The sequence below is a fragment of the Oryx dammah genome, unplaced genomic scaffold (genome assembly GCF_014754425.2).
Source record: "Oryx dammah isolate SB20612 unplaced genomic scaffold, SCBI_Odam_1.1 HiC_scaffold_14, whole genome shotgun sequence".
Taxonomy (NCBI): domain Eukaryota; kingdom Metazoa; phylum Chordata; class Mammalia; order Artiodactyla; family Bovidae; genus Oryx; species Oryx dammah.
The window spans coordinates 29,289,941-29,360,955 of record NW_024070198.1 but is presented as its reverse complement, the minus strand read 5'-3'; the positions used below and the strand labels follow the sequence as shown (position 1 = coordinate 29,360,955).

General features: G+C 46.0%; 1 protein-coding gene across 4 annotated transcripts; it reads left to right on the top strand.

The window, feature by feature from the left end:
• The first annotated feature begins 16,156 nt into the window (after nt 1–16,156).
• XPNPEP1 (X-prolyl aminopeptidase 1) lies at nt 16,157–66,407 on the top strand. Of its 4 annotated transcripts, XM_040254396.1 has the most exons (22): nt 16,238–16,272; nt 19,000–19,189; nt 22,418–22,506; nt 28,065–28,189; nt 38,859–38,922; nt 40,328–40,432; nt 43,997–44,089; nt 44,341–44,484; nt 46,186–46,281; nt 48,385–48,466; nt 50,266–50,476; nt 52,433–52,522; nt 52,805–52,855; nt 54,113–54,171; nt 54,308–54,385; nt 56,246–56,317; nt 58,086–58,146; nt 59,232–59,301; nt 60,169–60,342; nt 61,254–61,330; nt 62,543–62,641; nt 65,831–66,407. In XM_040254396.1, exons 2-22 carry the CDS (start codon nt 19,170–19,172, stop codon nt 65,957–65,959), a joined length of 1,989 nt encoding a protein of 662 aa, XP_040110330.1. In that variant the 5' UTR covers nt 16,238–16,272; nt 19,000–19,169; the 3' UTR covers nt 65,960–66,407. The 4 variants fall into 4 exon arrangements, with proteins under 4 accessions (XP_040110329.1, XP_040110331.1, XP_040110330.1 ...); XM_040254395.1 differs by lacking the exon at nt 19,000–19,189 and having other exon boundaries at nt 16,157–16,272; XM_040254398.1 differs by lacking the exons at nt 16,238–16,272; nt 19,000–19,189 and adding an exon at nt 17,856–17,934.
• Nucleotides 66,408–71,015: the final 4,608 nt, after the last annotated feature.

Below are 71,015 nucleotides of genomic sequence, written 5' to 3'. Positions count from 1 at the left end.
CACCTCCTCTCACCTCTCAGCCCCAGATGCCACCCTTCACACTCACTCTAGCCCCTCAGGGGGAGAGAGTTCTGACTGGGCCCTAGCTCCTGATCTCAGGGGAGGGGCATCTTGGCATCATAACTCTAGTCATCTGCTCTTTTCAAAAAGACTGCTGAGAATGGGCTAGGATGGGGATCTGGACCTGTGACCTCCCTCTCTCTACAACCTGGGTGTCCGGTGAGCTGACCTCTACACCTCATTGGCAGAGTAGGGAGTAGGGTAAGCCTAGAAGTCAGGCCCACCTGAGTTCAAGTACTGGCTCTGTAGCCACATGATTTAGTTCCAAGCCTCAGTTTGAAGTGAAAGTGAAAGTCGCTCAGTCGTGTCCAACTCTTTGCGAGTCCATGTCCATGGAATTCTCCAGGCCAGAATACTGGAGTGAGTAGCCGTTCTCATCTCCAGGGCATCTTCCCAACCCAGGAATTGAGCCCAGGTCTCCAGCATTGCAGGCGGATTCTTTACCAGCTGAGCCACCAGGGAAGCCCAAGAATACTGGAGTGGATAGCCTATCCCTTCTCTAGGAGATCTTCCCCACCCAGGAATGAAACCCAAGTCTCCTGCATTGCAGGTAGATTCTTTACCAGCTATCAGGGAAGCCCCAAGCCTCAGTTTAGGCATCTGCAAAATAGGGGTGATAATAGCAGTGACCTCATAGGGTAATTATATGTATAATGGATATTCAAAAGATAATGTTTGCAAAAGGTGTGGCATAGTTTACGACAAAATAAATGCTCCCCATTCATGATGTTATTCCTTAGATTGAAGCTGTTTGCATGTTCATTGCTGTTGTTTCTGTTTCCCTCTTTAGATAATTTTTGTGTAATTGATTAATCATTTTTCCTTAAAGATTTGTGTTCTTTGTGTTTTATGTTAGAAACTGTCCTTACCCTAAGATCTTAAAGAGAGTCTTTTGGATTTTATTCTGAAAGTGCCTTTAAGTAAAATTTTCACTAATTTGCTTATAGGCAATTGTGTGAGCTGTAACAGTGCATCTCTGTAAATTTTCACAAAGTCAACACATCCGTGAACAAAAATCTAGATTAAGAAATAACATCATCCATTCCCTGGAAGCCACATTTCACCCCCATTGCTCTCTTGCTAGGGTAACTACTAGCCTGACTTCTAATGTTACAAATAAGTTTTTCCTGTTATTGAACTTTATAAAGGCAGATTCATACAATACCTCTTAGATGTTTGGGTCCTGTTTGTGAGAATCATCCATGTTGTGCATGAGCAGTAGTTTGCTATTTCTCATGGCTTTATTCTATCGATTGTATGGATACACCACAATTTATCCACTTTACTGTCTATGGAGAGGCGGGCAGTTCCTGATTTGGGGCTACAGTAAATAGTTCTGCATTTGTATGTGCTTCTTGGTAAACATATGTCTGTCTGTCTGTAGGCTGTGCAGACTTAGGAGAGGAATATCTTGGTCCTTCTTCACTTGATATTAGAGTCACCAAATGCCAGAGTAGGGGCAGGGCTTGAAAGACATCCAATCTTCCATATTACAGAGCGGGGAATTTGACCTGAGGTCACACAGTTCAGCAATTGGCAGAAGCAGGTCTCTAAAGACACTTTGTCCTTCCAATTCTTCCTCTGCTTCTCTGAGAAATCAGTTGGATCTCCTTTTCCTTAAGTGCCATGCTAGTCCCCCACCCTCTGCTGCCCTCAAACACACACACACACACACACACACACACACACACAGACCTGGAAGCACAACAGCTGCTCCAGGGAATTTACAGCCTTTTAGAGCATTCACCATGTGCAAATGTCCTGAGGCATAACGGAAGGTCCCCCTGAGGAACCTGATGGGGAGGCTGGAGCCCAAAATGAGGTGGAGGGTTAGACAGAGCTTTGCCCAGCACAGCAGCAGCTTAAGGTTGTTAGACTTTCAAATCCTGTTTGCAGTAGACAGGTGATCATGTCACACTGTTGCAGGGAGGAAGCCAATTTTGACTTCAAATTGGAAATTGTTTGACTTGCTTTTATTATTATAATCATACTCAGTGGCTTGCCAGGAGGACCCAGCCCCTCTGCTTACCTGTAAACTAAAGTGCTTTTGTTCAGCTCATGGAGATATCGTTTGTCCTTGCCACCTGTGAATAGAAGAGATTAAAGAGATTGCACACCCCTTCTGAAGGCTTTCCTTTCCCTTGGAGATGTTTTGCAAGACTCAAGACTCTTTCGCTTTACTTCCCCATTGCATCTCCCTCTTTATTCTGCCTTTTGACTTTAGTTCCTCATTGCTTCTTTCTCTCTGATCTATAAAAGAACCTGGCATCCAGACCCCAAGAAGATGGTTATTTTGAGGCACTAGCCTGCCACCTTCTCAGTCTGCCGGCTCCCCAATTAAAGTCTCTTCCTAGCCTCAACACCTCCTTTCTTGATTCATTGGCCTGTTGTGCAGTGAGCAGAGTGAGCTTGGACTCGGTAACAGCACAACAAAATCTTCTTTAGACAGTTTCAATCTATTACATTTATTTTTTATTACTTAACACCCACATGATTCCAATTCCACCTAACTTCAAAGAAAGACCTGGTTGGTGATGAGGTCATATGACTGAATACTTTGTTTTCCTCTCTTCGTTGAAGAGCAGTTCCTCCTATGCTCCTACTTCCTGAAGCCACTCCATGGCTTCTTTGTGCCAGAGAGCTGGGGGCCGCCAAGGGGACGGGCTGTTTTCACAGCTGTGCTGAACTCCCACCCGAGCTGTCCATCCCACTGCTCACACACTTGGGCTACCCCAGTGAAGAGGGGAAGGATGTAAATCACGCTCTCCCCACATGTGTTCCTGGCTCATTTGTCTCTGAGCCTCACCCAGGGGCCTCTTAAGTTCTGACTATTAAGTGGTGAGCCAAAACTGCCAGGAAAGGTGACTCTTTAGCATAACATTGGGGCCCACCCCGCGGGCAAGTCGACCCCGGAGTCTACAGGTGCGCCTCGCTTTACACAATAGGGGCATTGACAGAACCCTAGACTGAGGGGACCACACACGGATCCGGGCCACTGCCTCAACTGGGGGAGGAGGAAACTGCTTTCCTTGTAAGTTTAGGGAACTGGATGGTCTTCACCGGCTCCTCAGGTTTTGACAGTTGTGATTTTATGAAGATGTATCGATATCAGTTTTTTAAAATGCACTGTGGGAGTTCACCAGTAATAACAGAACCAACACTGCTTGTGTTCTTTCTGGGCTCCAGACACAGTGCAAAGTGCTTGTCTGGAGTTCTTTTGTTTAGTCTTCGGAATCGCCTTTAGGGTCCTGCGTATTGTTTTTCCTGGGTCACCAGTTAGCAGTTGATTAGAAGAGCTGATAGTGCTGCACTGGAGAAGGCAATGGCAGCCCACTCCAGTGTTCTTGCCTGGAGAATCCCAGAGACAGAGGAGCCTAGTGGGCTGCCGTCTATGGGGTCGCACAGAGTCGGACACGACTGAAGCGACTTAGCAGCAGCAGCAGCAGAGCAAACTAGATGGCACTTTCTGGAAATGAGCAAAGCCCAGTGTCTCAAACCTAGTGGGTGGGGGGTGGTGAAGGGCCCCAGCTCATGAGATGGCCTGCTGTTCCTAAGAATTTCTCTTGCTCTGAGGCTACATACCGTCTCCATTTCTCTTTGAAATCTGTGGCGGCCTTGCAGCATCTACTGCTTATTTTATGAACCGAGGCAAAAAGGAGGCCCCGCAGCCCCGCACCCCAACTCTGCTTCTCCCGGCACTCTGGTGTTCCCGTTTTGATTGTCTGCTCCCCTGAAAAGTCCTGCAAAGATCTCAGCTGCCTGCCGGTATTTGGCTAGCTGTCTGGTGCGCATCTTTTCTCTTTAACCAGGGTCCCATGCAGAGTGGGAGTACTCCTGCAGACAGCAAAAACACTGAGGCCTCACATAGATCTAGTTACTTGGACTAAGAGCCCTCAATTCAAGTACTTTCAGGAACAAGGCAGGCTGCATGATGAATGGGGCCCACTGGGATGGGCATTGGGTGGTATTGCTCTACTCCAGCCTGTTTGTTGCAGGAACCACAGACCCAATATTAATAAATTTGAGGGGCGAGGAGGTGAAATCTCATTTTTATGAGTTGGCAACTATTTTTAAAAAACCTTAAAATACCATGTGTGTGCATGCTAAGTTACTTCAGTTGTGTCTGACTGTGTGCAATCCCATGAACTGTAGCTCACTAGGTTTCTCTGTCCATGGGATTCTCCAGGCAAGAATACTGGAGTGGGTTGCCATACCCTCTTCCAGGAGGAGATCTTCCTGGCCCAGGAATCAAACCGATGTCTCTTATGTCTCCTGCATTGACAAGCGGGTTCTTTACCACCAGTGCCACCTGGGAAGCCCCAAATACCATGTAGCCTAAGCTAAACATACCTATGTGTTAGGCTCAGTTCTCAGGAAGCCAATTCACAATCTTTGATCTAGGTTTTGACTTGAGTTGGTTTTGTGGTAGGAATTATCCAGAGAATCATCTCATTCTTCTCTTTGCTTGGTGTGTGTATGGATGCAGTCCTTGCTCTTGAAATTATAACTGTCCTGGTGTTTGCTGAGCTGGGTTTGCTCAGATCAGTGAGTGATAGTAAAGAACCAGCAGTGCTGGGATCCAGGCTTATTCTGCAAGAAACCAGCTGTGTGGCCTTGCTCACATGAATCTCCTGGGCTGAGCACTCTCATTGATAAAAATGAAATCACTGGTTGAGGGACTGCTAGGGTTCCTTCCAGTTCCTAAATTTAGTAAATCTATAGCTTTAATTTACATAATTGAATTACTTTCCTTTGTTTGTATCTAAAATATCTAGACTAGGTACTTACAGACTCTGGTACTTACACATCTGATTTACTAGAGTAATGGGGACATTTGAAGTATAATTTTTCCAATGACTTCCCTGAAAAGAGAGGCTAAAGTGAGTGGGTTCTCTAAAATGAAGTTCCTCTTCACTTCCACAGTGGCAAAAACCATTTGGAATTTCAGTGAAATCTGGGGAGAGTTAATGGAGAAGGAGGACAAACATTTCAATCAAGAATAGTAAGAACAGGGACTTCCCTGGTGACCCAGTGGTTAAAAATCTGCCTTGCAATGGACAGGATGTGGATTCTAGCCCTAGTTGGGGAACTAAGATCCTGTATGTTGTGGGGCAACCAAGCCCATGTGCCACAACTAGAGAGCCTGCGTGTCACAGCTACTGAAACTGCATGCTGCAGCGAAGACCCCATGTGCCGCAACTAGGATCCAATGCAGCCAAATAAACATTAATGTATATTTATATATACATATATGAAAGAATAGTAAGAACAGACAAGGATGCGAGGGAATTGCAACCCATATTCATCACTTGTGGGCATATAAAATGGTACAGCCACTTTAAGAAACAGTTCCTCAAAATATTAACCATAGAGTTACCATATGACCCAGTTGACCCAGAAGTCTAGTCCTAAGCATGTATCCAAGATAAAGGAAAACTTATATCTACTCAAAACAACTTATACGTGAATGTTCACAGCAGCATTATTCATGATAGTCCCAAAGTGAAAACGACTCAAATATTGATTAAAATCAAATTAATTAATTTTTGACTAGTAAAAATTATATATATTTAGATGTACGATGTGATGTTTTGATATATGTATACATTGTGAAATGATTACAATAATCAAACTAATGTGTCTATCACCTCCCATGGTTATATTTTTTGATGGTAAAAACACTTGCGATCTACCTTTTCAGCAAATTTCAACTATATAATACATTATTATTAGCTCTATTCACCATGCTGTACCTTAGGCCTCTAGAACTCATTTATCTTATACCTAAGATAACCCTTTGATCAATATATCCTCTTTTTCCTATCCACCAGCCCCTGGTAATAACTGTTCTACTCTGTTACTAAGAAATTGACTTTAATATTTCATACATTAGTGAGATTATATGATATTTGTTTTTCCTGTGTCTGGTTTATTTCACATCATATAATGTCCTTTAGACTCATCCATATCTCAAATGAGAGTCTTTCCTTTTTGTGAAGACTGGATGATATTCCATTTTGTATATATACCACATTTTCTTGATCCATTCATTCGTTGATGGACACTTAGATTTTTTCCATATCTTGGCAATCGTTCACAATGCTATAATAAACATGGGAGTGCAGATTTCTTTGAGATTGTGATTTTATTTATTTTTGGCAATATACCCAGAAGTGAGATCCCTGGATCACATGGTAGTTCAGTTTTAATTTTTAGAGGAACCTCCACACTATTTTCCAAATGGTTGTACCAATTTACATTACTACCAACTGGGTAGAAGTGCTTCCTTTTCTCTACATCCTTGCCAACATTTGTTATATTTTTAATTTTTTGAAATCATAGCCATCATAAGAGGTGTGAGATGATATTTCATTGTGGTTTAGTTTTGTATTTTCCTGATGATTAGTCATATTGAATATTTTTTCATATACCTATTGGCTATTTATAAATCTTCTTTGGGAAAATCTCTATTCAGGTACTTTGCCCATTTTTAAACTGGATTATTATTATTATTGCTACTGGTTTGTATGAGTTCTTTATATCTCCCAAATGTCTATTTGGACAGATAAATAAAATGTGGTATACCCATAAAGAAAGAAAGAAAGTGTTGTTCAGTCATGTCCAACTCTTTGCAACCCCATGGACTGTAGCCCACCAGGCTCCTCTGTCCATGGAATTTCCCAGGCAAGAGTACTGCAGTGGGTTACCATTTCCTCCTCCAGGGGATCTTCCAGACCCAGGGATCGAACCCGGGTCTCCCACATTGCAGGCAGACGCTTTACTGTCTGAGCCACCAGGGAATACAATGAAATATTATTCTGCAATAAAAGGGAATGAGGCACTAATACATGCTACAACATGGACGAAGCTTGAAAGCATTATGCTAAATGAAAGAAGCCAGACACAAAAGATGCCATACTCTGTGATTTCATTTATATGACATGCTCAGAAGAGACAACTCTACTGAGACAGAAAACAGATCAGTGGTTGCCCAAGGCTGAGGGAAAAATGGGAGAAATGAGGAGTGAGGATGAAAGGTAAGAATTTTCCTTTTGGGGTGATGAAAATGTTCTGAAATTAGACAGTGTTGGTGGTTGCACAGCTCTGTGAATATACTGAAAACTACTTACTTGTCCACTTTAAAGGGTGATTTGTTTGGTATGTGAATTATATCTCAATAAAGCTGTTTTTAAAAAAGAAGAGTACAAGGACTTCTCTGGTGGTCCAGTGGTTAAGAATCCACCTGCCAATGCAGGGGACATGGGTTCAGTCCCTGGTCTAGGAAGATCCTTCCTGCTGTGGAGCAATTAAGCCTGTGTGCCACAATGACTGATTCTGTGCTCTAGAGCCTGTTCTCTGCAACCAGCCCCAGTGAGAAGCCCATGTACCACAACTGGAGAATAGCCCCTGGTTGCTGCAAGACCATGTGCAGCAGTGTCCAGCACACCCAAAAATAAATTAAAAAAAAAAGAAGAGTAAGAATAAAAATATTTAAATGAAGGAATGGATGAGTGAAGAGTTAAACAAAAATTAATGAGACACAGGGGAAAAGAATGTTCTATGACCAGGTTAAATTACTAATATATCTTTTTAGAGATTTTCATTTTATTCTGAGAGAAGACTGTTTTTTTTTTTTTTTTTGACAGGCAAATTATGATCAGGGAAAAGGATCGTTAGCAATCAGAAATTGTGATTTTCCACCCTTGGCAGTGGTTTTAAGCACAAAATTGTTTTTCTGATATTTTTATGCAGTGTTTTGAAGCTCAGGCAGCCTGTTACTTTATTTTTTAACTACATTTGTTTGAGTTTGGCTGGTTTGAGTTAGTGATGAGGATGCATTATGGCAAGGGACACTCATGACATCAGTACCAATAGGGCTGCCAAAACTCTGGAGCCCTTGCCAAGCCCCATGCCTTACAAAATCCAAATCACAAAACAGGAAGAGTGGGGGAATTTGCTGAATTGTGCTATGTTTGGGGGAGTTGGTGTTTAATTGCCAAAGGTGAGAAACATTCTAGCAAGAAGTATGTGTGTTAGTCACTCAGTTGTGTCTGATTCTCTGCGACCTTATGGACTGCAGCCTGCCAGGCTCCTCTGTCCATGGAATTCTCCAGGCAAAAATACTGGCTTGGGTAGCCATTCACTTCTCCAGGGGATCTTCCCAACCCAGGGATCAAATCTGGGTCTCCTGCATTGCAGACGAACTCTTTACCATATGAGCCACCAGGGAAGCCTAGTAGGAAGTGCTTGATTAATTGCAAGGGTTATTTCAGTGGAGTGTAAATTCAGCTCATGTTTTGTCAAATTTTCTAAGAGAAGGAATTACAAACTAAGATGTATACAGGGGCCTAGCAGGTTAAATAGAAAAGATCACGTCATCCTATCCCAAGGGAGTAGCCCCTTCTCTGGCTGGTTGCTGCTACATAGGAGGAAGGACTAGTGTTGCCAAACCAAACTTCTGATCTTCAAAAAGAAGATGAAAATGTAACTTCAAAATTTTTATTTATTTATTTAATGAACTTACATCCTTTTTCCCACCCTCTTTTTTCTCTTTTGGCTATGCCATGTGACCTGTGGGATCTTAGATCCCTGGTCCCAGGCCCCTGGCAGTGAAAGCTTGGAGTCCTAACCACTGAATTGCCAGGGAATTTCCAAGATGTGTGTGTGTGTGTGTGTGTGTGTGTGTATGTGTGTGTGTTTAAATAGAGAATGACTCCTTTTGAAGTGTTGCAATCTAACTAGAATAAAAGATGCAATGACCCACAGAATGGGAGAAAAAATTGATATTTCTAAGTCATATATCTGATGAGGGAATTACATCTAGAATATATAAAAAATGCTTACAACTCAATAATAAAAGAAAGAAATAATCCAATTTAAAAATGGGCAAAACATCTGAACATATGTTTCTCCAATGAAAAAATACAAATGACCAAAAAGCACATGAAAATAAGCTCAACATCATTAGCTACCGGGGAAATGCAAATCAAAACAGTGAGATGTGATTTTGCATCCAGTTAGATGGCCAGAATCAATAAGAAAAATAATAATGCATATTGGTGGGGATATGGAGAAACTGAATTCCTCATACACTGATGTTGGGAATGCAAAATGTATAGCCACTTTGGAAAATATTTCTGCAGTTCCCCAAATGGTTAAACACAGAGCAATAATATGACTCAATGTTTCCACACATAGGTATATAATCATGAGAAATGAAAACATATGTCCACAAAAAAATTTAAACATGACTTCATAGAAGTCATATTTATCATAGAAGTTCATAGAAGTATTATTTACCATATCCCCAAAGTGGAAACAGCCCACATGTTCATCAACTAAAATATAGGTAGACATTATAGGGAATATTATTTGGCAATAAAAAGGAATCAAGTACCGATACACACGATACCATAGATAAACCTTGAAAACATTATGCTAAGCTAAAGAGGCCACAAAAAAACCCCACATATATTATGATCCCATTTATACATGTCCAAAAGAGGCAAAACTATAGAGACAGAAAGTGGCTTAGTGGTTGCCTGGAGTGGGGAGGATGAAGGGAATTGGAGAGTGATGCTAAAGGGTGTAGATTTCTTGTCGGTGTGATGAAAATGTTCTAAAATTGATAGTGGTGATGGCTGCACAGCTTTGTGAATATACTAAAATACCTCTGGATCGCATACTTTAATAGGTGAATTGTATGGTAGGTGGATTATACACCCATAAAGCTGTTACTAAAAAAGAATACAGTGAGGGCCACATAAAACGTCTGCTAGGCTGCCAACTTCAGGTTCTCTTACTAGGACTTGATCAAATGAACAACAGGTCTGGAAGGGGCTGGTCCCATCTAATTTTTAGGAAACCAAGGAAGAAGTTGCTCTACCAGTTCTAAAGTCACGTGCCTTTTTAGAGGCAGAGCCAGGACCAGAGTTTGTCTTTTGATTTTGACCTTTAGGCCATGCTGAAAGTGAAAGTGAAAGTGCAATTTGCTCAGTCCTGTCCCACTCTTTGCGACCCCATGGACCATAGAGTCCATGGAATTCTCCAGTCCAGAATACTGGAGTGGGTAGCCTTTCCCTTCTCCAGGGGATCTTCCCAACCCAGGGATCAAACCCAGGTCTCCCTCATTGCAGGAGGATTCTTTACCAACTGAGCCACCAGGGAAGTCCAAGAATACTGGAGTGGGTAGCCTATCCCTTCTCCAGGGGATCTTCCTGACTCAGGAATCGAACTGGGGTCTATTGCAGGGCAGGTGGATTCTTTACCAGCTGAGCTACCAGGGAAGCCCTTCTATCCAAAGCCCCTCTTGCAGGGCACAGCCAGGAAGGGAATGTGAGAAGTCAATGTTGGGAGCAGCGAAATATACTCTTCCTTTTGTTGCATCTTACGAAGGTCCCCCCAAGACTTCTTGAGAAAGGGGTAAAATACGGTTAAAAGGAATCCTCCTTAAGGGAAGAGACAAACATTGCACTTCTCCGAGCCTCTTTTTTTTGTATAGCATGGGAGGGTGTGTGTATTTTAGAGTCACTTACTCAGTATGTTTCTGATTCATTTACACTTAGCTCATCAATATGTTGTTTGTGCAAGAAACTTTTGATGTCCAAGAAATCTTCTGGGCCTCTTGAGGTTTTTTTTTTTTAAACCAGAAAACAGAGCTTTGCCAAGAGTAAATGGAACTCAGATATCAAAAGTCTGAGTTCAGTTTTCATTGAATACAAAGGGTGAGTGGATTCTGATCTGAGCCAAATGCATTCTCCCACCCTTAATTTACAGTACATTGTTTTGGCAGACTCTACGATCCTGAAAGTTGGCTTTTCTTCTCTGATTCCTTTCTAGGGTGTAACCACAGGCCTATCTTTTAGTTAACTTTACAGAAAATAAGACCATATTAAAACAATTTATGAGAGCCTCACTCATCACTGTTCCTATAACTATCAATTTTATTAGAACAAATTGAAATGTTTGAAAAGGTTAAAATCATCCACTGAAGTTGTAATTTTGTTTAATAGCTTACAGGAATCTCTATCTTTTCAGTCCTCTCATTTGGGGGTTTACCTACAGGGATGTCCCACCTCCCCAATTAACGGTCAGGCCATCAACCAGTTATCAAGTTGAACATTGAAGGACTACTATAACTTGTGATGCTCATATTTGAGGGATGGAATAACTTTCCTTCTTTCACCTTCTCTCTTCAAAGGTGAAAGGATCAGAGAATTGATCAGTATTGATACTTCAAATTTCTTTTAGATTAAAAAAATCTCAAAAGAACCAAAGAAGCAAAGAAAAATTAAGATCATCCCAAATTCTGCCACTTTGAGGTAAGCATTATTAATATTCTGTGGATTGCTTTCTTTTTATTCATGATTATTTATTTATTAAAAAAAATTTTGGCTACACTGTGCAGCATGCGGGATGCTAGGTCCCTGACCAGGGATCGAACCCCTAACCCCTGGCAGTGGAAGCATGAGTACCAACCATTGAACCATCAGGGAAGTCCCCGATTACTTTTTATTGTAAAAAATAAATCTATATCAGTATTAAATAGGCGTGCATGCTAAGTCACTTGAGCCGTGTCTGACTCTTTGTGTGACCCTATGGACTGTAGCCCGGCAGGCTCCTCTGTCCATGGGATTCTCCAGGCAAGAATACTGGAGTGGGTTGCCATGCCCTCCTCTAGGGGATCTTTCCGACCCAGGGATTGAAACTGCATCTCTTATGTCTCCTGCACTGGTGGGCTTTTTTTTTTTTAACTATTAGTGCCACCTGGGAAGAATTCACAATTGTCAATATTAACACAATTATACCCATTTCATAGATAAAATCCAGTTGTATAGATGGAACATAACTTACTTAAATGATTCAGTGAGGGCTCTTTGATTGCAAGTGACAGAAAATTCATGTCAAACTGACCTAAACACAAAAGGAAACTTTTTGGCTGACATCTAAAAAGTCCAGAGGGAGATCTGGTTTCAGGCTTGCAGGATACAGGGCACAGATGATATTACGAGGTTTCTGTTTCTCTTTCTCTCTCCCTGCTCTGCTTTCTGCTGCTTTAGTGCCATTCATATGTTGCCTGGACAGCCAGCAGCTCCAGAGTAGGTGCTTCTGGGTTCTTGCGTGGCTAAGGAGAACAAGGCTCTCCTCCAGCAATTGCCACAGAAATTTCATTGCATTGGTCCTCTTTGTGAGCCTATCCCTGTGGCTTGTGCTGGAATCCAAGTGTTTCACCAGATAACTTGGACTGAGAGTAAGAGAGGGAAGGATGGAAGCAAAGATGGATCCTCAGAGGGAAATACAAGACCGGTTACCAGAAAGATAACGGATGAGTGCTGTGTGGCCAGAATAACAGTTCACAGTTCATATACTTGGAACGTTTAGAACTCACTTTGTATTGTTTCCTAGGGCTTTCGTAACAAAATACCACAGACTGGGTGGCTCAAACAGAAATTTATTAACTCATAGCTCTGGAGGCTGGAAGTCCAAGATCAAGGTGCCGTCAGTGTTGGTTCCTTCTGAGAACCATGATGGAAAATCCGTTCCAAGCCTGTCTCCTAGCTTCTGGTGGCTTGCTGGCAGTCTTTGGAGTTCTTTGACTTATAGAGGCATTGCTCTGATTTCTGTTCTCATGTTCACATGGCATTTTCTCTGTGTTCAAATTCTCTCTTATAAGGACATTAGTAATTTTGACTAGGGGTCCACTCTACCTGAGTACAATCTCATTCTAACTAACTATATCTACACTGCTCTACTTCCAAATAATGTCACCTTTTGAGGTTTGGGGGTTGAGGCTTCAACATCTGAATTTTGGTAGGACACAATTCAAGCCACAACATATATCCATACAATTTTTTTTGTTGTTATTGTTCGGTCACTAAGTCGTGTCAGACTCTTTGCAACCCCAAGGACTGCAGAATGTTAGGCTTCCCTGTCCTTCACTATCTCCCAGAGTTTGCTCAGATTCACATCCATTGATGCGGTGATGCTATCTAACCAACTCATACTCTACTGCCCTCTTCTCCTTTTGCCTTAGATCTTTCCCAGCATCAGGGTCTTTCTTTGGTGGCTTAGATAGTAAAGAGTCTGCCTGCAATGCAGGAGACTCAGGCTCAGTCCCTGGGTCAGAAAGATCCCCTGGAGAAGGGAATGGCAACCCACTGCAGTGTTCTTGCCTGAAGAATTTCATGGACAGAGGAGCCTGGTGTACTACAGTTCATAAGGTCGCAAAGGATTGGACACAACTGACCGACTAACAATGTTTCTGGTTACATTTAAAACCCATCCAGTCTGAGTTGGAATGATGAATCCAGTTGCTTCCTGCTTTCCACTGTATGGACTAAGAGATTGTATGAGGTGAACCCTAGTCAGTTAGTTCAGTCATTCACTTGTGTCTGACTCTTTGTGACCCCATGGATGGCAGCACGCCAGGCTTCCCTGTCCGTCGCCAACTCTTGGAGCTTGCTTAAACTTGTGTCCATCGAGTTGGTGATGCCACTCAACCATCTCATCCTGTGTCGTCCCCTTCTCCTGCCTTCAATCATTTTCCTTCTCCTCCTGCATCCAGATCTTTTCAAATGAGTCAGTTCTTCACAACATGTAGCCAAAGTATTGGAGCTTCAGCTTCAGCATCAGTCCTTCCAATGAATATTCAGGACTTATTTCCTTTAGGATTGACTGGTTTGATCTCCTTGCAGTCCAAGGGACTTTCAGAAGTCTTCTCCAACACCACAGTTCAAAAGCATCAATTCTTTGGTGTTCAGCTTTCTTTATGGTCCAACTCTCACATCCACACATGATGTGAAACTAAGAGATTGTATGAGGACTACGAGATTGTATGAGGTGACCTCTAGTGTTCCTTTCATATAACCTAGTGATGATTCAGTGTCTCAGGGCGAGGAATCCAACCTGTCGCCTAAATGTACACCTCAGTCCAACCACTTACCAGCTTGCGGACTTTGGGCAAGTGACTTAACCTCTGCAAATCTGTCTCCTCAACAGTAAAATGAGGATGACAGTCTTTTACTCCTTGGATTGTTGTGGTCGAGGCACAAAGTAAGTATGAGTCAATGTGACTGTTCTGTCTCTGCAGACACATGCGGACTTCAGAGATGGGAGGAGAGCCTGACATAACCCCAGTGTTCTCACCCTCTGCTGATGATTCGGCTCAACAATTTCTCCCTGAGGTTCTCCTGAAAGAAATTCAAGATGGGGAGGGATGCTTTGTTATCCTGCAAACAGAAATTCAAATCCGGTTCAGAGAACACAAAGTATTTCTCTTTCTCCCCTGAAGCCAGATGCGATAAATCTTGAGCAGACTCTAGGCGATGTGATTATGAAATACCTGCTCCCTTTAGGTTCCACTTAATCTGTCTCTCTGACATCTATTTTTTTTTCCTTACAACTTGATCTTTCCCACCATCTTTCAGATGTGGGCTGGAACCAGTCATTTTATTTACAATCTTTTTTTTGGCTTCATAAATTTGGGGAAATGAAACAGACATCTGCTACTTTCCAAGGCGCCACATCTTTTAGTTCTTTTATACTTTTTCTACAGGCCCTAATTTAGCTTGTCTAGATGCTGACTGAATAACAACTAGGACTCCAAGCTCTTGCATGCAGCATAACTGCTTGCTACAGATGTATCAGGGCTTCACCAAGGTCAAAGGAAAAGGTGTAGATTGCTTTCATTTAGCAAATGTTTCTGAAGTGCTGACTTTGTTCCGAGTGTTGGTTTAATCACCAGGTTCATAACAATGAGCAGGAGAGCCACTGTCCCTACCCTTGAGTACTGCACATTCTGGGGACATTCATTCAAGCAGAAAATATGTAATGAGAACTTAGTACACTTCCCATATTGTTCATCATTAAACAACACAGACACCACTTCTGCACTAATGGCTATGATGTGTGTGTGTATAAGGTGGGGGCAGAATACAATATACACATACATATATATTTTTTATCATGTTAAAAGGTAGTAAGTGCTGTGGGAAGAAAAAACAGCAGGGTAAGGGGTTTAGGAATTTGGGATGTTTTTACAATTTTAAATAGGGTGAGCATGGTAGGTCTGTTGAGAAGGTGATGCTTGAGCAAAGACTTGAAGGCAAGAGGAGGGAAAGGTGAGAAGGGAGCCTGGATATTTGGGGGAAGAGCAAGTCCACGGGCTCTGAGTGTACCTAACTTTTTCAAAGAAAGCAAGGAGGTCAGTTTTGCTGGAGCTGAGTGAGCAATGTGAGAACAGAGGAAATGGTTAGGGACAAATTAAGCAGAGTTTTTACCCTGAATGAAAGGACGAACCAACAGAGAGTGCTAAGCAGAGCAGGGACAAGATCTCAGACGTGAAAAGGGCTGACCTGGCTGCTAAGTTTAGGCTAGGCTGTGCAGGTGCCGGTGGTATTAGGGAAGCCAGAATAATCAATCACAAGGGTGAGAAGGTAGTGACACAGACCTGGAGGGGGGACAGGTCGGGGTAATGAGAAGAAGAGGTAATGAGAAGAAGAGGCTGGATTACGGATTTGTATTGAAGACAGGACCAACACGATTTTCTGACAGACTGGATGTAGGGTGTGAAAGAGGAGGCAAGGATGCCTCCAAGATCTGTCTACTGACTGGGGGAGCACGGTTCTGTTTTGGTGCGTTGAACCAGGAGTGCCGTTCGGACATAAGTTTGAGATGCCTATTAGCTATCCAAGTGGAGTGAGCAGCTGGCTTTTGCCTGTATAATTGATTTTGGGAATATGCTTACGCTTCAGGAAGTGAGAGCATGTTGAGGCACTTTCAGAACTGGGTACGTCCTCCTAAAAGCTAGAACATCCCTGAAGGGCAGCTCATCGCGCCTCTGCAGCCCCTTCGGCCGACAAAGCCCTTCTTTTTCCTCTTTGGGGGATGGCGAGAACAATGAACCGAAACCACAAGCCACGGCACAGCCTCCATTCCCTCACTAGACGCGAGGAAAGAAGCTTGGGGATTGGGATGGGAATGCAGACGGGTTCAGCGCAGTGGGGCGGTCCCGGGGTGAGTGGGCGGGGCCTGGGGTAGGCGGGGCCGCGGCGCGGGCGCACGCCTCAGAGGGGGGCGTGGCCAGCCCGGCGCGCGCGCCGGCCTCCTGTGCTCCTGCAGGTCCGCCGGCGATCAGCTGGTCTGCGCTCCACTGACGTGGGCCCCGGCACGTCACCGCCGAATGGCAGCCTCCAGAAAGGCACCGCGAGTAAGGTGAGGGCGCTCTGCCGGGGATCCGGCGTCCGGGCAGCGCGCGGCCCCCCGGGCCTGGGCACGCATGTTGCACCCCGGAAGGCAGGGACAAGCGGGTGAGGAGCTGCGGGCGGCCCACCGCAGTCGGGCGCCGGCTGGGGCTGGCTGGAGCCCCCCGAGCGAGGCCACAGGGGAGGGAACCATGCAGCCGGGCAAGTTCCGGTTGGTTTCCAGCGGTCGCGGGCACCCCCAGGCAGCCCGAGCCAGGTCCCCGGACGTGTGTGTGTGCGGAGCTGCGACCATCGGCCCGAGGGGGCGGTGGCCATCGCCTCCCCTTCCCCGGCCTAGTGAGAAGGCCCGCTCTGGCAGGAAGTTGACCCCTGCTGGCTCTTCTCGGGGTTCGGGGAGGCGGGCGAGCCCCTGCCTTCGCTCCTCTACCCTGGGAATCTAATCCTCAAATTACAACCCTGACAGTATGACACCTGCAATTAGCCTTACTGATCTGTCACCGCCACAAGCATAGGCAACCGCGGGCCCTTCCCCACCCAAGTGTTTTCAGAGGCTAGGGAATACTTGGGCATAATCTCCAGGAAAGTCCCATTGCTAACCTGCCCTGGGTTCTCCCTGGATTCAGGGAGGTGAGACGGATAATCCCCTGGTCTCACATTAACAGGTTGCAGCCTGTGCTTCCCCCATACCCAGGGAATACTTATCAGAGTAGCTAACAAAATGGGAGGAGGCTGAGAGATAAGTTGAGGGTCACAAAGGTCAGAAGCCAAGCACCCTGGCAATCCACACGAGGTCAGCCATCCTCTAACCAGCTGAAACTTGAATGAATAGGCTTCGCAGCCTGGACAGACTCACTTGCTGAACACAGACCAAGGCTTGTGCTGGTGTTTGTGAGTGGAGGGATCCCAAGCCGACCTTGAGTTGAACTTGGCCTCGCCACAGCATGTTAGGGATGAGTAGAGAACCTGCCCACCCTATGAAAGGATGTCTGATGTGTGGCTAACCTGCACGGGGAAGGAGCTGCCTATGTGTTAGTGCTGGAGGTGGGTTCAGACAAGTGGATCCTGAGTTAGGGCCCTAGGCTGAGAAGTAGCCTTTGAGGACCAAGTTAGTCTTTGCTGGTTTCATAGACTCACAACATTTTAGGGGTAGAAGGGTCTTTAGGCATCAACTGAGAGAGCCTCTTTACCTCACACAGGAGGCCACTGAGAGCTGAGAGAAGGGGGGCCATTTGCCCCAGGTACTTCCCCCAATGGCAGAATTTGAGTGCTATCACTGTAAACATGACTTGGTTTAGATGATGGAAACTGGACTCAAATTGACTTAGTTAAGGGGTTGAGCCAGCTTCTAGTGCAGCTGAGTCCAGGTGACCACACCAGCTTCAGACTTGGTTTCTCTCTTGCACTTCTTGGCTCTGATTTCTTCAGTGTTGGCTTCATTGTCAGGCAGACTTTCTCCTTTGGCAGATGATGACAATTGTAGTCTCACAGCCCCAGCAGAAATAGGGTCCTTTTACCTAATGGTTGGAGCAGAAATTCCAAATCTGATCCTCACTGGACTGATTTGATCCTATGTTCATCGCTGGTTTGAAAGGATGGATTGATCCTTTGTCCTTCGCTGGTTTGGAAGGATGGATTGAACAGGCCTGGATCCCAGAACTTGGTGGGTGAACAGGTGAGACTCATTCCAACTCTGTGGGCTGCAAGTGGAGAAGAGACATTTTCAGAAGGAAAACCAAGGTGCTCTGACCAAAAGAGGGAGGGTTGGTAGGCAAAAATAACATTGCCCACTTCTTCACCCTAGAACCTGTTCCATTCTACCCTTGTCTCACCTTACAGGGCATGACTGAGCATCTTGGTCCTCGTTTTGCCCCATCCTGAATGATATACATGTGTGATTCTCATCCTGGACTGGGGGCATGGGTAGGGTAATAACACTGCTGGGATTTCTTTAAAAAGAGAGAGGGAGAAAAATGTGCCATAACCATCTTATAAATAGATTGAATATAGATTGAATAGGAAGTTCTCTGCATGCTTCTTTCCTCTTACTCATCTCATGGCGCATCATGATACTGAGAAGGTGTTGGCTGGAGAAGGGGCTTCCCAGGTGGCTCAGTGGTAAAGAATCTCCTGCCCAGCAGGAGACACGGGTTCAATCCCTGGGTGGGTAAGATCCCTGGAGAAGGAAATGGCCACCCGCTCCAGTATTCTTGCCTGGGAAATCCCATGAACAGAGGAGCCTGGCAGGCTGCAGTCCATGGGCTTGCAAGAGTCAGACACGATAGTGACTAAACAACAACCACAGGCTGAAGAAGTCCGGGGCAGGAGAAGAGCACTCAAGTGAAACTTGGGAGGCCTAGACTCTAGTTCTAGACGAGCTGTCCCATCAAATAGCTCTGAGGCCTTGAGCAATTTGTTGATCTCTGTTTCTCAGCTTCTTTCTAGAGGTGGGAGCTGAGTTGGATCATCCCTCAGGTATATCCTAGCTCTAACGTTTAATGATAACCTTGCTCTGAGAGCTGGAGAATGTGTCTGTCCAAGTAAGTGAAGGGTAGATGGATTTCGGACTCTGCAGAGACCAGGATATGACAGAAGCATGATTGTTTTAATGTTTAGCTGCTTTGTGGCTCCTTTGATCCTTACAGTAAGATGGAGTTGGTGATGCTGACAGAGAGTGCTTGAACTCAAGTTCTCTGGGAACGTCACCTGTCAAGACTGATTTCTCGCCTTGTCTTTGCAGCTCCTAATTTTATGGCCTGTGGCGAGTTGTTTCTTCTCATGTAAAATGAATGAATAGAGCTGCTTTTGAATAGTTTCCCTCCAGCTCTCTTGTCCTGTGTGTCAACCAGTCACTTGAGTATGTAGAGAAATTGACTTCCTTGGCTCATCGTCTGTCTTTTAAATGTGTATATGAAGTCAAGGGAAACCAGGTGAGAATGTGATTTGTTTTCTGTCCAAGGAAAAGAGGTTTTTTACTTTGTAAAATATTATAACAACTTTATTGAGATATAATTCATGTACCACACAATTTACCTATTAAAAAATACAATTCAGTGGTTTTGAGAATATTCTCAGAGTTGTGCAACCATGACCATGATCAGTTTTTAGGACATTTTAATCCTCCCTGGAAGAAGCCCTGTACACAGTGCAGTCACTCCTTATTTCCAGCTCCATCCTACGTCTAAGCAACCACTGCCTATTCTCTCTCTATGGATTTGTTTCTTTTGGACACTGCATATGAAATCATACAATGTATGATCGTCTTTGGCTTTTTTCACTTAGCATAAAATGTTTTCCAGCTTTACTACGTTGTAGCATATATCAGTAATTATACCTTTTTATTGCCAAATAATATTGCATTGTATGTTTAGACCACTTTTATTTATCCATCAATTGATGGATGTTTGGGTTGTTTCTACTTTTTGAATATCATGAATAACGCTTCTATGAATGTTGTGTGTAAGTTTTCAGGTGGACTTGTGTTTTCAGTTTCCTTTGCTATGTACCTAGGAGTGAAATTGCCGGGTCATAGGCTAAGACTGTATTTAATCTTTTGAGGAATGCTGGACTGTTTTCCAAAGCTACTGTACTGTTTTACATTCCCACCAGTGATTTTCTGGTTGTTCCAATTTTTCCACGTCCTTGCCCCTTGTCCTTTTTTTTTTTTTTTTAAATTATAATCTTCCTAGTGGGTGTGAAGCGGTATCTCATTGTGGCTTTCATTTGCATTTCCCTTATGAATAATGATGCTGAAAATCTTTTCATGCTGATTATTGGCCGCTTGTATATCTTCTTAGGAGAAATGTCTATTTGGAATCTGTGACCGTTTAAACATTGTAATATTTTTCTTTGTATTGTTGAGGTGTAATAGTCCTTTTTAAAAAAAGTTTTATTTATTTTTGGCTGTGCTGGGTCTTTGTTGCTGGTGCAGGCCTTCTCTAGCTGTGGTGAGCAGAGGCTACTTTCTAGTTCAGTGTATGCGCTTCTCATTTTAGTGGCTTCTCATTTCAGGCTCTAGGGCATGTGGGGTTCAGCAGTTGTGCCTCATGGGGTTAGTTGCCCCGTGGCTCGTGGGATCTTCCCAGAGCAGGGACTGAACCCAGGTACCCTGTATTGGCAGGTGGTTGCTTAACCACTGGACTACCAAGGAAGTCCTTATGGTAGTTCTTTATATACTCTGGATACCAGAATCTTATCATATATTTGAGTTGCAAATGTTTTATTTTATGGGTTGCCTTTTCACTTTCTTCATCGTATCCTTTGAAGCATTACAGTCTTTAATGAAGTCCTGTCTGTTTTTCTTTTGCTGCATATGCTTTTGATGTCATATCTAAGAAATCATTGCCTAATTCAAAGTCAGGCAGATTTATGTCTATGTTTTCTTCTAAGAAAACATTTATGTCTGTGATCCATTTTAAGTTAATTTTTGTATATGGTGTGAAGGTGGAAGTTCAGCTTCCTTCTTTTACATGTGGATATCCATTTGTCCCATCATCATTTGTTGAAGAGACTATGTTTTTCTCCATTAGATGTTGTTGTTGTTGTCCAGTCCCTAAGTTGTGTCCTACTCTTTGCGATTCCATGGGGTGCCAGGCTTCCCTGTCCTTCACCATCTCCCAGAGTTTGCTCAAACTCATGTCCATTGAGTTTGTGATACCTCCAATCATCTCATTCTCTGTTGCCCCCTTCTCCTCTTCCCTCAATCTTTCCCAGCATCAGGGTCTTTTCCAATGAGTCAGCTGTTTGCATCAGGTGGCCAAAGTATTGTATCTTCAGCTTCAGCATCGGTCCTTTCAATGAATATTCAGGTTTGATTTCCTTTATGATTGACTGGTTTGATCTCCTTGAAGTCCAAGGGACTCTGACTCTCAAGAGTCTTCTTCAGCACAACAGTTCAGAAACATCAATTCTTTGGCACTCACCTTCTTTATGGTCCAGCTCTCACATCTGTACATGACCATGGGAGAAACCATAGCTTTGACTATATGAACCTTTGTCGGCAAAGTGATGCCTCTGCTTTTTAATACGCTGTCTAGGTTTGTCATAGCTTTTCTTCCAAAGAGCAAGCATCTTTTAATTTTGTGGCTACAGTCACCATCAGCAGTGATTTTGGAGCCCAAGAAAACAGTCTGCCACTGTTTCCATTCTTCACAGCCCCCCTGCCCCCCACCCCCCTGCCTCCACCCGATCTATTTGCTATGAAACAGTGGGACCAGATGCCATGATCTTTGTTTCTGGAATGTTGAGTTTTAAGCCAGTTTTTTCACTCTCCTCTTTCACCCTCATCAAGAGGCTCTTTAGTTCTTCTTTGCTTTCTGCCGTTAGAGTGGTATCATCTACATATCTGAGGTTGTTGATATTTCTCCCGGCACTATTGATTCCAGCCTGATTCATCTAGCCCAGCATTTCCTATGATGTACTCTGCATGTAAGTTAAATAATACAGTATACAGCCTTGACATACTCCTTTCCCAATTTTGAACCAGTCCATTGTTCCATGTCTCGTTTGAATTGTTTCTTCTTGACATGCATACAGATTCTTAGGAGGTAGATCTGGTTGTTGTTGTTGTTAAGTCGCCAAGTTGTGTCCAACTTGTTTGCGACCCCACGGACTGTAACCACTTGCCAGGTTCCTCTGTCCATCGGATTTCCCAGGCAAGAATACTGTGGTGGGTTGCTATTTCCTTCTCCAGGGGATCTTCCTGACCCAGTGATTGAACCCATGTCTGCTGTATTGGCAGGCAGATTCTTTACCATGGAGCCACCAGGGAAGCCTTCATTGATATATATCTATCTTTATGCCAGTACCACAGTGTCTTGATTACTGTAGTTTTATTAATTTTGAAATCAGGAAGGGTTGAATCCTTCAACTTTGTTCTTTTTCATGATTGTTTTGGTTATTTCAGATTCTTTGCTTTTCTGAGTTTAGGATCTGCTTATAGTGGAAGACAATTCATGAATTAGAGACTGAGATTGAGATTTACCTGCCATGGTGATGTTTTATCTGAAACTTACTTATTTCATCACTGATATTGGGGTGAGAGTTTTTCCGTCTCATAAAGGAAAATTGCTAAGTCAAGTTGATATTCCTCTCTGACTAAACCTTGCCACGTTTACTGAGGTCAAAGTCTGCAATAGCCTATTCTTTCTCTTCCTTAGGGCAAATTACCAGGATTTTCAGCTGAAAAATTTAAGAATAATTGAACCTAACGAGTTGACATACTCAGGAGACCCAGGTGTGGAAACAGGTAATAATTTTGCCTCTTACTTTAGATGGAACATCTCGGAAGGATTTTAGATTCCTCTACTTCAGCACCAAGTTGACAGAGAAGGGAGGGTAAGGGATTAATAATTGATCATGTCTAGGGATGAAGGGATGTATGTCTGGAAATTAAAAACCATTTTGTCTTTTGGCTTCCTGGGTTATTGGTTATCGGAGAAGGCAATGGCACCCCACTCCAGTACTCTTGCCTGGAAAATCCCATGGACAGAGGAGCCTGGTAGGCTGCAGTCCATGGGGTCGCGAAAGTCAGACACGACTGAGCAACTTCACTTTCACTTTTCACTTTCATGCATTAGAGAAGGAAATGGCAACCCACTCCAGTGTGCTTGCCTGGAGAATCCCAGGGACAGGGGAGCCTGGTGGGCTGCCATATACAGGGTCGCACAGAGTCGGACATGACTGAAGCAACTTAGCAGCAGCAGCAGCAGGGATGAGGGGATGTATGTCTGGAAATTAAAAACCATTTTGTCTTTTGGCTTCCTGGGTTGTTGGTTATTGTGTGTATGTGTATATTTTATATATATATATGTGTGTGTGTATATACACATATATATGTTACTTTTTTTCAGTAGAAAGTGGAGAGATATGGTTTTTGAATTCATTGTTCTTGGCATGGTGGTGATGGTGGTGGTAGTGGTAGAGATAGGTTGTTATTGAAAAAGTTCTAGTCTGATTTTTCTAATTTCTAATATAATTTATTGACATCCTTAGAGATTGGCTTTTAGTTTTCATCTTAAGACTATGAAATAAGTTTATAATGTATTATTGTGCTTTATAAATTGAACAGGCATTCAGGAAAATCCTTTGGGGAAAAATTTCTGGAACCATATCCTCTTCCTAGAACTGATTAGTTATATTGTTGGGTTGCCAGAAACCCAAATTCCGAGAAAAAAAGAAAAAAAGTGGTATATTTCTATATTTCCAGTCCCTTTTCTGCGGACTACTCAGGAGAACTACAGCGTTTCCTTCTTTTTCAACCGACTGAAAAAGATCAGTCCCACGTTAGATCAGAAGCACGTTAGTAACCATAACTGATCTCTCTTTGGAAGATCAGTGCTGTAACTATATGCAGTTTTAGGTCCTTTTTCTTGAAAAATGTAGCTGTGTCCAACACATTTTGGACCATGTTGGAGGAAGGAGAGGAAGGAATGAGAAGAAGAGGAGGTAGGAAAGGGAGAAGTGATAGAAACATTGGATTTAGAGTTTGGTGAGAATTTCTCTTTCTTTTTATTGCATATGAAGGAATAGAGCTTCAGGGAGTTTCCGTTGTCCGAGGTTGCAAATTCCAGCTGGAAACTGGAGCCCACGTGTTTTGACTCCTTGGGTCTTAGAATTGCTTTAAGAGAGCCGCCTCTGTTATGTTCTCTAGATAAGATGGTGTGTCAGTGCGTGGGCTTGGTAACTGGATAGGCCTTGGGTCCTCATCCTGATGATCCACTTGACTTGGGTCATCAAGTATTTGACTTCTCTTTATTTATCTGTGAAATGGGAAGAGTTGAACCTCCCTGGGTGGGGATTATTATGAGGATTAATCACTAATGTATGTAAAGCTCTTGGCCCTTGCTCAGCAGTGGGACAGAGCAACACACTCTAAAGCTCTGGGTGCTGGAGGAGCAGCTTGGCATCTGTGAAAATGCTAAGATGCTGAAATTGGAGTAAACCAGCCCCTTCTATTCTCGTAACAAGACATGTAGGAATCCCAGCTGGTGCTTCAGATTCAGATTGAGCTTCTACAGTGTATCAGTTGCCGTGTATGGTGCTTTCACACAGGCTGTCATGTTAAATTCTTCTAGCCACCCAGTGAGGTAAATAGGGTGTGCCCTTCATGTAATTCCAAGCAGCGAAAAGTCTTTTGTTTGTGATAAAGGTTGAAGGCTTAGGAACTTATTTCTAAAAGCAGACCCACATATGCAAGAGACTTTCAAATGAGTCATTCTTTTTCGAGCATGATTTAAAAATACCTGGCAACGTATGGGCTAAATTTACATCATGCGCTGGTTTGTTGTTCTTGGCTCCCCACGTCTCTGCACACCCTGATTAGCTCTTGGCTGCTTCTAACGTTTCTGAAAAGTAATGGGATGTGGAGTGAGCAGATGCTAAAATATGGCATCTTCTAGGATCCTAGCTTTCTTTCACAGAAGATTCATCACTGTTATGTTGAGTCTGAAAAGATAGGCACAGAGCTGTGATACTCATTCAGCCATCTTCGAGTGAGCTTATGCATGTATGAGATGCTGGGCTAGATACATGGATTCAGGGATGAAGATGACGTGGCCTCTGCCTTAAGGAGAAGCAATATAGCCACCATTTCTCACCATTTCTCGCATTGCTTTCATAGTTATTGTAGTTAATTGTGTATCTACCTCTAGTAATTGCAAACACAACATTTACTATGTGCCAGGCGCTGCTTCTAAATGCTTTCCCTATGGTAGTCCATTTAATCCTCATAAAAACTAGCCTGTGAGGACCGCCAGCCATGGTTTTCATCTCCTGCATCATGACTGTCATTTGAGCTGCCGCCGCCGCAGTGGTTGGGTCTCGTAATTGTACCTGCTTTGTCTCCTCCTCAACTCGAGCTGCTCACCCGTTCACTCACTTGTCCTGCAGCCACCTTTTCTCATTGTGTCCATCTCCATGATAGCTGCCTCCATGGCCGCAGCCCATTTGTTGCCTCAGCCACAGCCATCGTATCTTCTGGCTGCGGTATTGGGAATCTTTTCGCTGAGTCTCATATAGGTGGCAAAGACGTGTCTGCATCAGACCGAGGACACTGACCAAATGTGAGGGGCATGAAGGGTGGGGAAGGCAGGATCAGGGGAGATGTTAATAGTGGTGAGGGTGGCAGGGGGCATTGTGGAGGAAAGTGTGAAGGTGCCCCTGTAGTGGAGAGAAACTGAGGATGCTGGTGATCCCGCGGGAGGCCAGTCTGGAGGAGGAACGTATTGATGAGGCGAGAGGTGGTGATGAAGATCAGAGTGTGTGCTGAGGAAGCAGGCTGCGGTGACCAGGAAGCAGAGATGTCCTTGACCGGCTCCATCTTGCCTTTGATGGTTTTCAGCGTGTGCTTGCTGTGCTAAGTCATGTCAGTCGTGTTGGACTCTTTGTGACCCTATGGACTGTAGCCAGACTGCTCTGTCTGTGGGATTCTCCAGGCATCAACACTGGAGTGGGTTGCCATTCCCTCCCCCAGGGGACCTTCTTGACCCAGGGATTGAACCCGTGTCTCTTATGTCTCCTGCATTGGGAGTCAGGGTCTTTACCACTAGTGCCACCTGTTACTGAAGATCTTGTGCTTGCCATTGGGTCTGTTGACTTTACTGATGAAGTCAGTAACTGATAGTATTGATCGGTACTACAGTCAGCACAATAAACACCTAGTCAGTGCCAGCAAAATCCTTAAGTCAGGATGTGTCCAAATAGAGGTCAAATTCTTCTATTTGGAAGAACAGAGGAAATTAATGATGTCAAAAGAAAATACACTGGTTTCTATCATGTAGTTGCTTTCTAAAATTCCAGATGCTCAGGCTGTGCTCCCCTCTGGGTAGCTCTCATGTGCCACCAAGGTTGGAATACTGCTCCAGAGGATGTTTATGTTTTTGCTTGACTTTTAAAAATATTAAATTGCTCAGAAATATGATTCGGAAGCACAAATTTATTTTGAAACCCCGAAAGATGTCATAATAAACTTTTCAGATGCTGGCAAGCTTGTGATGTCACAATAGGCTTTATTTTGAACCCAGTGGAGGCATTAATATATAAATTTAGGTCATTAGATACTTCTGATCCCTCTTTTTCATATACATAAGAAATTATAGGCTCAGTAGGACAGACAAAAGGAAAGGATGTCCCTCTGAAAAGTATTCAGAAGCGACTGTTATGCAGGGATCCTGGACATGTTTGACTCATGAATAGGACCGTTTCTGGTGTCTCTCTCTTTTGGAGACTTCTGTCTTTTGGAAACTTCTGAGTGGGAGCCCTGAGGCCAGTAACTGAAGCTGCCCTTGCAGATTACCAATAAGATGGGGTACTTTCCCAGTGAGTCCCAAGATTAGTATCATACCCTGTAGGGGAATCTATTGGAGATAACCATAGAGACTGAGGCTTTTATAGCCCAAGGTGGTGATGGTGATGGAGAAGCACCAGATAAAACTGTTAAAGAAAAAGAACCAAAATAAAAAAAAAGATCCATACCTAGCAGACTATAAGCTACGATGAGTTAGAGTATACACTTTTTAAAAAAGATTTACTGATTTATTTTATTTTTGGCTGTGCTGAGTCTTCTTGATGCACTTGGGCTTTCTCTAGCTACAGCTAGAGGGGGTACTCTTCATTGCAGTGCGCGGGGCTCTCATAGGTGTGGTTTCTCTTGTTGCAGAGCATCGGCTCCAGGGTGCGTGAGCTTCAGTAGTTGCAACATGTGGGCTCAGTTGTTGTGGCTTCCAGGCACTAGAGCAATAGCCCAATAGTTGTGGCACACAGGCAGGTTTAGCTGATCTGCACCGTGTGGGAGCCTCTGGGACCAGGGCTCGAATTCACGTCTTCTGCTTTGGCAAGTGGATTCTTAACCACTTGATCACCAGGGAAGCCCCAGGGTATAAATTCTTAAAGATAACCTGTAGTACAATGGCCTCAATATAACTTTCCATTATTTACAGGATGGTACATTAGGATGTTTTTGGTTAAGCCAAGTATTTTTTATTTGTTTGAAAAATTGGTTGGTAAAATCCAAAAGTCCAAAACACCAAATGCTGGCTAGGATGTAGACCAGCAGGAACTTGAATGTATTAATGGTGGCAATGCAAAATGGTACAGCCACATTAGCAGACATTTGGTAGTTTCTTAGAAACCAAATATTACTCTTACCATATGATCCAGCAGTCATGCTCCTTGGTATTTAGCCAAAGGAACTGAAAACTTACATCCATACAAAAACCTGCAACATGGATGTTTATAGCAGTTTTATTCAAAATTGCCAAAACTTGGGAACAACCAGGATGTCCTCCAGTTTGTGAATGGATAAATATTAATAGGCTGTGGTATATTCAGACAATGGAATAATAGTCAGCAATAAAAAGAGATGAACTATTAAGTCATGAAAAGACATGGAGGAACCTGAAATCCACATTGCTAAGTGAAAGAAGCCAATCTGGAAAGGCTTTATACTGTGTGATTACAACAATGTGACTTCCTGGAAATGGCAAGGCAGTAAAAAGATGAGTCACACCAAGGGATTGGAGGAGAGAAAGGAAGGATGAATAGACTGAGCAGAGAGGATTTTAGGGCAATGAAAACTATTAAACTCTTAAATCATGATAGGTGCACATCACTATACATTTGTCAAGACCCATAGAATGGACAGCACCAACAGTGAACTCCAGGGTAAACTATGGACTTTGGAGGATCATGGTATCTCAGTGTAGATCATCAGTTTTTATACAATGTACCTCTCTGGAACTCAGCTGGTCATTGAGTTACGTGGGGCAGTCTGACTGGTTTTGGAACAAACTCTTCCTGTTGTTGCAGACAGCAGAATGGCTCCAAAGGTAACTTCAGAGCTGCTTCGGCAGCTGAGACAAGCCATGAGGAACTTGGAGTACGTGACAGAACCAATCCAGGCCTACATCATCCCGTCGGGAGACGCTCACCAGGTACTGAGTGGAGATGGGCTGGTGATGGAATTCATCAACCCCTCCTTTCTTTTCCTCCTTTCCCCCCTTAGTGTGTTTGTACTCTAGGATTCTAGTTGTCAAACCACCTCTAAGTGTGTCCTCCAGGGCTCAGCACAGGGAACTGTGTCCATTTGAACAGTTTGTTAACTATAGGATTTCTCAGAGCCTTTGATATACTAGGGTGCACTGTGTAACTCTAAGAAGCAGATGAAATATTCAGCATTTTCCAGATTTAAATGTCTGTGGAATTTTCAGTCATCTCAGAGTGGAGTAGGGGACTCAGTGTTCCAGGGAATTCCTTTGTCTGTTGATCTTCAGTAGTAGTTTCTTTACAATAATGGGTTCGAACTTGCTCCTTAAAGAGGGGAGAGAAAGGGGAGAATAGTATGTAAAGAGGAGAGGCTGCCGAAAAGGAGAATTTGGCAAGTGAAAGTGGTTGAAAGGTTGAAGGAGGAGGTGGGAGAGCAGGTATTAAGTGTAGAAGCAGAAGATCAAGCAGGACAGGGGGTTGTTGGATGTGGGAAGACGTGGTGACCGGGTACATTAATGCTAAGTTTAGTAGGCAGTGGGGAGATAGAGAGAGACGTGGGATTTAGGGTGGGGGTTTGGTAATGGAATTCTGCCATCCGCCTCTGTTGTTTAGATGAACAGGATTCACTAACTTCATAGGAACCAGGGTTTCACCTTTCGTCTTGACTGAGGACTAAACGTGAGTACGTAGCATAGCTTGCACAAGTTGGGCCTGAGGAGTGTAGGTGGCAGAGGAGGCAGGCATCCCACCCTTTAAGAAGGACAGACCTTGGCCTCATCCTCAGGGAACTCCTTTCTTCTTCCCCTGCCTGGGTACTTCTGATGGGCCCCTACCTGCTTCCTGTCTGTCCCAGAGTTCAGCCTTTGGACTTGGGCTTCAGGTCACATGGATTCTCTGCTGGATTCATCAGTGGGGTTTTTCATTCTCTTGCCTTTTAAGCATCAGGCAGTTGCCCTGGACTGATTTGACTGTAACTGCCCTATTGCAGTATTGGGTGGGATGGCGGAGCACATCATGTAGCAGTTGGTTTAGGGTCTTCTGTAAGTCCCTGTATCAGGTTCTCCAGAGAGACAGAACCAAACACATGCATATGGGGAGAGAGGGAGAGAAAAGAAAGAGATATTATGATATTTTGAGCGGTGGCTCACACAACATCAGCTCCCTTGGTTCTCAAGCTTCGGTTTGAACTGGAATTACACCTCTGGCTTCCCTGGTTCTTCAGCTTGCAGAGGGTACCAGGGATGTTTTCACATCAAAGGCCTGAGAACCAGGAATGCTGAAGTCTGAGAGCAGGAAAAGATGGATGTCTCATCTCGAACAGGAGAGAGCAAATTTGCCCTTCCTGCACCTTTTTGTTCTCTTCAGACTCTCAACAGATTGGATGCTGCCCCTGTATATCAGTGAGGGCGATCTTTATTGGGTCTGCCAACTCAAATGTTAATCTGTTCAAGAAACAACCTCACAGACACACCCAGAAATAATCTTTTACCAGCTTGCTATCTGGGAATCCCTTCACCCAGTCAAGTTGCCACCTAATATTAACCCTCACAGCCTCGCACACTATTGTCTGAAATCGGGTCTCTCCTTTCAAAGAGTCTCACAAGCTGTCATGAAGTCCCAGCCAGACTCCTAATAGTTTTGCTTTATTTATGAACCTTCACCTCCAGGTGAGGCCTTATTATATGGAAAGATGTGACCTGTGAGTATTACTTGCTTCAACCTTTGAAGGTTTTTTCCACTTAAGAGTGTTTGGAAACTTTGTGATGTTGGTGTTTTAGTTTTCTTTTGCCTGAAGTTAGGATAAAATCTGTCTGTTTACAGACAGAGGAGCCTGGCAGGCTACAGTCTGTAGGGTTGCAAAGAGCCAGACACCACTTAGTGACTAAATAACCAAATAGGCCCAAAGCAGTTTCTTATTCAACTTTGGGAATGGCAGCGACACTGGCCAAACCCCAGGTGATGTTGCAGGCTTCTGCTTAGTGTCTCATCTCCTATAACAGGTCTGGAATTTCAGAATTGGATGGCCCCTCCACAGATAAGAAAGCTGAATCTCTAATCGTGGAAAAATGTGTTTTCCAGCAACGTTCTGAAAACAGAAAAGTTAAGCTTGCTTGATATTAGCTGTCACTTTCATTGCAGAAGTTACTGTTTAGGCCCATCAACTTATATTCTTGGACTCTTGCTGTCCCCTTCTCTTTCACCACACCCGCCCCCCATTTTTCTCTTATAATCTTTGTCTATCATTTCTATTGCTGTAGCCTAGCCGTCGGCCTTGCCGGGCAGGAGAAGTTGTGTTTTGTTTGCTTCATGCATGTTTCCTGACTGCCATAACAGGGCTAAGTATTGGGTACTGGCTAAGTAGAGGGCCAGCAGTTGGCATATTGATATGTGTGTGGGTTCTAGAAACTGGGTTCTGGTGCCAGATTTATCACTTAACTAGCTGCTCGATCTCAAGTTAGTTACCTCAAATTCCTAAGTGTTCATTAAACTCTCTGGGTCTCAGTTTCCCTATCAGCAAAAAAGGAATAGTGACATACCTATCTCTTAGGGCTGTTACTAGGATTAAATGAGTTAACAGATATAAATGCTTAAAGTGTATCTGTCATGTAATAAATCTCTTTATATTTGTTGCTATTATTGTTGCTATTATTACTATTATAGTGATGAATGAAGGGAAATGTTCCCTTAAAGAGATTACAGAGTAGATAGCCCCTGTGACAAATATAACACAAAGTTCAACTAGTAAATGTCATAGAGAAGAACTCAGTCAGTCCAATAGAAAAATGTGAGGCATGTATGTAGTTTAACAATTCTAATATTTATGGTGGAAAAAAAGTAGAATGAAACAGTGAAAAAAATTTTTTTACCCCAGTATGTCCAAACATATTGTCATTTCATCACATCATCTGTATAAAAATCATCAATGATATAATTTACATTCTTTTTTTTATACTAGGTCTTAAATTCTGGTATCTACTTTATTATAGAACATCTCAACTTAAGTGTGGACTGTTCATTGGAAATATTTGATCTGTATTTAGATTTCATAAGATCTGCAGTTGAAAAGTGGACTTAGGTGCCAAAGTTGTTCCAAACATAGTAAAAAAATTTATAATAATAGAGTCTTAAGCATCAATTTTAAAATTTAAGTTAATTGAAATGAAATAAAATTAAACATTTAGTTTCTCAGTCACATTAGCCACATTTCAAGTGCTTGGTAGCTACATGTGTCTGGGGGCTACTATAATGGTCAGCACAGATTTAGGTAAAGTGCAGACTGAGCTCATTGGTCAGAGAGTATTTGAAGCTGGCAGGTAAGGAAGGCTGCATCATAAAATTGCATCATGTTCACATTTCTATTTAAATGTAGTAGGGACCCACTGTGGGTCTTTGGACAAGAGGGTGATGCGATCAGTCAGTGGGAGCAGTGTTCACTGTAGATTGGAGAAGGGACACACTGGGAACTGAGAGCCCTATTTGGAGGTCCTTGCAGGATCCTGGAGTGAGGGTGCAGAGGGCCTGGACTTCGGTGTTGTCTTAGGAGCAGGGAAGAAGGGAAGGATTTAGAGGAGAAGCAGTAGGTAGACTCGGAGAAGGCAAGGGCAACCCACTCCAGTGTTCTTGCCTGGAGAATCCCAGGGACAGGGGAGCCTGGTGGGCTGCCGTCTGTGGGGTTGCACAGAGTCGGACGCGACTGAAGCGACTCAGCAGCAGCAGCAGGAGCAGCAGATAGACTGATGAACCTTGCAGGCAGATGAATGAGGGAATGGGGAAGTTCGGAGGCTGGGAGGATTTGGGATGCCACCCACAGAAAGAAATGAGAAGCCCCACATTCTTGCTTCGGGTCCGTGAAGAGGAAGGGCACAGCTGGGATGACTGTGAAGTGGGGCCTGGGTCCGTGCCAGGACTTTGAGGACAGGAAGGAGGGCTGGCTTTGCGTGTGACCTGCCGCAGCAGCCTCCTTAGTCATAGAGAGGCTGCTGTTCTCTGGGGCTCTTGTCCCTAGCTGTTTCCTTTCAGGCTAGATTCTGGGTTGATGGAATTTCTCCTCTGGTTCGGGGAGGGAGGGTGTTGGAGAAGGGAAGACGAATCTTGAATTCTGTCCTTTGTGTACTTTCCAAACCAGAAATGCAGACACCCACACACTGTTGCTGGAGAGAATATGCATCCCAAATGCATGATTGTGCAAGGTCTTGGCGCTCCAGGGGTCTGCTCTTCTCTGTCCTCTGTAACTCTGAGGGTTTTTCCTTTTAAATTCAGAACAAGGGTTATGGTATTAATGAGTTTGGGCCCTGAGGGACTTTTACTGCAAAGATGTGTTCTTTCTCTCTTACAGTCTTCATGTACTGTTGAAGTCAAATGTTGGGATTTGTGGGCACCGCTGGCCCCAAACCAGGAGAATCATTGGCTGGGGCCAGAACTGCACTGGCACCACCTTTGAGAAATCTGAACTCTTCATCCTCTCCTTCTGTAAGGCCCCTCATTCTGCTTTTGGGCACAGCTTAGTCAAAAGATCACGTTCTGGTGGGGCTGACTCTGCCAACTTGAGTTTTTGGCTGTGTTTATGGTTCCTCCTTCTGGAAGACATGAATCAGATTTTCCTAGACTCTTTGGATTCTACTCTCATTCCTCCCGGAGTTGGCTTCCTGTTTTTTATTTCTTAAATAGGCTCTCTCCTGGGGTGGAGGTAGTGATTTTTATCCCACAGTGATTTCAGCCACTGTCTTAATTGGAGTAATGTTTGCTGTGGGAACACATCTCAAAGTTGTAATGACTCGGTGCTATAGAGCCTTATTTCGTTCCTGTGGCAGTCCAGAGTGGGTGCTCCTGGTCGGTGGGTGACTTTCTTCCACTAGGAATAGGGGTGATTCAGGGATCCAGGCACTTTCCATCCTATGATGCCACCATTCCAGCTGGCGGAAGGGGAGTAGTATGGAGAGGGCACATCCGTCTTGCATTGCCCTGACCTAGACAGCACTTCCCACCCACTCTGCATTGGTGAGAACCAGTTACGTGACCCCACCTAGCTGCAAGGGGGTCTGGGAAATGAAATCCTAGACGGGAAACCAACAACTTTCAGTGACTGTTCAGTAGGGAAAGGGTGTCCTTGACTCTTTGGACAGCTGTTCAGTGTTTTTCCTGTTGCCTTGACTTGGTTCCATTTAAACAAGACGAAAATGCTGAGGACTGGATGTTACCTCAGTATTTGGGGTTTGGTGGTTCTCGTCTCTGTTCACAGTCTGAACTCGGGGACTTCCTGTGCACACACAGCCATTTAGTCTTTCGGTTTCATTTTTTTTGAAAACCTCATATATCTGAGGCATTGTGCCAGGCTTATGGCTTATGGAGGTGAAGGGCCAGTGAGGGGTACAGATGTCAGGCCGCACAGGCTCACGTAACTTTAGTCATGCTCACCATGGCACCCAGCCATCGCCTTGCTTGCCCTCTTCAGTCTGCACGTGTCCGTGTTGCTCACTCTTCTTAAAACCCAGCTCTGGTCACGTCACTACCCCCTCTTGAACTTTTATTCTCTATCTAGAACTTGCAGGAGGAAGTTCAAGCCTCTAAGTGTGGTGTTTGAGGTCCTTGACCGTTGTCTTCAGCCTGCCTTTCCAGGAATCTCTGCTGCCACTCCCTAGAACGTTCTGCCTCAGCAGTCAGGCTAATCATTCGCTGTCCTGCCACAGACCTCTGCTTCTGGGCCTTCTTGAACTTTCTCCCCTCCCCGTGTTACCTTCCTGCTTCTCCACCTGTCTGGTGGGCCAGGTCTAACCTCTGAGCTTGGCCTGAAGGATTCAAAGCACATCTGAGCTTGAAACTATAGCAGATACCTTACTGCACAAGCAGCATAATTAATGTGCTGATGATTAGGGCTGACGTTTCGCTGACACCTGTCTTATTTTGTTTGCTGGACTGTCCACTCTGAGAAGATATTTTCCTATGTTTCCCATAGAGTCTAGTTCATCATATGGTGCATAATAAGTGCTGTAGTTTATCAAAAGCTTAGCATGTGCTAGTTGCTTTATGTCATACCTCAACCCTCCCACATAAAAACACAGGTGTTTTTATCATCCCTGCCTTACAGATGAAAAATTGAACCTTAGGCTTTACCCAGCCAGTAAGTGCGGGAGCCAGGCTTGAACACAGATTTGATTCCTGGGTGCGGGAGTCATCTGTCATGGGGTTGATGAAAGTAGAGGTGAATGGGGGGCATCCTTGTTCCCTCAGAGTTTATAATCCCGTTGTGCAGACCAGATGTGCAGTCTGTATACAGAATAAAATATGTTGCTTGGCAGTGTGGTAAGGGCATGGACTTTGGAATGTCAGACCTGAGATCAGATCTCAGCTCTGCTTTTAGAGCAGTGGTGTCTTGGGGAGGTAAGTAGGTAATTTACTTCTCTGAGCTGCTGTTTCTTTTCTTTTCTTTTCTTTTTTTTTAACCTATAGGTAGGTAGGATGATACCTTCCAGAGCTGCTGTTAAGATTAGAATCAGGAGGAATGAAGATAGTTACTGGCAACTAGGCAGTCTTAGCCAGTATTGTTTGTTATCATCACCCAAGGTGGGGGGCATGGATCAATGCCAATGTGGACGGTTCTGTGAAATTCAGAGATGTGGGAGGTCTCTGAAAGCTGGGTGGGTCAGAAAGCTTGTGGAAAGGGGCAAGTGTGAGCTGGATTATGAGATATGGCTAAGGCTTTCTTTCTGTTTTTTTTTTTTTTTTCCTGTAGCTTACTGATATGCTTTATTTGGCTGTGTGTTATTTCATTGTTTGAATTAGATGCCAACATTTAAAAATGGGATGGTATCTCACGAACATACATCTGTTTAGCCTCTCCTGAAATACTGAAGGTGAGCCCACACTGCAGCATGACAGGAATCAGAGCTGAGTAGGAGCTGCTCTCTAGAAAAGGCAGCCCCTTGTCCTGCTTTACTCTTTTAGTTTACCTGCCGTACCCTAGGGCTTATGAGTTCGAAACCCCAGTTATAATCCCTTCTGGTCTTCTTCCTGTTGGACAAAGCATTAGCTTTCTGTTGCTGCTGTAGCAAACTTGGTGGCTTACTGTGGCATACATTTATTATCTTCCAGCTGTGGAAAGCTGGAATCAGCAGGGGTTGGTGACTTCTGGAGGCTCTGGGGACAATCCATTTCCTTGTCTTCTCCAGTTTCTAGAGGCCACCTCCATTTCTTGCCTTGGAGCTCTTTCTCCATTTTCAAAGAGGTGGCTAAAGTCTTAAGTATGAAGAAGGGTTCATCTTTCTTCCTGCTCGTTTACTTATTCCACAAGTATTGGTTGTGGGCCTGTGCCTGGTTCAGGGACAGTGACAAACAAGACAGACAAATACCCTGACCCCCTGGTGCTTACATTCTGGGCAGGAAATTACAGTAACAGCATGAGAGTCATGAAGGAGAGCACGTGCTGAACCGAGAGATAGAAGAGCCTGCGGGGCTCCTGGAGCTGGATAGTAAGCTTCTCTGTGAAGGAGACATCTGACCTGAAATATAAGGAGCTAGCCACGCCATGATGAGAGGGAGGCTTTTACAGGCACAAGGAAGAGCACATGCAGAGGCCCTGAAGGAGGAATGAGATTGGAAAGTGCAAGGAGCAAGAAGCAGGTGGTGTGGCTGGAGTGCCATGAATGGGTGGTTTGTAGGAGGACAGTTCTGGGAGGAGAGCAGGGCTTGATGAAGTCATGCCTTGAGGACTGTGCTGGGGTCTGAATTCTACTCTAAGTGTGATGGGAAGTCATTGATGGGTTGTAAGTATGCTGCTAACATGATGTGATTTCCCAGGTGGTGCCAGTGGTAAAGAATCTGCCTGCCAATGCAGGAGATGCAAGAGAGATGAGTTTGATACCTGGGTCAGGAAGATCTGCTGGAGCAGGGAATGGCAACCCACTCTAGTATTCTTGCCTGGAGAATCCAATGGACAGAGGAACCTGGTGGGCTACAGTCCATAGGGTCACAAAGAGTCAGACATGGCTAAGCATGCATCCCCTTGAAAAACATAACATATACACACACACACACATGCTATTATGATACACACACATATAGACACATGCTAATATGATATACACACACACATGCTATTATGATACACACATATGCTAATATATAGACACACACATAGACACATGCTAATATGATATATACACACACACACAGTTTGGAAAGCTCGCTGTGTGTGTGAAGAGTGGATTGCAGGGGCAGTGGTCCAGGTAGAGATGAGGGAGTCTTGGATAGGGGTATTAAAGATGGACAGACATCACAGTTTTAGAGAAAAAGCCCATGGCTGTGTTTATTTGAGACTTTTCCCTAGTATACTAAGGCTTTGGCTTATTTTAGGCCTTTTGCTGCTCTCTAGGGAGAATGTTCCCAGGCTTTGCCAGCCTCATGGCTGAGGGAAGTGGGGGAGGCCTGGGCCAGTGCTTGTCTGGTGTCTGCTTAGCCTTGTTGGTGTGGAGGTGACAGCTTCGGTCAGCGATGTCTTTCTGGCATGTTGACCACTTAGGTCATGTCTAGACATTCTTACCCCAGCCCTCATCTTGATCCCAAACCAAACACATCCACCTGCTGTTAATTCCACCTCTCTTCAGAGAAACTCTAGGTAAACCCCTGGGGGGCCCCATGCCTCCTTCCAGGCTTCCCTAAGTTGGCCCTGTGTGCCAGGGCTAAGCCAGATCAAGGCCAGCAGTTCTTCTCTGCCAGCCCCTCACTCCAGTCCTCACTGTGTGTCAAGCGGGAGAGCCCCAAGCCAAGGGGACCTCCTTGTCGCTTGCGTGTCCGCTCCGGGTCTTCTCTCTTCTGTGCTGTGACTGTTAGCACAAGAGTTTAGTTTTCCCAGCCTCTCAGATGCTTTTTTCAGCACTCAGGAAGCAGACATTAGTATCATCTCTTCTCTGTGTATGTGCAGCTCTCTCGGGTTTCTGGTGAGTTGTGTGGAACATGTACTTGCTGTTCCTTACAACACAACTTGGAGAAGGGTGGGAACCCACTCTCCCATCTTGGCCTTTTTAAATTTTTTTCAGTCTCGCACTCAATAATTGCTGGGTTAATAAACAAAGGGCTCTACAGTTCATCAGTGATGCTGGTGGCCATTTCTTTCTGTGTGCTTAGTGCTATCTGGTCAATGTTCCTTTGTGTTTTGGGGATCAAACATTTGCTTGCCGTTGCAGTCAACCATCTGAAACGACCTGTTGTAGAAATGAGGACTGAGGCTGAGAGAGCGGGAGAGGTGCACCACCGAGCACGTAACTGGGCCTGCCGGAGGGCAGCTGTGGCTCAGAGATCACAGAGCTTCTTCATGCCACCATTGTGATTCTCTGGCCCTTCCAGTATCTCTGTGGGTCGCGGTCTTGTGACTGGTCTGAGGCTGCAATTCTGACTGCCTTGGTGAAAGGGGAGGCTTTCATCCATGTGGCAGGAATGAAACCTGGGAGCCAGTTTTTCCCCTATGTTGTGTTGATTGTCCCAAAATGCCCTCGGGTCCAGCCACTGCCTACCCCCGCCCTCCTTCTCTATCCTGAGTTGGCTGCACCTTTGGGGATCTTAGTTCTCCCACTAGGGATCAAACCTGAGCCGCCTCCATTGGAAGCACAGAATCTTAGCCCCTGGACCACCCTATCCTAAGCCTTCTGAACCCTGCCAGGTCCTTCAGCTCAGGAACAACCCGCTGACAGGAGGAGGAACAGCAGCTCTGGGCTCAAGCAGGTCAGATCCTGGCCCTGCTGCTGACCTGTTAGTTACTTAAAGATTCTCTCTTTGAACCTCAGTTTTCTAATTTGCTATTGGTCTTATCCCGGAGAATCATTTTGAGGATGCAAGATGATGTGTTTAGGGGGCAGTGTGGCATAGGGCTTGAGTTGAGCTCTGGAGCTGACTGCCCAGGTTCAAATCCTGACTCTGCTACTTTTGAGCTGTGTGATTTTGGACAAGTTCCTTGAGTCTCTGGGCCTCACTGGCACAAAAGTACACACTGTGGCCTCGTACCCTGTCCCCAGGAATGGAACCTCTTACTTTTTTCTCCCTGATCCCATTCCATTCAGAGGCTGGGGAGGACCTGGAGTTGAACATGACATGTTATTTTGCTGAAGCCTTCTGGGTTGGAGGAAGCATTTGTTCCCTAACAGGAAGGGACAGGGTCTGCGTGGGAGAGATTGGTGACACTGCCTTGGATGGGGGATACAGACAGGAAGTTCAGAAATAAGCTGATAGCTAAAGAGAGTTAAGTTAGAGAGTTATTGGCACATAAAACAGAAATTTAGGCTTTTCAGAAAAATAACAGATGCCTAAATGTCAGTGGCAAGGAAGGGAGAAGGCTATCAGATTGTTTTTTGAGTAAGATCTCAGCGAGGAAAGAGCAGTTTTGATCTATTTCTCTTGCTTTGTTTTCCAGGTGAAAAAATTGAGGCTCAAGGGAGCAGCCCTTTTAGTCCTTAATTAGGGTTGCCTGTAGCGTGCACTAATTTTTTTTTTTTTTTTTTAATGTTCAGCTTGCCTTTTCAGCTAGATTGTCAGTTCCTTGAAGGCAGGTGCCCAGCTTTTGCCAGCCTCTGTGGTTCTGCTGGGCTGTGACTGATCAAGGTCCACTTCCTTGACCTCTCTGTTTTCCAGAGTGAGTACATTGCTCCGTGTGATTGTCGGCGCGCCTTTGTCTCTGGATTTGATGGCTCTGCAGGTGAGTCACTAAATTCTCTCTTTGTTCTTGTGGTACTTGTGTTCACCTCCCTAAAATAACTGGACCCAGTTTCAGTCTGTGATACAGAACCAGAAAGAAAATACAGACCAGATGTTCCCATTGACCCTCTGCAGAGGGGGCATGGTCCCGGTGCCTGTAGCTCCTAAGCTTACGTTTTAGTGACTCTCTTCTCTCATGTGTTAATGATGCTTCTTTTAAATGACTCTTTGCTTTTCAAGTCAAAAAATTTTATTTTAAAAACAGTCTTGGGGGACTTCCCTGGTTATCTAGTGGAAAAGAATTCGCCTTCAAAGCAGGGGATGCATGTTTGATCCCTGGTGGGGGAATTAAGATCCCAGATGCCTGGGGCAGCCAAACCCTCCTGCTGCAACTAGGGAAGCCTGCAGGCTCTTGAGCCTGCCTGCCACAATGAAGAGCCAGTACAGCCAAAAAAAATATTGTTGAACTTTTTATTAAATATAACATACACACAGATAAGTATATCATGAGTACCCCTGTGTAACTGGCACTGCAGATAAGAAATGAGACACGAATGGCATCCTCAGGACCCCTTCCTTAGCTTTTTGGTCCCCTGTAATTCTCTAAGCGCTTAACTCTTGGTTTCCCCCTTTTCCCTTTCAACTCGAATAATAAAGATTAATGTTGAGCTACTCTGGCGCCCTGCATTACTTTTCCAAGAGCTGTTGAGCCCTTGAGTTTCAGGGTGGGTTTCCCCTTCAGTTCCCATCCTCTTAAGTGGCTAGGCTTGACGGGAGCCCCTCTCCTCGCAATTAGCGCACTGCTTCCACTGATGTAGGTGCACGTGTTGGCTGGCACATTCCAGCTGGTTTAGGCTGACACCTCTGCTGAAAGCCCTGCGTTCTTCTGGGCCTGTGGGAGCTGAGGGCAGGTAGAGGTGGAGACATAAACGCCCTGCGTCTCCCTGAATGCTCACAGCACCCAGGTGGTCTCTCTTGGGAAAGGCGAAACACCTCCCTTGGGGTGTCTGTTGGAGCAGGTGGCTGTGATTGCTGAGCAGGAACCATTTCCAGCTCACTCCTGTTGACTAGAGGCCCTGTGGCCCTCTGTCCACAGACCCCTGTTCTCCTGGCCTTGACTCACGTTGTGCACATGGGGTCCTTTCTATGCAGGGACCAGTACCCAGGCTGCCTCCAGACTGCTGCTTGCAGCGGTTGGCCCACAACTGCTTGTCAGTGGTACCGCCTTCTCTCGCCTGGAGGTTTCCTTGGGGTCAGAGGCCCACCTGCCCCGCCAAAGTGGGGGTTGGTGGTGGGGCCACACGGAGTCTGGGGCCTCTCATCATGCTCACCTGCCTGCTGCCATTTTGGGCAGCTTCTAGGTGTTTGTCAGGAACCTCTCTCATTCCTTTGCTCCCCTCCTCCAGGCACAGCCATCGTCACAGAAGAACACGCGGCCATGTGGACTGACGGGCGCTACTTTCTCCAGGCTGCCAAGCAAATGGACAGCAACTGGACGCTCATGAAGATGGGTGTGTAGATGCAAAGCCATCTTAAGTTTAGCTGGTCGACTCGGGAGGAGACCCTGGAACTCCTCAGGGCTTGTGAATCTTAACCCTTTTATGGGGTCAGGGACCCCTTTTAGAATCCAAGGTGTCTTAGTAACAAACTACCGTAGATGGGGTGGCTCAAACAGCAGAAATTTAGAGAAGGGATACGTGTATATGTATGGCTGAGTACCTTCCCTCTTCACCTGAAGCTACCAAAACATTGTTAATCGGCTGTTGTTGTTCAGTTGCCCAGTCGTACCCAACTCTTTGTGACCCCATGGACTGCAGCTATACCCCAATACAAAGTAAAAAGTCTAAAGTTTTGGGGGGAGAAATTGTTTTCAATGGAAATTTATCTTTTCATGGCTGGTGGCTGGAAATCTAAAAGTCTAAAGTTTTTTTGGGAAAAATTTTTTTTCAACAGAAATTTAATTTTTCATGGCTAGTGGCTGGAAGTCTGAAATGAGGGTGCCAGTGTGGTCAGGCTCTGGTGAGAGCTGTCTTCCTGGGATGCAGACAGCCACCTTCTCACTTATCCTTACATGGTTCTCTCTCTCTCTTCCTCTTCTTAGAAGGCTACCAATCCTACTGGATTAGAATTCTACCCTATGACTTCATTTAACCTTCAGTATCTCCTAAGCCCCTGTCTCCAAACAGGTTGCATTGTGAGCTAGGGTTTCAGTGTATGAATTTTGAGGGGAAACAGTCCAGTTCATGGTACAAGGAAGAACAAGAGAGTGACAGGCTTCTATATACAAACCATCATGCATTCAATTTTGGAAGGCCCTGGCTCGTTTCAGTGAGGAGTAGCTGAGGGCCAGAGAGGACCCTGTGCCTTTGACTCATGCCCTGGGGCCTTCCCACTGCTCTCTGCTGCCTCATGATTTCAAATGAGGTAAAGGTAAGGAGCCCCTGGCAGCCGAGCTACGAATCCCTCTGAGGATCCTGACTCACTTCTGGCAGCTTAGCCACAGGGCAAGAGCATGGGTCTGCAGCTTTCTTGGGCAAGTTACTTCATCTTCAGTTTCCTCATCTATAAAGTAGAATGTTATAGTACCATAAAATGGTGAGGATTAAAGAAATAATATATGGAAAGCATGGAGCTCAGTGTTTATTGGATAATAATATGTGTGTGTGTACATGGGTTTTCATTTAATTGCATGCTATATTTTTCCTTGTCATCAGAGTAGTCTTTCGAAATATGGTTTTAGTGATTGTACAAAGGTACAACCTGCTGCATTTTGAACTTGGACAATAGAAGGAGGGGAAAGCAGCTGCCAGGGCTGAGTGAGGAAGAGGAGAAAAGGCCAAATCCCTGATGTTTCTTGTTTGTTGTTGGAAGTTATGAGGAAATCGGGTTGTTACCAGACTCACAGTTCAGGGAACAGAGGGCTGTTGATACTGAGTTGAGTTGACCCCAGGATCTATTTTACTGAGGGTGTGTGTGTGTGTGTGTGTGTGCGTGCGTGCGCACCTTCATGCTCCACACACTCTCCATATACATGTATAAATGTTTGGCTTAAGGAGGAATTAAGAATGTTTTCATCCTGGCAATGGATTTATTTTAAACGTGGGTTTCTCAAAATTCTTTTAAACTATAGAAACAGCAACACTGCAGATTGGTGTTGTCCCAGTTGCATTCTCTCTCACACACACAAGCACAGGCCTTTGGGATTGTGTGGCTGTTAGAAGTGGATAGGCCTCTAGGCCTTTATACTATTTGATTACATGCCTCTCTGTTGCTGGTTCATGCGCCCTTAGCATATATGTATATTTTTTTATATGTTAGATGCATGTGCTATGTCCATGTGTATTTCAGATACAAGCAAAGTTTAATATCTTAATTTTTAAGAAGTACAAATGGAAGTTCTGATACTTTCTGCTTGCACCCCAGGGTCTCATTTAGTGTGCTCCCGGGATGTGAGCATCTCTCTTTGGGGCCTAAACTCCAGCTGTTAGAGATGTCAGTGCTTTGGGGGTCAGAGTGTCAAAGGAGTGAATACTATCTGCTTCTTCCCTAGACCAGCCCTGGGGGAGGAGTCTTTCTTCCCTCCAAGCCGGCTCTAGCCTCTGCCTGCAGCCCACCTCCTCACTGGCTCTCCTGTGTAGGGAGGTTCTGGTGGGTGTGGCTGGGGAGTGATTGATCCCTGGGGTTTTGCCCAACATCTGTCTGCTAGGAGATGATATGACTTCACTCTGTGAGTTATACTAGGGGCATTCAAGAAACTTCCTTAATAATTGGCTTGTTTAGTGGTTTGAGGAAAAAAATAGGAAAGAATCAGATAGGAAAATCACTCAGTGACAGTTTCTAGGCAGGCTTTTAGAACTGAGATTCATGAGCTCATTTCTTTATAAACCTTTGAACGTCCATTATGTGGTTATCAGTACTTAGGGAAGGTAGTAAAAGTCAGTACTGTTTTGGAATATGAGAACTTTCACTCTTTGATATTTTATCGAAATGTTTGTTAATTGTTTAGCAAAAATCTGATGAAAATGTATATATCTGAAACGTACAGGATATACTGGGTTGGATTAAAGAAAAACTGGGATATCAAAATAATTTTAGTTCCTTTTGTGACACTTACTTGGTGTCCTATGACTAGCCTCTTAGAAACGGAAAGGGCTGCGTGCTGTTGGTAATTGGGAAGCCCAGGGAGCCAGTTAAGGACACAATGTTGGGTTCCTGTGTGCTCCTCTTACACTCTTTGGATAGGTTTCTGCTGTTGAGACTTGAGCTCAGCCCTCCAGTCAGGCTGATCGTCTGGCAGGGCCTTTCCTCTGCAGTGATGCCCTCCAGGTGAGGTGAGAGCCCTGCACGTGTGTTTGCCTAACCTGGGGTGGGACGTAAGGGAGACTCTGAGCTCCTGCCTGCACCATCTCACCACTCACGCTCTCATCACGATTAGTGGGGGAGTCACAGAAGGCTGATGAGATGATCTTCAGGATGACATCATGCATCTTGTGTTGCAGTGATTCCCAAGATGCCTTTTACCAGGGGTCTAGGGAAAATCCTGGAGAAGGCAATGGCACCCCACTCCAGTACTCTTGCCTGGAAAATCCCTTGGATGGAGGAGCCTGGTAAGCTGCAGTCCATGGGGTCGCTGAGAGTTGGACATGACTCACTTTTCACTTTTCACTTTTATGCATTGGAGCAGGAAATGGCAACCCACTCCAGTGTTCTTGCCTGGAGAATCCCAGGGATGGCGGAGCCTGGCGGGCTGCCGTCTATGGGGTCGCACAGAGTTAGACACGACTGAAGCGACTTAGCAGCAGCAGCAGCAGCAGGGAAAATCCTGCTTCTTCTTTCTTCTGTCTCACCCTTCCCTTATATACCATCTTACTTTATGCTTTCCTTTTATAGCATCTAACTCTTCTAGCCTTCCAGGATGAAGACAAGTTCAGATTTTCCAAGTGCTGTCAATCCTCTTTAAAGAAGGTGCTTCATAAAGACCCTGTTCTCATGCTATTGGTGAATTGCACCCTTCTGGGTAGGATAGTAGCTCAGGCTCCCTGGGAGTTGTTTCTCATCAGTTCTTCCCTCTGTAGGTCTGAAGGACACACCAACTCAGGAAGACTGGCTGGTGAGTGTACTTCCTGAAGGATCCAGGGTTGGTGTAGACCCACTGATCATTCCTACAGGTGAGTAAGCCAAGTCGCTGCCAGCTTGGGTGAGGCCTGGGGTTCTAGATGCCTCCCCACCCTCCTCGTTTGCTTGTGGGTGGTGGAACCTTTGGGGCCTCAGCATGACATGAGGTCACAGCGGAGGTCACGGTGAGGAGGAGTTAGCAGAGGGCCGCAGGATTGCCTGTCAGAAGGTGCCAGGCTCTCAGAGCCCTGCTGCCTATAGAGAGTGTTCAGTTCACAGCTAGATCACCAGTATTTCTCCTCAGATTACTGGAAGAAGATGGCCAAGGTTCTGAGAAGTGCTGGCCACCACCTCATTCCTGTCAAGGACAACCTTGTGGACAAGATCTGGACAGATCGCCCTGAGCGTCCCTGCAAACCGCTCATCACACTGGGCCTGGATTACACAGGTCAGAACCATGGCTGTGCCCAGCAGGCCCTGGCCATCATCCCCTTCACTTGAAGTCCTCTGGAGCCAGGTCATTGAGCCAATGGGAGGATTTGGCCCCGCTCTGGCACGTGGCACATTGGGTGTAGCAGGAGTTCAGTTTGTTTCCACTGCTGGCACCTGCTTGGGCATAGTTTACTCTCGCAGAGCTCCTCTGGGCAGACCCATGGGTGCTGCAGAGATAGCTTTTTTTTTTACCACTCAGTTGCTCACTGCCCCTCTCACATGTCTGATATTGGACACAGAGCCTAGAGGTTTCTAGATTCCATGTCCTTTTCTTCTGCCAGCTCTTGTAGGTTACCTTCCCAGGCCCCCTGCCCTCTCTCTGTCCTCTGCCCTAGAGGCTTTGGGGAGTGGGTGGGTTTCTTTGGCTTGCGTGATAGTGGTGAGTGAGGAGCAAGTTCTGTTAACAGTCTGTGGGAGATGAAAGTGTGGATTTATGGAAGAGTGAGGAGTGCAGAGGGAAAGGCCTGGAGGTGGGGCAGAGGGGAGTGAATCTTGCTGTAGAAACAGCAGAGGAGAAGTGGAGCGGGGATGTCTGGAATGCAGGCACATTGCCCAGAGGGTCCTGGGAAGAAAGCATTACAATGCAGACTCTCAGCCAAGTTTTAAGCAGAATTCCCGAGCTGATCTTCACAGCAACGTTTGGTTGTGGGGACACCCCCAGTCTGCTTGCTTCCTTGTGACACTCTCACCAGAGGGTATTGCAGACTGGGGAGGGGGAGTGAGGAGTGAAGGGCCCTGGGTCAGCTAAACATTGTCCATCAGCATGCTTTGGATTCTGTTGAACGGAAGGAAAGGCTCTGCCCTGTTCTTTACAGAGCAGGGAGAGCAGGTTTGGCTGGTGAGACTTTGGGTCAGCAGACACGTGAGTGCCTACCATGAGCAGGGCACTGCCAGGGGCTGCGTGCATGAGACAGATGCCTGCCCTGTTCATAGGTGGCTGTACTGTGAGGCCCAAGTTCTGTCTCATGTCAGGTGGTGGGGGTGGTAGTGGGGTGAGCTTCTCTGGGGCCCACAGGAGTAGCAGGGAGTCGCTGGCTGTGTCTGACAGTGCATGTGTGGTTTGGAAGTGGTAGTCACACTGAAACAGGCTGTGGAGAATTCCTAGATCTTAGCACTGAAAGGCAGGTCTTGAGGCTCTAGAAATGTAAGATGGAGGGTGACATTTGCCTGACCTCTGAAGATTCGGTGAGTTCTCTCTGCTGGTTAGTGTCTTCTCGAAGCTCCCTGTGCCTCCTCTATGGCAGCAGTCTTTATACAGAAGTGTAACTAATTGCTGGTTTAATTATCTGTCTTCCCTTCCAGATTGTAAGCCCCATGAGGGCAGGGACTGCGTGTAGCTCAGAACTGTAACTGCCATGACCAGCAAAGCATCTGCAGATATTGATGCCCGGGCAGGAGAGAGGTTCCATAGACACTTGCTGGATGAACAAATGGATTAATTTTGTTGTGAGGCAGTCCAGGCTCTGGACAGTCAACTAGCTTAGACGGAGTGACTTTTCTTGTATGGGATTGGTATCCAGGCATTCTGTCCGCTCAGATAACATGCTCCCTGGGATGTGGTGCTGGTGAATGTTTGGAATGGGTTCTTTCACTTGGCTCTCAACAGTCCCCGGGACCAGACCAGGGGCTGGAGTGGCAAGTGTGTTTTTTCTTGCAGGCATCTCCTGGAAGGACAAGGTTGCAGACCTTCGGTTGAAAATGGCTGAGAGGAACGTCGTGTGGTTTGTGGTCACTGCCCTGGATGAGATTGCGTGTGAGTGCTTTGGTCTCACTGTTGGGGCGTGTTACCCAGTCTCTCAGTTGGTTCTCTGGGAATCTATGTGTTCACAGAATTCAGTTTTCTGAGTGGTCAGAGAATAAGCAAAAGACCATCACCAGTGGGTATATGGCATGCCAAGTGGGATGGAGAAGGGATTATTTTGGATGGAGAATTACCGGGCATTGGGGAGGAGAGTGTGGCTGGTCTGGAGCAGTATTACAGCCAGGCGCTGATGCTAAATCCGTGGTGGTGTCCCCCTCTGGCCAGGCTGCTCAGTACTGTGACAGCTCCGAGGAGGGGTGCTTTCTCCACACTTTTTGTGTCTGTTAACATTCGTTTGTCTCTATAGGTATGGAAGTGAGCTCACAGGAGATATTTTTTTCTTTATACTTCTGTATTTCCCAGATTCTTCACAATGAGGCTGTTCTAGAAATATTTCTACTTCAGAAAACTTAGGAGCAGAAAGTTCACCAAACCTTTTGGTACAATAGCAGTTTTTTAATCTTTAGATCTTCAACTATCCTCATGGAATTGTTCAATGCCTTCTAGAACCTGAATGAATAAGGTTGAACCTTCTTTTTCTGTTTTCTGACTGGATTTGACCCAAGGTACCTGAGAAGAGGCACTGCTTTATCTTTTTATTTTCTCGCTAGAGAAAGATGGCTTATTGCACAATCTCTAATGCGTAGCCCCCAAACTTTGTCACATGTATCAGTGATTTATATCCCTGATTAACTTAACAACATCAACATCACAGAAAATGACATGAAGCTAATCTCTCCCCTTGATTATTTAAATATCCCCTGTTTTCATTGTGGAAAATCTGGGAAGTGCAGAGCAAGTAGAAAAAAAAAGTCACCTATAATCTTCTTGCACAGAATCAGTTAACATTTCTGTGCATATATAATTTTGTAACTTGATTTTTTTCCACTGTATTTACTCTAAGCATATATAAACATAATTTTAAGTGAATATTAAATATCCCATCATATGGTTATAGTGCAATTTACTTAACCATTCCTCTCAGGATGACCTTTGAGTTATTTCTGCATTTTCTCATGATTGTGTTACAGGACTGCCATCAAAGTCTTGGTGCATCACAATCTGTGTCTTAGTTTCTGATAATTTTCTTTCAGCTTTTGGTTGACTTTGGAGGTGGTGTTATGGGCTGAAGGGTAGGGCCTTTGACCTTATGCCATGTACCTGCCAGAGAGGTTGCACAGCATGTATGAATACACCCCTCTTGCTACACTCTCACCAACCCCAGGTACTATCATTTAAAAAGAATGCTAGTTGAGTTTGATGGGTAAAACATGTTGCCTCCATGCTGTACTTGAAGAAGCCATGGTTTTAAAATAGAGGCAGTGCGTTTGATACCAGGGTCTTTTTTGCACTCTGATTCTCAGGAGAGCAAGTGTTAGGCTGCGGGAGGCCCCGGGATGAGAGCTGTGCTCAGCACCGGTCCCTCGAGTTTCTCCAGCGCGCAGTGACCTCGCCAGGGCCCTGACTCTGGCCATGCAGGTCCTCCACCCAGCCGAGGCTCCGGGTGGGCCGCCAGCTCGGGTTTCATTCATGGGCCCAGAGCCCCACTGACTCACTGCTTTTGTTCCTCTGCTGGGAAGCTCCGCCTCCCCGGGGCTCCTGACCCTTACACAGAGGGCCTCATCTGGCCTCCCTGGTGGGTGGGTCTCCGTTTTTCTACCCTCAGTCTCTTTGCCTCAGAAGGGAGCGAGTGCTTGGCTCCCGCCCTTGTACTTGGGAGTGCCAGAGGTTTTTCTGCGGCAAGGCCAGGCCTGGCGGGTCACCGCTGGGTGGACCATTTCAACTCTTTGTCTGGAGGGCATTCTCGGGTGTTCTAATAACTCTTTCCATTCCCTTCCCGGGATGGTGATGTGGCAGCGAAAGACACAGTTCTGGTGCCCTCGTTTGGTGGATATGCGCAACTGCAGCTCAGAGGCGAGACAGGGAAGGGAGGCTCCCGGCCTCTCTGAGAGGTCTAGCCGGCCCTTCCCGGCCAGTGGAAGCGCTCTCGGCATCCTCCCAGCTGCCCCTTAACTCGCAGTCGGGCGGATGACAGGAATTTTTTTTTTTTTCCAGGGCTATTCAATCTCCGAGGATCAGACGTAGAGCACAATCCTGTATTTTTCTCCTATGCAATCTTAGGACTAGAGACGATCATGTGAGTGTTGGCCCCGCACCTGAAGTCTTCCCCACAGCTCCTTGGAGCCCCAGTCCACCACCCTGGCCCGGGCCCACTGGTCTCGGCCTGATGTGCGCCAGGGTCCTGCTTTTCTCCTGCCCTTTCCTGCCTCCCCTTCCCTTCTGCCTTCCTTAACAATAGTTATTAATTTATATCCTGCCTCTCTTATAATCCTGAAAATTATTGGTAGTACTAGAAGATAAAAAAAATAAGTGTCAAGGACATCAGAACAAAACCAGGGAGAGTAAGCTTAGTTCATAGAATTCCTGCTGCAAAGACTTGTTTAGGCCGCACATTGGACTCCTCACAGCCAAGGCAGAGAGGGATATGGGCTTTGTTATACACAGTCCTGGGTCCACAATGCAAATAGACCCCATCATTCTGAAAGTCAGAAGTGATGCAGGAAAAACCCCTGAGTCGTGCCTTGTTGAATTATCTTTTAAACTGCTGCTTGCGGCCTTCTTGCCGTTGCTTTTCTTGTTTGAGTGGCTTTCTGCATTCAGATATGTTTACTGAGTGCCTATTATGTGCTAGAGTCTCCACTAGGTGTTGGGGTGAATGAGGCAGACAGGGTCCTGGGTTAGAGTTGGGGATTCCAATGCATAGTGGGCACTCACTTGTCAGTGGGGCAGGTATGGATGTTATTGGAGGGGCCTGACCTGATCAGAGGAGACAGTAATATTGAGACAGAGATTCAGGGTACTTGGGAGTTAGCTCGGTGAGTAGGGAATGAGGAGGAAGAGAAGCAGGTGATCTAAGCTGGGGAGCAGCATTCTCAGAGACTTTGGGCAGGAGAGAGTGCAGTGCAGGTGAAGGACCCAGAGTGGTCCAGTGTGGTTGAAACCTGGAGTGGGAGACTGGCAGGTAGTCAGGGCCACATAAGCAAGGCCTGTGAGTCAGGTTCAGGAGCTTGGGCCCTTGTCCTGAGGATGCTGTGAGTTTCCACAGGGAACCACATGGTCAGGCTTGTAAATCATAGAGAATTTATGATTGGAGTGAAATTATGGGGTGGATTATGATAGAGAATTTATGATTGGAGTGAAATTATGGGGTGGATTATGATTATTGAAAAATAGGGTGGATAGGGAAGACTTGAGAAGGTGATGGCATCCCACTCCAGTACTCTTGCCTGGAAAATCCCATGGACAGAAAAGCCTGATGGGCTACAGTCCATGGGGTCGCTAAGAGTCGGACACGACTGAGCGACTTCATTTTCACTTTTCACTTTCATGCATTGGAGAAGGAAATGGCAAGCCACTCCAGTGTTCTTGCCTGGAGAATCCCAGGGACGGGGGAGCCTGGTGGGCTGCCGTCTGTGGGGTCGCACAGAGTCGGACACGACTGAAGTGACTTAGCAGCAGCAGCAGCAGCAGCAGCAGGGAAGACTAGTGGCAGGGAGACCAGTTAGGAGGCCATGGCACTAATCCATGAGATGGTAGTGGTTAACCCTAACCCTAACCTGGGCAGCAAGTGGGCAAGGCTGCAGTGAAAGCGGGAGAGGTTTGAGGGGTGCTTAGGCCATAAGTTCAAAGATCTCCATGAAGGAGGGAAAGAGGGGCATCAAGGAGGACAGTGCCCAGGTCCTGGCTTGGGGGACAGGGTGGAAGGTAGCATGCACGGGGCAGGGAGCACGGGTTTGGGAAGGGCATGGAGGGAAGAGGAGCTGCTCATTTGGGTTGCTGGAGGGTAGAGCCTGTCTCTTGTGTGTGGGTCTGTGTTCTTGTCCTCTGATTCCTGCGCCCGCCTTTCCTCTCACCTCTCTTCTGGGCCCTCTGCAGGCTCTTCATTGATGGTGACCGCATAGATGCCCCCATTGTGAAGGAACACCTGCTGCTTGACTTGGGCCTGGAAGCCGAGTACAGAATCCAGGTTCTTCCGTACAAGTCCATCCTGAGTGAGCTCAAGATCCTGTGTGCCAGCCTTTCCCCAAGGGAGAAGGTGTGGGTCAGTGACAAGGCCAGCTATGCTGTGAGCGAGGCCATCCCCAAGGTTGGTAGCCCCAGAGCCGATCAAAACCCACTGTGGCTACTGGGCCCTTCCCAGTCCTGGCATCAGGTGGCGTCTCTTTGAAGCAGAGAGGGGTTGGTTGTTCAGGCAGGTTCCCAGGACTGGGTGTCATATCAGAGGTGTCGTCCCTGCAATGAGCCCTTTGGGCTCTTAGAACGCAGTGAGTCCCGTGTTTTCCAAGATGTGGCATGAGAGATGATTTTAGGTGGTGCACAGTCATACTTAGGTTTATTTAAATGTATCTATTTTTAAAGCATTTTAACAGATTTAAAGAATGAACCAGTGGTTACCAATGGGGAGAGGGAAAGGAGGTAGGGCAAGATTGGGGTACCAGATTCAGAGGTACAGACTGCTATGTATAAAAGAAAGCTACAAGGATATATTATATAGTACAGGGAATTTAGCCAATATTTTATAATAACTTTAAATGGAGTTTAACCTTTAAAAATTGTGAATCACTCTATTATACATCTAAGACATATAATATATTGTATAGGAGAAGGCAATGGCACCCCACTCCAGTGTTCTTGCCTGGAAAATCCCATGGATGGAGGAGCCTGGTAGGCTGCAGTCCATGGGGTCGCTAAGAGTTGGACACGGCTTAGTGACTTCACTTTCACTTTTCACTTGGAGACGGAAATGGCAACCCACTCCAGTGTTCTTGCCTGGAGAATCCCAGGGATGGGGGAGCCTGTTGGCTGCCATCTGTGGGGTCGCACAGAGTCGGACATGACTGATGCGACTTAGCAGCAGCAGTAGCAGCATACTTCAATTAAAAAAAGCATTTTAGTGTGTAGTTGAAAAAAATGTAATTAGCATATGAGACCATGTATTATAAAAATTATTTCTTAAGAGAGAGTTGATTTCAATAGACTATTGATTCCAAGATCACCTAAAGAAGAGTCTTAAGTAAATAAGGGTCCAGCGAGTAGGCAACCCGGATAAGCCCTGTGCAGATGGTGTGAGAGTGTCTGAAGTTTGAGAAACACTACTCTATATCTGCCTCCCCCACCATATTTTATGGTTAAGGAGATCTGAGGCCCAGGGAGGGTTAGAGAGTTGGGGATTTATCCATGCCACCTTAGTTGAGACTTTTTGGTTGCCCTACTCTGGCCTTTGGCAAAGCCAGCAATATCCTGTCTCCTCCACTAAGCAGGGGCATCCTGGGCAGAGTCCAGGCCTGGCCTTCTAGCCTGGTTTTCCCATTGCAGCCCTGTCACTATCACACTGTGTAATGGAGTTACTCAGAGCTTTGCTTCCGTTGGGGTCATGCCTGCCTTTGTTTCATGAGGGGCAGGTATGCAAAAGAGAGAGAAAGAGAACAGGCAGTGTGGAGAGAGGGAGAGCCCTTTGAGAAGCTCCATGCAAGTGCAAGGTGATACAAAATTACTCCCTGCTCCCTGTAACACAGGGCTGGATTCTGACTTGTTCTCAGTTGGGAAGGCTCTTCCCCAGCCCTTTAAGACCTGACTGTTAATGGTAGCTGGTCCCTGAGCGTGAGGTGGGAAGGAACAGGAGCTCCCTCCCCCCTCATTGGTCACATGCATCCCCAGACAGTGAGAAAAGGCCTCCTTTGTGCAGCCAGAAAGGGGTTATTTCGGTCAAGCTTTGATCTGTTAGTGAACCCTGACATGACCATGGAGGTTTGAAAAGCAGCATCTTGCTGCTGGCTGGCAGCCAGCTGTCTCAGAGAGCTAAGAGGGTGGGCGGGAGACGAGAAATAGCTTGTTTGGTTTACTTTATCTTTTTGGATGAGCTCAAGTCCCTTTCTCCAGCTCAGAGTTACCACCCAAAAAGGGCAGGTCTTTGGGCCACAGGGGACAGCAGGGAGGGCCTGAGTGCGAGCTCTCTGCGATTTGTCTAAAGTGAGGAGTCCCGGCTGGAGGGATGATCTTGGTCTGGGGTGAGTGATTCCCACACTGCTGCCTCCCGCCCCAGGATCATCGCTGCTGTATGCCTTACACCCCCATCTGCATCGCCAAAGCTGTGAAGAATTCTGCTGAATCAGAAGGCATGAGGCGAGCTCACGTGAGTAAAGCAGCCTGTGCAGAAGAAGGGGTGTGGTGGTCAGAAGGCCCAACTCCCCTACCAGCCGTGTGGCTTTGACCCTGGTGCAAGTGGGAACGTCTCTGAGGCCTTCCAGAGTTAATGCGAGAATGAAAATAAAATACTGGATGGGTCATGGGAATCACCTGCATGGAAAGCCCTGACTGCTGATGGTGTGTGGTCCTCTACAATAGGGCTGGGCCTTGGATCTGCCCATCTGATTTTCAGTCATAACTTGAAAAAATGTCTCTATTATTTGCACAGATTAAAGATGCCGTTGCCTTATGTGAACTCTTTAACTGGCTGGAAAAAGAGGTTGGTTCTTAGTCTTTGTTTAACACGTGGACATAGATTATTCAGAAATTATCTACATGTGATTCTAACTGTGACTCTGGTTGACCATGAGGTCTAAGATCTTGATCTAATTTTAGTACTCTCTTTTAAGAGTTCTTTGTGGAAATTTGTTGTGTGTGTTTTTAAAAACTGTAGAAAATGGTAACAAAGATGAAGAAAGAAATTCCTCAATAGAATGGATCCTTTCTGGGTTAAGGAATTGTCTTGTAATGAAATGGACTTTCATTATAAGGAAAAATGACTTACAGGCAAGCTGATTATATTAAGAGAAAAAAGATCTTTGTGTATATTCTGAGCTTTAAGCCATAAAACTTTTTATATTAAATTGATTCTTGGTCATTAGTTTTTTGCCTTTTCACTCCTTGTAGCTGATAGGGAGGTGATTTCTTTGTGCTCTTATTAAACGGTATCGTGTTCCCTTTAAATATTTTGTGAGCAACTCTTTGAAAGTAGCTTACTTTGGGAGAAGAAAATACTTTGATTCCCACAAATTTTTCCCGTCTGGCAATTGTTCATCTGTGTATATAATTTTCTGTTTTTTTTTTTTCAGTGTAGGTCATTTTTACATGTCTCCCATTGTACCGCTATCATTTTGTATTCTGTTTTATTCACTTAGTATCATAATGTGAGCATTTCCCATTTTCTTTGAGATTTTACATAAATGATCGAAATGGAGACTGTGTTTAGTGACTAGGCTGCTTTATTTACCCATTCCTCCTATTTTCAAATGTTAAGAGTGGGTTTTTTTTTTTTTTTTTTTTGCAATTACCAAGCACCTTGTAATAATATCTTTGCATTTATCTTTATTTAGGATCTTTTTCTTGGGATATTGTAGGTAGGAATGCTTTTGAAGTTTTAAATTTAAATGTATTAAATTTGGGGAAGTTTTAGAATATGATACTGAGGGAAATAGTTGAGTGAAAAATTCAGTGGATAGAAGTCCTTTTACTTTTAGATAGCTTTGGTAAGAGCCTTTGGGAATTCCCTCCTTGTTGAAGATGAGACATAAGTTGTGTCCTGTAGGATGGATAGTTGGAACATGGAGATTGAGGAAAAAGTAAGCTTTTAATGTACTCCCTATAACAGAGGAGCCTAGCAGCCTACAGTCTGTGGGGTCGCAAAGAGTCAGACACAACCGAGCGACTAACACTTTTCATAGTATGTGGGAGACCCGTGAATTTATCACACCCCAGTGGTTTATAAGCAACTTCCTCGTAGGTGCCCAAAGGTGGTGTGACGGAGATCTCAGCTGCCAACAAAGCTGAAGAATTCCGCAGGTAAGGATCACTATGGGGGCCCCTGTGAGTCTTGAGCTCCTGTCTGGCACATTCAGTGAAGCTGGGCGGGGCCCTGATTCCTGGCACAGTAAGAACCTTTAGACCGCTCTGCTCTGTGTGCGTCTCTCTGTTCCAGGCAGCAGGCTGACTTTGTGGACCTGAGCTTCCCAACCATTTCCAGTACGGGACCCAATGGCGCCATCATTCACTACGCGTAAGGCATGCGGAGGAGCACGCTGCCTGGCTTTGCTGCTGCTTCTGCACAGGAGCCTGAGCAGGGGAGAGACATTGTTTTATCAAAGGCCCCTGCGCCCACCTCCATGTGTCTGTTGAGATTGTTCTTATGTGTGAAATAAGATCTCTGAGGTCTTCTCGTCTCTCAGTCCGAAGCCTCTGCCTTTTGGGAGCAACTCTTTGGCACCGATGTTGCCCGTCGACATTGTCCATGATGTAGTCAAATGGGTCATCCCTCTTTCCTTCTGAGACTGCAGTATCTGTCGTCATAATCCCTGAATCTTGATAGTTAGAAGTTTTAATGTTTCTTTTCTGATGGCGGCAGCCTTGATGCACCAGTCCAAACATCTTGTGAGCTCCGTGACCTCCATACCAAACAAAATTACCACTAGGTTGTGGAGCACCCTGTTACGTTTAAGGAGATAATCTGTACCCCTCTTTCCTCCCCAGCTTCTGGGGATTTGTACCACATGAGCCCGTGGACCCACAGAGCCAAGCTTCCTTCCACTGTGAGACCAGGAGGGCAATGATGAATTTGGGAGAGCTAGACCCACCTGTGGAGGTGGTGGGAAGTGGAACTAGGCTTCCTGCATGGGCTCCAGCTTCAGCTTTGCCTGGCTCACGTGGTTTTGCCTCGTGTGGAGTATCTTGAGTTCTTTGCTTCCCATCTGTGACATGCATCTTGATGGAGCACTCTGGCTGTATCACTGTGCGGTACTTGGGCACAAGTCCCCCCTCCACCCTTTTTACTAATCGCTTTTAGAGTTTTTAGTCTTGGGACAAATTTTGAAGCTGCTGTGTGGGAGACAGTCACGGGTGTGGCTATTACAGTTCTCTCATATTAATGCTTCTGTTCCAACATTAAACTATCAAAAGGGCTTGAGTTCTTGTCTTATATTTAGCACAGGTGGTGACGTTCCTGGCTGGATATGACCCTAGAACTTAAAAAAAAATTCAGTCCAAGTAGGGAGACTCTCACTTTCCTTTTGTGTTTCTTCACTGTGGCTGTTGAAGCCTGTTGAGAAGCAGGGTGCTGGGCCCATATCTGGTGGTCTTTTCTAGTTGGGATCGAATGCCTACTGGCCTCCTTACTGCCTGCGAATGAAGGAGAACCTCTGTGAGACCCTCTCTGCACCGCAGGGCGGAGACTTGGAATGCTCCTGTCCCGTCTAGCTTTTCCCAATGCAGTGTATTGTCTGGAAGGAGATATGGAGGAATCAAACTACTTTAAAAAATGCCTCACATCCATTTGAAAATAGTGCTCTAGTATAAGAGCATCATGATCTACTCCTTTCCCCAGCAAAAGTCCCTTTAGTTTTTCTTCCAAAGTGAGGCACTTGCCTTCTGCCCCTCTGGTGGTCTAGGAAGCAAGTGGGTAGGCTCCCTGTGGGGTTAGGACTGAGGGAGAGAAGTGGAGGCTTGAGGCAGGGGACTGAACCATCTCTGCTCCCCCCCACATCCCAAATAAAGACAAATGACTCCAGACTGCTCTCTTCTCAAGCTTGGTCCTCTTGCTTCTATTGATGATTATTTTTGTAGTTTTTACAGTTATCTCATGTACACTTATTTTGTTTTAGTCACAAATGGAGGTAGATATAAATAAATATGTTATTTTTCCTTCTCTTGAGCTCCTTATCTAGTTGGGGAGATAGGTTGACTAGTCTTGAGTAGAAGGTTAATATTACTTGCAATAATTAACCTATTGGGTAACTTGGGTTTGATATAATTTCAGGCTTACATAAGTTGTTAGACTAGTGCAAAGAACTCTTGTATTCCCTCCTCCCGGCTTCAGGAAGCATTTACATTTGTGGAATAATTAATTTGTAATTAATTTTCTTAGGCCGGTCCCTGAGACGAATAGGACCTTGTCTCTGGATGAGGTGTACCTCATTGACTCGGGTGCTCAATACAAGTAAGTGAATCGGGGCTACTGGAGAGCCTGACTCCGCTGTCAGGGCAGTTGAGTAGGTGGACAGGGCAGGCTCCAGCTGAGATCTCTCAGCGGGTCATCTCATTCTGCGCCGGCCACTGATGGAATTGTTCCCATGTCTTGTCCTTTTCCTCACCCCTTGTTGAAATAGCCCAGTTGTGATTCTGTTCCTACAAAAGACTGTTGTTAGAAATGTTTAGTCCTTGGCTGGAAGCTGTTAAATACTAAATAAATAACTGAAAGTAGGCTTTCAGAACCATTGGGCAGTCTTCTGCCCCAGCGCATAAACCACCTGCCAGCTCCCCAACTTGCAGTGACCTCAGGGCCTTGGGGAGTGAGGGCTTAATTTTGAAAGGATGAATGAGAAACGAGGGTCATCCCTGAGTTTCTGAATTTCTTTCTTCATGCCTTGCTGCTTTCACAGTCATCATCTAGACTAGTTTCTCAGAGAACCCACGATTTGATTGGGTCTTGAGGTGGAACCCACGAGGAGGAGCTGGAATAGGTGTTGTCTGCATCGAGAGAGCATGAGCCAGGCCTCTTAATACTCCATTTTCCACTGCAGTTGGAACTTTGCCTGGTGGAGAACCTTGTTATTAAATGAGCTCAGCCAAGTATGTGGAAGCCACAATCTAGCCTGGGAAGTATGAGCTGGTGTTAATAACAGCCTAGAGCTAAGAGTATTGAGATTACTTGGGTAATGGTGTAACTTTGGGTCACTTCTACATTTTAGCAGCATTCTCAAAGTTATCCTTTCTCTGTTGGGGGTAGATTGGGGTGTTTTAAAAGATGCATTTGGGTATTTTTAGGTTCTAGTAAACTGCTTGCCATCCTGACAGGAGGAATTAGAGTTTGACCTTCTTTTGCCAGAAGGTCCACTTCCCTTTCATTCATAACCCCAGGAATGGTGTTTTCCATGAAACAGTCCTCACACTGTAGACTACGAGTGTGTGTGTGTCAAGGCCTGACTGAGTTCACTCCCGCTGCACTCAGCCATCCTTGCTTTCACACTGTGCTTCATTTAATTTTTTATAATAACTTTATCGAAATATAATTCAACTTATTAAAGTGTACAATTGATGATTTTTAGTTTGTTCCTAGAGTTGTGCAACTGTCACCACCATCAATTTTAGAGTATTTTCATCACCCCCCAAAAAAGAAACACTATTCCCATTGGCAGTCACTTTCCATCTTCCCCTAGCCAGGGAACCACGAATGTACTTTAGTCTGTATGCACTTGCCTGTTCTGGACATTTCCTATAAATGGAATTATGTAATGTTGATATATGGCGTCAGTGTCTGACTTCTGTCGCTTAGCATAATGCCTTCAAGGCTCATCCATGCTGAAGCGCGCACCAGTGCTTCCTTCCTTTTCATTCCCGAATGCTGTTTCATTGCATGTATGTACTGCGTCTTGTTTACCCGTCACTGGTTGAACAGTTAGGTTGTTTCCATGTTTGGGATGTGAAGAGCACTGCTGGCGCGAACATGAGTGTACATGTGTTTGTGTGGACATTTTCATTCTCTCGGGGGTTTACTTGGGGGAGTAGAAGTGCTGGGTCATAAGGTCACTCCATGTTTAAGAGACCTTTTATGAACCAGCAAACTGTTTTCCAAAGTGGCTGTTCTATTTTACACGGCCACCAGTCAGTGCATGAGGGTTCAATTTTCTCCACATCTTCACCTGTCTCATATTTGAGGAAGAGCTTCTTTGGAGTGAACACTATAACTCGTCCTTTCTTTTGGGCAGGGATGGAACCACAGACGTCACTCGCACCATGCATTTTGGAACTCCTACGGCTTATGAGAAGGTAAGAGAACACTCGAGAGGCCCTCTGCTTTCCCTGACCATTCCGTCTCATGAAAAGGGATTGTATAAATAAGTAAAAGTTACACATGGGACAGTAAAATAGCTCATTACTGTGGAGTCAGGCTTATCTGCTTTATGACATCCATTTAATTGATTATTGGAGAGATTTTAACAGCATTCTGTCTGCTAAGGTCAGGCTCAGATTCAAGTTTAAACAACTTTGACCTTCTTTGGGGAAGGGAGCAGGGTAGTGAATTTTTTTTTTTTTTTATGAACAGTGTCTAGATTTGATTCTGAAAGCTACCCCCCTTCTTTTTTTCAATTTCAGTGTTCCTATTTATAGGCTCAGCTCTCTAGGAACCCTCTGAAATGATGTGCATTGCTTGGTGTCTGGGCTTTCTGGCATACAGCTATAAGGTAGAGAGATGTATGCTAGGAGTCTAGACACTGGGCTTCAGATCTCTGCTGTTCCCAGGCTCCATGACCTTGATCCTAGACACTTAGACCATCATAAAAATAGGGGCAGAGTACTCACCTCCAAGGCTGGCTGGGAAGGTTCTGTGAGCCCAGCTGGTTCCTGGATCATAGCCACTGCTTGGCAAATACTGGCTGAATCTCTTGAGTCTCTCCCTTTTCCCTGGGAGCTCCTTCAGGAAGCTTGTCCAGGGAGGAGGGCTTTGTGGGATGCCGCAGGGCAGATTTCCTAGTGCTGGTCCCTCGTGTCCTTCCTTAGTTGCACCAGCACCTTGGATGAGTTTGACCTTGGGTCCAGATACCTTTAGTTTGGGGCTTCCTTGGTGGCTTAGTCGGTAAAGAATCTGCCTGCAGTGCAGGAGACCTGGGTTCATCCCTGGGTTAGGAACATCCTTTGAAGAAGGGAATGACTACCCACTCCAGCATTCTTGCTTGGAAAATTCCATGGACAGAGGAGCCATGGGGTCGCAAAGAGTCAGACATGACTGAGCGACTGAACTGAACTGATTGCTATGAAACCTTAAGAGGCAAGGTTTTCAGAACTACCTGAAAACTGCAGGATGAAAGCATCTGTGCCCATCTTGAACATGCCCCCTGGGTTTTCTTTGGCAGGAATGCTTCACATATGTCCTCAAGGGCCACATAGCTGTGAGCGCAGCGGTTTTCCCTACTGGAACCAAAGGTAGGTGGTGCCTTGTGTCACATGGCAGGCTTTTTCTTGTTCAGGCATCAAGCATGTCTAAATTTGGGTGAAAACACATGTCCTCCCCTTGCCATAACAGCCCCCAGACTACTCCAGGCCCAGCCTGGGCAAGTGGGGATGCTGCTGGACTGAGCGGAGAGGACCTCCAGGGAGCCAGACTTAGGATTGGGCCCAGGGTCAGCTGTACCTCCTTCCTGACCACTTGTGTTGGGTGAGCTCCGGGTGGGTGGCTCTCAGGAGAGGGCAGCAAGGCATGAAGGCCCTGGGGGAAGCTGGTGCAGCCTCCTGTCTGTCCCGGGTGTTGGGCCAGTGCTCCTTTCAGGACTCGTGTTGGGATTTATTTTACTGGGAGCCTGACTTTGAGAGCTAGACCTTGTTGCCTGAGGACTGGTGGGTGGGCCATTGCATGGGAAGTTGATAAGACCCGGTCCTCGAATGTGCTTAGACTGCCCTGGCACTCATCTCCCTGGGTACCGCTTTCCTCATACTTGCAGTCTGGTTAGGATCTCATTTTGTAGTTCCAAAACTGTAGGGTTCCAGCACTGGGAAGGGAATGTTCATGACATCTACCGCAGCCTTTACCTGCCGCGGGTGACGTCCCTGACCAGCATCCTCCACCTGTAGAGTGAGCTCCTACTGGTGGGGGAGCCGTCCTGCTCAGGAACTCTGGTTGTCAGAAAGTTCTTTGTGCTGGACTGAAACCTGAATCCTCCAGTAACTTTTACCCGCTGGTTTCTGTTTCATCTTCCGGAGCCAAACCTAACAAATCTAATCTCTGAAGTGCTTTGCAAGTTGGAAAGTGCTGTACAGATATCACCAAGTGGTGGTCCTTTATGTGTCTTTCAGGCCACCTCCTTGACTCCTTTGCCCGCTCAGCGTTATGGGATTCTGGCCTGGATTACCTGCATGGAACGGGGCATGGTGTTGGGTCTTTTCTGAATGTTCATGAGGGTCCATGTGGCATCAGTTATAAAACATTCTCTGATGAGCCCTTGGAGGCCGGCATGATCGTCACTGATGGTAGGTGTCTGTCACCTAGAGGCTGCACGTGGATCCTCTGCCTTTTTGAAAGCTCTGTGTTGTTTCTTATACTTTAATTATTATAAAGTAAACTGGAAAAATTTTGCCCCTTCTATCACCTCGTGGTTGAGATGGTAAAGAATCTGCCTGCAGTGCAGGAGACCTGGCTTCTATCCCTGGGTTGGGAAGATGCCCCGGAGAAGGGAAGGGAATAGCAACCCTCTCCTGGATTCTTGCTTGGAGAATTCCATGAACAGAGGAGCCTGGTGGGCTACAGTCCACGGGGTCAAAAAGAGTCAGACCCAACTGAGTGACTAACACTTTGACTTCCCGTCACTTTGAATTAGACAACCAGCACATTTTTTTGTTATAAAAGTAATAAATATTCATTGTAGAAAATGTGAGACTGTGGAATGGTATAAAGAAGAAAATGAAAATCATTTGTAATTCAGCCACCCAGGGGAAACATGACTTAACATTTGGATATGTTGACTTCTTGTTTCTTTATATATGTGCATACCTTTTTTAGTATCATTGAAATTGCACTGGACATATGGCCTGTATTCTGCTTTCTTACCTAATATGTCCCTAGGTCGTTACCAAATCTTGGTGAACGTATTTTAACACCTGCATCATTGTGTCTTCCGGCTCTGCCCCATACTTCATTTGGCGGATTTTCTGTTATTTTACTCCCTACCCTGCAGCCAGTTCTCAGGAATTCCAAGCCTTTCTGTCTCTGAACCTCTAGATAAAAGTGCCTCACGGGAAGAGGTGTATCTGGGCTCTTGCACTGGATTGAGTGGCCCTGCCGCTGTTTCTCCTTCGAAGTGTGGTCATCCCAGCAGTGAGCGCTTCTCTGTGCGTGTCTTCATCGCAGGCTCCTCCTCATTCAGGGGTTTGTTTTGTTTTAGAGCCCGGGTATTATGAAGATGGAGCTTTTGGAATTCGCATTGAGAATGTTGTCCTGGTGGTGCCTGTTAAGACCAAGGTGAGTAATGGTGTATTTATTTTGTTTTAAAAATTCCCTTATTCCTTCATGGGGGAAGATGAAGGCTTTTGTCCTTTAAACCAAGAGCATGCCATTCTGCAGCCAAAATGGAGTCTCTTTCTCTTGGTATTGGGGTCTTTTCCTGGAATTCATTCTCTTCTGCAAAGCTAGAAAGAAAATCCTGAGTGAACGCGGACCCTGAGCGGGACCTTAGGGAGCCTCAGGCAGGCCCCTGCTTCATGTAACGTGGGCTCTGAGTTTACTGGAGGCAGGGTCTCATCATGAAACCTTCACTGTGTGTGTGTGGGCATGGAGGGGGGTGGTGGGGGGTGCTTGCTTAAAATCTCCCTCCAGATGTTGAAACCGAATCTCCAGGGCTGGGACCTGGGAACTATTTTCAACAAATGCCCCAGATGATTGTTATCAGGTAAAACTGAGGAAACCTGAGCCAGCCGCTGGGTCAGGTACCACACATGGGCGAGAAGACGGGTGTGGTGCCATCTCCCCATCACATTACCAAGAGGAGGCAGGTTTTAGGTGCTGGGCTTTACCTCCAAGACCTGTTTGCTCCTCTTCCACAGCTGGAGGGAAGTGACTTCCTAGGCCTGCAGGGCGGCTGGCCCCCGGGGTCTGCTCTCTGCTTGCACACTGATGTCACTGGAGCAGCCTTGCCTCTCCCCATCCCACAGGCCCTTCCAGGAAGAGAGACCCAGCATGGCCTGTGTGCCCTGCCGTTCCATGCCTCGTGCACTGGACAGACCTCTTAACGTCACCTGAGGGGCCTGGCTGGGGCAAGGCAGGCCGCCTACTTGATGTTAAAAAAAAACAAAAAGATCTGCTGGGGGCTTACAGCTTAGCAGAGGCTTGAGAAGCAAACCAGAGATGCGCCTGCTTCTAGATGCTCCGCCCCCTGCCATGCCTTCTCCCCGTCACAGCAGACAGAAGCCTTGTACACCTGCTGACCAGGTCCTCAGCACTCAGTCTGGCCTTTCCTGAAGGTGCAGGCTGTGGTCTGCACAGCGGAGCAGCTCTTGGAAAGTGGCCCTGCTCTGTTCGTGTCTCCTTCATCTGTTAGAAATGGTGACTGGCTAACCACTCTTGATTTCTTGCTACACCTGGCTGAGGGGCGGTCATGTCTTGGGGGAGTGACCTCAGGGTGGGTCATCGTGGTGAAGAGGAGTGAACGCTCCTATTGTCTTGCCTCTCCCATAGTATAACTTCAACAACCGTGGAAGCCTGACCTTTGAACCTCTGACTTTGGTTCCAATACAGACCAAAATGATAGATGTGGATTCTCTAACAGACAAAGAGGTAACAAGGGTGTCCTGGGGCAGGGGGCAGAAGTGTGTATGTGGGGTGGGGGGTGGAGAGCTGCCCTGAGTCCTCCTGTTCATCCTCACTTTTAAGTCCTTTTCTGCCCTGTGTCTTCCCCTCCATCCTCACTTTGAAGTCAGAGTCTAGGCCAGTTGAGTTGGAACATCCTAGGTTTCCCAAGGACTGTATGTGCTTTTCCTGTAGTTGTTGGGTTTCGAGGTAGATAACAGCCCTGTTTGCCCCACCCTCAGAGGCTGTAGTGTTCACAGGTGGGAATGAACAGTGTGCTCTTGCCTCTCAGGAGGGCAGGGGCCATAACTGCTGGGAGGCATGTTTAGCAAACATGGACTGTGTGTCTTCCCACAAAAAGCCAGGTGGGCAGGGGGGCTGTTGGCTGTTGCACACACCAGATTGTTTTCTCGTGTTGCTTGAAACACTAAGGAACCGAGAAGCACAATCTATGATCATATGCGTGGTTTTCACACAGACAAGGTGGGTGGTTGCTCTGGGCCCTGAAACCCTTCACAGAGCAGAAGCATGGCCGTGCTCACCTATCAAGCTCAGAAGGTGACAGGTCTTGAAACCCCTTGAGACCCTTGGGTGGGTCCCCAGGCTCAGGTCCAGAATTCTGGAGGCAGACTGGAAGGGTCAGGCAGGCGATCAAGGTCAGAGCAGGGACGAGGGTCAAAAATGGTAGAAACAACACCACTCCCGCTATCTGCTGTGAAGTGGTCAGGCTTGAGCCAGGAAGACAGAAGCCAGAAGGATACCAATTCCAGAGCCAGGCAGGTGGCTGGAAGCCCAGCAGAAAGCAAACTAGCAAGAGCCAAAGGCAGGACAGTGTGGTGGGAATAAGAGGTGGTTGTTATCAGGGGCAGCCGCTGTCCTCATCCCAGGGGCTGTGAGGTGGGACTGTATGCTCAGTGGAGCCCACGTGAGTCTTGTTTTTGGCACCAGAGGAAGGTGCCTCTGCGGGCTGAAGAGCCCCTGCTACAGGCCTGTGGGATGGGGCTCTCTCTACCAGAGGCCCCTTCTTCTGCCTCATCAGTTCACAGATGGCTGACAGGAAGGTCATCCACTTCTCACTCTGACGCCCTCCGTGTGTGGGCACTTGTTCTTGACCTCAGTGCCCTTGGTTCAGCCAAATGTTCCTGCTCACGGGACCGGCACAGGCCCCTGAGGCTGCTCTCTTCAGGTCAGAGAGGGATATGGAACAGGAAGCAGCCCCGGGTGTGTCTCTTCAGCAGGAAGACTCTCTTCCCTGGTCCCCACAGGGGTAGCTTAGGTAGGAGCGGATGAGAACACAGAAGTGAGCATGGGAGCCCCCTGCTTGCAACCCTCAGCCCCAAGGAACCAGTCTCTTCTCACCGCCCCCAAGCACAGCTTCCAGGCTCTTAGCAAAAGAGTCTCTACTAATAAGTTGCTTTGCACTCTTGGATGCTGAAGGCTGTGTCGTCTGCCAAGTAATCCCGGGTCAGAGAGGCCTTGCTGTCCATGTGAGTTGTACCGGTCAGGAGACATTTCTCTCATGTGACTTTCCATTTTATCCAGGGAAACAGCACATGAGGAAAGTTAAGCGAGGCCAGTTTTTCCTTGAGGGAGAGTTTTGTTAACCTGTGACTCCCCCATGACATTGGCTGGTCCAGTGTTCATGACTATATCTTACGGACTCAAATCACTGAACTATTCTTTTATTCAGTCAGTTTTTGTAGGACAGGGAATATCTTCTTACCTTGGAATCATTAGCAAGTTTCCACAAATAACAAGTAGAGGACAGTATTTGATATAACCAAGCAGAGTATATTTATTATCTCTTGTAGCAGAAGGGTTCATTTCCACTCAATAAATCTGGGACTTCATTCTGTCTTAAAGCATAGGGACACCCCACAACAAGATACGCCCACTGGGCTTTGAAACTTGCAGTCCTTGTGCTTTACTGTCTCACAGTCTTAGCATTTTGGGGTTGGGTCTGCATTCCCATCCCTCTGTCACCAGGTGGCAGCAGAGGACTTTGGACACGAGTGTGGGCGCTGCAGGGTGCCAGGGCCTTTGTGGTGATGCTTTGGCTGCTGACGGGGCCCCCTTTTCCCCCAACCAAAAGGGTCTTGGGAGTTTCTCTGAGGTCCCTCGTTGCTCCTGTCTCTTGCACTGTTGAGCTGCCTTACAGCCCTGCCTGGCCTTGCTGGTGACATGTAGCAGCTTGCTTGTTTTTGGTACCGCAGCCCTCCACCCCCATGCCCCCACCTCCCAGACAGACTAGTGACTCTTATCAGTGGGAGTTGGAGTCCTAGTTGGGTCAAAGCCATTGGCGGCATCACCCTATCTGTCTAATGTGAAGGGGGCAGGCCCGCTTCATGGACAGTAGAGAGTGGGTTCTGCTCTAGGTACAGCTTGCTTTCTTCCATACTTCAGCCTCCCTGCCTCCTCGCGAGGAGGATATCTAACCTTTTACACATGCACAACCTCTGTTATCAGGTTCAGCATGTCAACACCCCACCCCCCGCCACACCCCCCCCAAGTCCTTCCTTTTTGCCTCCTTTTTAATCTCCTGGTGTGGTGGCCTCATTCAGTTGAGTGTCTGAAAGTCAAGCTTACTCCCCACCCGACTCTGCAGCACAGCCCTTGACCACGAGAGGCATTGGGTGCATCTGGACGGCCACACTGGCAAGACTGTCATGGACCTAGCTGATCCTACCTTATTCAGCTTTGTAGGTGGATACGGAATAGGAAATTCAGTGCCTCGGTAGGACAGCCTCAGGTGTGTCTTCACAGCGGTCGAGGCAATAGGGTGGGTGCAGGAGCCACGAGACCCCCTGCCCCTCTCTCTCTCATCGTGGCTTCCAGGCAGGGGCTGTTGAAGGGAACTCTGGTTGCAAGTCTCCCTGCACTCAGGGGAGCCCAGAGCCACAGCCTGCCGTCAGGCATTCACCGTTCACCCAGAGTCACTGAAGCCCGTGTGCAGCAGACGGTTCTGGGAACGTTTGCACCATCAGCCCTGTGGCTTGTCCTGTCTGTTTCCGGGGAGGCAGAACACAAGGAAGGCACTGTCCCTGGGCAGGGAGAGAGGGTCCTGTGCTCCTTTACTCTCAACCTGTGAGCTCTGCACGTGGGGTCCCACTGCTCGATGGGCAGGCTTTGGTGCAGGTGTGATGGTGGAAACGTGTCTGTCTTCCCTCCCTCTTGCAGTGCGACTGGCTCAACCGCTACCACCTGACCTGCAGGGACGTGATCGGGAAGGAGCTGCAAAAGCAGGGCCGCCAGGAAGCCCTCGAGTGGCTCATCAGAGAGACGCAGCCCATCTCCAAACAGCCTTAATACCTCCTTGGTTTTTATAAAAAACAAAAAACAAGACAAAAAACCAAACAAAAATGCTCTGGGGAAAGGAAGAAGCCTGGCACACCCCTGACATTTCCCCCATGTCCCCTCCTTCTTCCTTACTGCCCCTTTTTACTTTTAGGCTCTGAGAAGAACTGAGAATGTTCTTATACTCTTTGATATTTTCTTGCAGACACTCAATCTTTTATGATTTTTTTTTTAATTGAATGAGCCAAGAATAGATTGCTGCCCCAGAAGGAGGGTACCTATAAGCCGAGTGCTTGATTGGGTGGGCGCCCCGAGCGGCCACAGGGAGCCCTCTGGCCGGCGCTGGTGAAGCAGGCAATGCTCTGCGACGGCCACGTTCCCGGTGCTAGTCCCTCATTCATGATCCCCTTCATGCGCACGAGACTGTATTTATGACCTGAGATTAAAATGTCAGAATGGGCTTCGTCTCCGCTGTTTCTGTCGTCCCAGCACCATCTACCCTACTGTGTGTGGGGTAGGCTCCTCTTTAGGGCACATGTTCTAGGTGGTGCGGGAGTGCCCTTTGGGGAGACATCCCTGGCCTCCCTGTATCTCTTCTGACTTAATTTTCAGCCTCTTTTTCTTTTCTCTAAAAGTCCAATGTTTTTTTGAGTATTTTTATTTTCCTTCCCTGCCTCTGGTTTTAAAATGTCATTGATATACCAAAAAAAAAAAAAAAAAAAAAAACCAACAAAAAATCGTGTCGACAATGACAGCCTTCCGTGATCCAGTCTACAGTGGACAGTGTGGATGTGCCATTGTCTCACTGCTTGCAGGAAGTGGTCTTTGGCTGGTTCCTGTGACTTCCTGTCCTTGGGCCTTCCCTGCACTTGCACACGTGGAGCAGCCTGGGCTGGCAGAGCTTATAATCCTGAGGCCTCAGACTGTGAGGATTGGGTTGGGAAAATGAACCCCTCAGCCCTTAGCCGGGATGTCCGAGGTGTGGTTTACACTGTCTTCTGGGGTTTCTCCAATGGAACTGAGCCCTTCTTGCTGACGTGGGATTTTGTTCAATGACACACCCTTTATTTTCTTCCTTCCCTCCTGGGACTCATTTTCCTTTTTCCTGGCGTCATCTCCCAAGAGGCCATTTCCATGCAAATCCTTGTCTTCGGGTCTGCTTCTTTAGGAACCCGAGACATACCTTGTAACGTATAACCACTATTTGCAGCATATTTTTTGCCAGTTTCTTTCTTTGTATTTAGTATTCAGTAGTATGTAGAATGTGTGTGCACAGATAGAAGAATACTTCTGCACACATGCACATCATATGTACAGACATGGGGCCATTCTATACATATGCAATTTCCTTTTTTAACTTGGCAATATATATACCAAGTTATTTTTCCGTATTGGTACACATAGATCCAGTTGTTTTTAATGACTGTAGACTATTCTGGTGCATGGCTATATCTTTTTAAAACCAGTCTCGTTGAATCTTAAATTACATCTTTGATTTGGGCAGTAAATCAAATCATCTTTGACTTGTGAAAGGTAAGTAGAAGCATACGTTGGCTTTTCACCAAAGCATGGCTGGGAGCTGGGGAGCAGAAAATGAGCTAATCTGTATTTACTAGGGCTTCCCTGGTAGCTCAGATGGTGAAGAATCTGCCTGCAATGCAGGAGACCCAGGTTCCATCCCTGGGTTGGGAAGATCCCCTGGAGAAGGGAATGGCTACCCACTCCCGTACTCTTGCCTGAAGAGTTCCACGGACAGTGGAGCCTGGTGGGCTACAGCTCGTGGGGTCACAAAGAGTTGGACACAACTGAGCAACTAACACATTCACTTTCCATCTGTATTGAACCAGGGTGGCAGCAAAGAAAACTTGACCGATAGGGTGAACCTAAATTGCCAGAATACCTACGAATGGACTTGTCAACATTTACACCACCCCTCCTGCCTTCTTTCCTCCCAAGGGTCATTGATTCCAACTTGCTGTGTGGGAGGAAGCAAGATAGACAGCCAGTTGTCAGGCTATATTTGTAACAAAGCTAGGAAAACACAGAAGCAGTGCTACACAGTAACAGGATATATTTTGATCAGCCAGAGATCAATTCTTGAATGTCTTTGGTTCACCCTTGCTTATATTTCTAATATGTTCCATAAGATTAGACTTAAAACAGACATTTTCCCTCTGATGATAGAACTTACTAATCAGCCTCTCATCCACCTGAAAGTTGGAGGCCCACCCCTATCCTCGTTGGGGATCCAGACCATCTTCTCCTCTGTGACATCCTGAAACTTCCCCTTTCTCAGGAAATGGGAGCTGTGAATTGCAGCTGTTTTGGAGTTTAAACAGACTGTAACTCAAGTGTGACGGCAACTCCACTGTTCGTTCACCAGGCTGTTAAGCCTGTCACTTCCCAAGGCAGCCTCAGAGCAGAGTTGATTTAATTGGCTCAAGCCCAAGAAACAAACATTTCCTGGTGCCAAGAGCTTCCTGCCCAACCTGCGTGTCTTGGCATGAAGTTCAAGAGCCATAAACTAGGCGAGATGGCCCCCAAAAGACCGAGGACCAAAATAAAACTGTGATGTGCAAGAGCTCAGAGGAGACGATGGGGAGTTAAAAATGAGGATCAAATGAATCACTCTTCTTCACTTTAAATGATAAAAGTTTGGGTGCAAAAGCAGGCATTGTGCTAAATTTGTGGAAGAATTTCAGGGAAGCTGCTCTTCTGTGGTTTTGTCTTGCTTCCTTTACCATCTCTTGAAGTTTTAGGTACAAGATGGGATTCAAAAATGGCTATAATATGGGGCCTCTGCTGTGAATAGCTCAGAGGCTGCCTTCTGGAAGCTTGCTCACCCTCTGGTTAAAAATCCATCTGTGGGGGGCTTCTCTGGTGGCCCAGTGGTTAGGCATCTGCCTGCCAATGCCAGGGACATGGGTTTGATCCCTGGTCCAGAAAGATCCCACATGCCGTGGAGGAACTAAGCTCCTGCACAACTATTGATCTCGTGCGCTCTAGAGTCTGTGCCCTGCAACAAAAGAAGCCGCCGCAGTGAGAGGCCTGAGCATCATGATGAAGACCCGGTTCAGCCAAAAAAAAAAAAAAAAAAAAAAATCTGTGTTGCATATGCTGTGAGAGGGGCCCGCCCCACCATCCTCGCTTTCAGTACCTATCCACCCTAAAGGCTGGTGCCAGAATTTAGCCACCCCGCAGTTAACAACCATTTATTGTAGGTTGGAGCAGGTGTTCATGTACTCACAAGCTGTGAGGGAGGGCTTGCCCTTGGTTTTTCCTGGCAGCTGGGGATTTATGCCAACAATGACATAAAGACTCATAGGCTGCCTTTGGTGACACCTTTCAGCTTGAGCCCTGCTGGCTCCTAGGGAGAGACAGAAGCGGGTAGTCAGAGGGCTGGGAGAAGACAGGAGGGGTGCTTGGCAGTTTTAATGCCAGTACTCTGGTGGCTGATTCCTGAAAGCAGATGGAGTACAAAGAATGAGAAACTCATAGGATCAGAATTTGAAAACAAAAATTCAGATTCTGGCAAGGTGATAGCTGTTGTGTCATAGGTTTTGAATCTCTTCAAATCATTCCCTAAAAACAGAGAAGCCGGGATAGCACACTAAAATTCATGGATGAGATTTATACCAAGTATATGGGACATGTATCCCCACAAACCTGAAAAAAAATTTTTTTAATTGTAGTAAAAGTCACAAAATAATTTTAACCACATTTAACTGTACATTTCAGTGACTAAGTATATTCACATTGTTGTGCAACTGTCAACAATCATCCACATCCTGAATTTTTCACCTTAAACTGAGTCAGTGCAGGGTAACCAGTGTGTTGTCAGCAGCTGTGCAGAAGGGCACTGAAGGAAGCTATGAAGGGGTGCTCGATGGACTTGAGAACCCCAAAATAACCATCAGAAAAATTATTCTACCTTAAAGGAAAATGAATTCTTTAACAGTCAAACGAATGATCCAGTCACACAGTAGAAAGTATGTGAGACTGCATTAGCTTTTGCAGCAACATTTTGGAGAAGAAGAAATGGAGTAACACAGGGCTGTGGTTACAAGGTGTTTGTTATTGTTTATTAGGCCTCAGATTTCTTTCACGTGTTTTGTATGTGCTGGATTTAACAATAATTATGTTAAAAAACTAACAGTGACCAGGTGGGCAAAATTAGAGCTAATGGGTTGGACCATGGTGGTAGGGGTGGGGACTTGCAGTTGCCTCTGTAACTGCACACATTTAGGGAAGGGAGTTCTCCTTGCATCAATCTTGATGGACGATTCCATCACAGACACCATTATCTCACTAGACAGTTATTTTTTGAGAACTGGGAACACTGGGATTTTCTTACTTTTTTTAGTTTCATGTTTGTCCGTTTGCCTCCATGGCTCCTTCAGGGCAGGGAGGAGACTAGTTTTTCTTTTGAGGTTTCTCCATAGGGTGCATGTTGAATGGATGCTGGTATGCTGCTGCTACTGCTGCTAAGTCACTTCAGTCGTGTCCAACTGTGCGACCCCACAGACGGCAGCCCGCCAGGCTTCCCCGTCCCTGGGACTCTCCAGGCAAGAACAGTGGAGTGGGTTGCCATTTCCTTCTCCAATGCATGAAAGTAAAAAGCGAAAGTGAAATTGCGCAGTCGTGTCCGACTCTTAGCGACCCCATGGACTGCAGCCTACCAGGCTCCTCCATCCACGGGATTTTCCAGGCACGAATACTAGAGTGGGGTGCCATTGCCTTCTCCGGATGCTGATATAGACAGGCTCAAACTCCACCACAAATTGTATGTTTATAGCAGCCCGGGCCATTTTCTTACCTTCTGCCCCAGAAATCAGGGCAACATGTCCTTTTTTTTTAAAGCCTGAGTGCCTGTCACAAGGCAGTGCCATCTCTTCAAAGTCTGCTTTGGCTCTGAGGGCCTGGGGACACAGCCCATGGCCCATCCTCCTCTTCCCTGAAACCCTGGGCTGAGGACTATCAGACTTGAATTGATGCTTTCTTGCTCTATTTTCTGGTCCTGTCCTGTGAGTGGGTTACAGACTTCTCCCTTGCCTGTAGAAACCTCATC

Bases quoted from the DNA above. Each gene is read 5' to 3' on its own strand.
- XPNPEP1 (XM_040254395.1), top strand. From the start codon at position 16,241: ATGGCAGCCTCCAGAAAGGCACCGCGAGTAAG. The intron at 16,273-22,417 runs GTGAGGGCGCTC...TCTCTTCCTTAG, and splicing joins AGAAAGGCACCGCGAGTAAG to GGCAAATTACCAGGATTTTC. The intron at 52,523-52,804 runs GTGAGTAAAGCA...TTATTTGCACAG, and splicing joins AAGGCATGAGGCGAGCTCAC to ATTAAAGATGCCGTTGCCTT.